General features: G+C 44.8%; 3 protein-coding genes and 1 pseudogene across 15 annotated transcripts; 1 reads left to right on the forward strand and 3 right to left on the reverse strand.

The window, feature by feature from the left end:
- Positions 1-13,684: 13,684 nt before the first annotated feature.
- Positions 13,685-30,246, reverse strand: LOC115174048 (carnosine synthase 1). Of its 5 annotated transcripts, none has more exons than XM_029732683.1 (10): positions 30,141-30,246; positions 26,463-26,491; positions 24,480-24,654; positions 23,769-23,858; positions 22,444-22,892; positions 22,146-22,356; positions 21,874-21,959; positions 19,443-19,674; positions 18,397-18,674; positions 13,687-18,210 (listed from the first exon to the last, which is right to left on the reverse strand). In XM_029732683.1, exons 1-10 carry the CDS (start codon positions 30,148-30,150, stop codon positions 16,645-16,647), a joined length of 3,126 nt encoding a protein of 1,041 aa, XP_029588543.1. In that variant the 5' UTR covers positions 30,151-30,246; the 3' UTR covers positions 13,687-16,644. The 5 variants fall into 5 exon arrangements, with proteins under 5 accessions (XP_029588569.1, XP_029588543.1, XP_029588535.1 ...); XM_029732675.1 differs by having other exon boundaries at positions 26,463-26,558; positions 30,136-30,239; XM_029732701.1 differs by having other exon boundaries at positions 30,136-30,221.
- A 244-nt stretch (positions 30,247-30,490) lies between these two features.
- On the reverse strand, positions 30,491-41,660 carry tmco6 (transmembrane and coiled-coil domains 6). Its single transcript, XM_029732725.1, has 13 exons — positions 41,430-41,660; positions 40,943-41,046; positions 40,701-40,816; positions 35,857-36,043; positions 35,632-35,736; positions 35,402-35,493; positions 35,146-35,262; positions 34,753-34,867; positions 34,371-34,551; positions 32,105-32,205; positions 31,668-31,835; positions 31,322-31,447; positions 30,491-30,708 (listed from the first exon to the last, which is right to left on the reverse strand). Exons 1-13 carry the CDS (start codon positions 41,518-41,520, stop codon positions 30,685-30,687), a joined length of 1,527 nt encoding a protein of 508 aa, XP_029588585.1. The 5' UTR covers positions 41,521-41,660; the 3' UTR covers positions 30,491-30,684.
- Positions 41,661-50,298: 8,638 nt separating this feature from the next.
- LOC115165294 (uncharacterized) lies at positions 50,299-51,391 on the forward strand (annotated as a pseudogene).
- Positions 51,392-55,472: 4,081 nt separating this feature from the next.
- Positions 55,473-69,569, reverse strand: LOC115174071 (nucleolar protein dao-5). 9 transcript variants are annotated; one of them, XR_003871722.1, is made up of 23 exons: positions 69,334-69,569; positions 68,902-68,963; positions 68,668-68,795; positions 68,386-68,543; positions 68,079-68,255; positions 67,783-68,004; positions 67,520-67,684; positions 67,234-67,395; positions 65,237-65,428; positions 64,949-65,140; positions 64,651-64,827; positions 64,364-64,555; positions 63,988-64,158; positions 63,700-63,891; positions 63,236-63,583; positions 63,046-63,136; positions 62,852-62,925; positions 62,492-62,708; positions 61,294-62,148; positions 61,063-61,178; positions 60,760-60,878; positions 55,646-55,813; positions 55,473-55,553 (listed from the first exon to the last, which is right to left on the reverse strand). XR_003871722.1 is itself a non-coding variant. In XM_029732756.1 (22 exons), the coding sequence occupies exons 1-22, from the start codon at positions 69,445-69,447 to the stop codon at positions 60,852-60,854; spliced, it is 3,996 nt and encodes a 1,331-aa protein (XP_029588616.1). In that variant the 5' UTR covers positions 69,448-69,569; the 3' UTR covers positions 59,128-60,851. The 9 variants fall into 9 exon arrangements, 8 of the variants coding, with proteins under 8 accessions (XP_029588616.1, XP_029588605.1, XP_029588594.1 ...); XM_029732756.1 differs by lacking the exons at positions 55,473-55,553; positions 55,646-55,813 and having other exon boundaries at positions 59,128-60,878; positions 61,294-61,970; positions 62,007-62,148; XM_029732745.1 differs by lacking the exons at positions 55,473-55,553; positions 55,646-55,813 and having other exon boundaries at positions 59,128-60,878; positions 67,783-67,983.
- Between the last annotated feature and the right edge of the window lie 1,367 nt (positions 69,570-70,936).

The following is a 70,936-nucleotide window of genomic DNA, read 5'->3' on the forward strand; positions in this document are numbered from 1 at the left end:
TTGACAGAGCTTGAATAATTTTTATAAGAATAATGAGCAAATATTGTACAATCCAGGTATGCAAAGCTCTTAGAGACTTACCCAGAAAGACTCACAGCTGTGTTCACTACCAAAGGTAATTCTAACGTGTGAATACATATGTAACTCAGGGATGTGAATACGTATGTAAATTAGATATTTCTGTATTTCATTTGCAATAAATTAGCAACATTTTTGAAAAAGGTTTTCACTTTCATTATGGGGTATTGTGTGTAGATGGGTAAAAAAAAACGTTTAATTCGGGCTGTAATGCAACAAAATGTCCAATAAGTCAAGGGGTATGAATACTTTCTGAAAGTACTTTCCAGCCTTGTAAGACTAAGTAGCCAAGTAGCTAGATAATTGTCAATGTACAGTGTTTACGTATAGTAACAACTAAAATATACATTTTAGACGCGAATTTAATTTGTGCACTTGCTAGTGTGACTCACCTGCGGCGGCTGAGCGCTCCTCGAGACTTGATGGTTGACCACTAAAGCTAGTGGCTTATCAATGTTAGAAATGATTGGTAGTCAAAGGGTAAAACAATAACATGATATTCAAATGAGTAGCTATGTATTGAGTGAAAAACTATTTTTTAAAGCAATTGGTACAAAAAAGCAAGTTACACTTAAATACAGTGCAATTAAAAACACCCTATTACACACACACACGTCGTTTTGTATTGCTATCTTTGTGGGGACCAAATAATTTATTCCCATCCAAAATCCTATTTTCCTTAACCAAGGCTTAACCTTAACCCCAAACCCTTAACTCTAAAACTATACCTAACTGTAATTCCTAACCCTAATTATAACTCTAACCCTAAAATAGCATTTTTCCTCATGTGGATGGCAAAATGTCCTTGTTTTACTATCCTTGTGAGGACTTCTGCTACCCACAAGGATAGTTAAAACAAAAACACACTCACAACACACAGTTGCTGCAGTACAGTATAATTGATATGTTATTATTGACCATTTCCATTGATCAGATATAGGACAATTTCTTACTATAACTATACATCCTCCACTAAGGGGAGTAGTATACACAAACGAGCCAAATGAACACGTTTGATTGGTTAGTGATTATAGGCCTGCTGAAGTGAAGATTATCAGGAGTAGGTTGAATAGTATGTCTTCTCATTTTTAGGTTTCACTTTAATTGTCCCCAGGCTCAATTGTTTCCGACATATCAGGCTGGGTGGATGATATTAGCTGGATAATGAAATAAAAACAGGTAAAGATGAGGATGGAGTTAGACACACACACAGAAAGAAGCTATTGCTAAACAATATCTTTGTTGAAGAGCCAAAAGCCTGCCTGTTGGCTAGGTGAGTCAGTGAACAGTTCATCTCTCACGGACAAGTGGGGATAAACCGGCTATAGTATCCTGCCAGTCCCCGGAAGGACTTGACCTGTGTCTTGGTGCGTGGAACGGGCCAGTCACGTACCACGTGAACTTCCCTCTCCTGGGGCTTGATGTTCCCACGTCCGATCAAATACCCCAGGTACTCCCCCTCCTTGAACCTTAGTTTGCATTTCTTGGGGTTCGCGGTCAACCCGGCTTGTCTGAGCGCATCCAGCACCGCCTGAAGGCGCGTCAGGTGCTCTTCCCAACCTTGGCTGTGGATGATGATATCATCCAAATAGGCCACTGCGTACTGCTGGTGGGGTCGAAGTACTTTGTTCATCAGTCGCTGGAATGTGGGCGGGGCTCCGTGGAGACCAAAGGGGAGCACCCGGTACTGATACAATCCATCTGGTGTTGAAAACGGCGTCTTCTCCCAGGAGGAGGCTGCCAACGCTACCTGACAATATCCTTTGGTCAGGTCAAGGGTGCTGATGTACCGGCCTTTCCCAATCGGTCAATGAGCTCGTCCACCCTCGGCATGGGGTAGGCGTCGAACAAGCTTATGTCGTTCACACCCTGGAAATCATTACAGAAGCGCAGTCTACCGTCCGGTTTGGGCACCAACACGATGGGGCTGCACCATGCACTGTGAGACTCTTCCAACGACCCCCATCCTCAGCATAGCCTCCACTTCCTGTTTCACAGCCTTCCTTCGGGCCTCTGGAATCCGATATGGCCTCTTTCGTACCGTTTCCCCGGGCCGGGTACGGATGTGGTGTTCAAAGAGGGTCGTGCGGCCCGACTTCTCGGAGAACACCGCCGTGTTCCGATCGACAAGCTCCCTGAGCTCTTGCTTCTGGGCTGGGTCAAGGTCCTCATTGTTCGGGACCACCACTGGTACTGTTGCCGTCCTGGGTCCCGACCATAACACGGCCAAGGGACCGTGCTACTTCTTCAACAGGTTGACGTGGTAAATCTGTTGGGATTTCCGTCTCCCCGGCTGCCGTACGCGGTAATTGACAGGTTCCAGCTTCTCGATCACCTCGTATGGCCCGTGCCATGTTGCCAGGAACTTACTTTTGGCTGTGGGGATTAAGACCAACACTCTGTCTCCCACCTGAAATTCTCGGGGCTGGGCTCCCCGATTGTGGACATGGGCTTGGGCGCGTTGGGCCATCTCCATATGTTCCCTCACGACTGGCCATATGGCTGTCATTCCCTCCCTCATCGTCTCCACGCTGCGTAAGGGGGTCGGTTGGGCTTCCCACACCTCCTTGGCGAGGTCCAGTAGGCCTCCTCCCATAGAGGAGTTTCGAAAGGGGAAAACCCAGTGGAGGACTGGGCTACTTCTCGGATTGAGAACATTAGGTGGGGTAGTAGCTGGTCCAAGTTCTTCCCGTCCTACTCGATGACCTTCCGCAGCATTTGTTTGAGCATTTTATTGAACCGCTCGACGAGCCCATCCATCTGTGGGTGGAAGACTGAGGTCTTCTGCTTGATCTGCAGGAGAGCACACAAATCTTTCATTAGGCGGCACAAACTCAGTACCTTGGTCTGTCATGATCTCGTTCGGGATGCCCACCCGGCTAAAGAGGTGGAACAGGTCCCAGGCGATTCCCCTGGATACCGCCGCCCGTAGGGGAATGGCCTTGGGATACCGGGTGGCATAGTCCACTATTACCAGGATGTACCGGTGTCCTCGTGCTGTTTTTACCAGGGGTCCCACTATGTCCATGGCGATACGTTCAAAGGGCACCCTGATGATCGGTAAGGGGACCAGTGGGTTTCGGAAGTGTGCCTTTGGGGCAATCATTTGACACTCCGGGCAGCTGCAACAGTAATCTTCCACGGCCCTCCTCATCCCGGGCCAGTGGAACCGGGTGGCGATCCGTTCCCGGGTCTTCTCCATTCCCAGGTGCGCCCCCAGCAGGTGGGTGTGGGCCAGCTGAAGAACGGTTCCCACGTACCGTCATGGCAGCAACAATACCTCTTGAAGTCCCCCCTGTTGGCGCGACACCTGATACAAAAGGTTACTCTTGATTTGGAAATGGGGGTATCACCAGTCACTCACCCCTGGAAGTAGCTGTCCATCCACCGCTATCACCTGGGCTGCGGCGGCTTTCAAGTTAGGTTCCTCCCATTGGGCCGTCCCGAATTGTCCCCTCAGTTGGCCCCCAGGGGGTGTCTCGACTGGCCCCTCGAAATCGAGGAGGGGGAGGCTCTTCCTTCCGTGGTTCCCCAGGGGGGGGGTCGGGTTCCGGCACCCCCTCCGACTCCGACCCAGTAGATACAGGTTGATCAACCATTTACTTCCGTGCCACACAGGCGACGGGTCATCCTCGCTCTCATCCTGGGCCAGCTTGTACCTTCTTCCTCAGCTCGTGCCCCCACAGGGTCATGAACAATCTCGTCCCACTAGGAGAGGTACCGGCAACTCTGGTACTGCACCCACCATCACCTGGCAGTTCCCTTGTGGTGTCACGATGTTGGCCCATACAGTTGGATACCGCTTTGTGTCCCCGTGAACACAGGAAATTGACATCTCCCTACCACGTTCAGTATTCTGGTTCAGCAGGCTCATGGTTACGAGGGTAACCATACTTCCAGAGTCTAATAGAGCTTCCGTGTCGTGTCCGTCAACCTTCACCGGGACCATGGGTGTAGTTGATTCATGGTGTGCCCAACAGGAGGTGATGTAGTTCACTGCGTGACCCACCTCGCCTCCGAGGCTTGCTGATGGCATTGACTCCTCTCGAGCAGGGCAATTCCAGGCAATGTGCCCCTGGGCACCACATTCAAAACACCTCCATCTACCTGGTGTCGTCGGTGGCGGGTCGGCCCTACCCCAGCCGTCTCTCCACGGGTTTGCGGTCCCTTGGTCCTGCCGACTGTCAGTTCGGGGTACACAGCAGTGGGACTGTCCTTCCGACTCCTCAAACGGGTCGCTGACTCGGCCCGGCTCCCACTCAGCAGGGCCTGAGTGTTCTGTTGTGTCTCCACTGGTTCCAGGAGGCCCTCCAAGGTCTGGGGCACGTATAGACTCGCTGCCCTCTTCATGTTGTGGGGTAGTGCCCATAGGAAGCGATCCAGGACCATTTTGTCTAGGATGGAGAGGGTGGATACGTCAGTTAGGAGCCATCCCCTGGTAACGCGCAGTAGGTCACTCATCTGGGCTCGGGGGGGATGCATCGGCTACGAACCTCCAGTCGTGGAATAGTTGAGCCCGATGGGTCAGGCTGTACCCGTAGCGGTTGAGTATCTCCCATTTGAGTCCATCGTAGTTAGCTGCCTGTTCATCGTTTAGATCCCAATATGCCTTTTGGGCATTCCCAGAGAGTCACGGGGCCAGCAGACTGGCCCACTTCTGCCTTGGGCATCCTTCCCTTAGTGCTGTCCGTTCAAATGTACAGATGTGTGTTTCGATGTCGTCATCTTCTGTTAGCTTGATTTAAAAACTGGTTTGGATGTGATTCAGTAGACACTCCTCCTTGTAGCTTCCTGATTTCCTCAATGAGGCGGATGTTTTGTAGCCGCTGTTCCTCCAGCATTTGTTCCTGAACCGCCTGTTGGGCTTGTTGGGCCCGGATGAACTGAGCTATCAACTCGTCCATGCTGATGCTGCGTAAACGTCAACCCTGATCTGACCACGATATCAGAGTGCCCGCATTCTCCACCACTTGTGGCAGACCAGGGGGTTGGGTCAAAACATTTACACAGATCAGACATGGACAGAGTAGGATTAGCTCAGTTTCAAAGGTGTTTATTAAAATAATAGTCCAAAAGAAAAGAATAGGTCTCCCCCAAGAGACCCTCTCTGGGATACCGTCTTCTGGGCTCCGGGTCTTGCTGTATCCTGTGGGGATCAAAAACTAAACTCCCTCCTGTTACCGTCCCCAACTATACGGGAGTCCTTTCCTCCCCAGCCTCTCCCGTGTGCTGCCCTTCTGGCAGCTTTATGGGAGTTGTACAGCCGGTGAGCAAGCCCTTGATTACTCACCAATCCCCAATCAGCCCAATTAGTCCTGGCCGAAGAGCCCGTCGAGACCTGGCACGTCCAGCAGATGGAGCCATCGCCTTGTGATGTATACTCCGTCTGTCACCGGACCTCGACGAGTCTTCCCCTGGTGGCTGACCTGCTGTACGCAACAACAGATTGCCATATATTCTTTATTTTAACTTCAGGATCAGAATTCACATATCTTTCCACGCGCCATCCCTCATCTGCTATGTACAATGTACCGTATTCTGTAGCCAATGGAGACCAGTACAACCAACAGAGAGACTATGTTGGAGGCCAAACACAGTCAGCTGCAAAAGGACGGAGATTGAGATGAAACATTATGACTGGTGAGAGGGCTATTAAGGTTGTTTTATAGACAGCTAATACCAGTGTAATAATAACTTTTCTTGGAGGGATGCACACCCATGTAGATTGAGAGGATGGAAGGGGGGAGAACCATGAGCCTCCTAGGTTTTGTATTGAAGTCAATGTACCCAGAAGAGGACGGACGCTAGCTGTCTTCCGGCTACACCATGGTGCTACCCTACAGAGTGCTGTTGAGGCTACTGTAGACCTTTGCAAAATAGTGTGTTTTAATCAATTATTTGGTGACATTTAGTATAGTTTTATCTAAAAAGGTTAACGTTTAAAATGTTTTTAAAACATTTTTTAAAATTAAATTTAATGAGAATGGTCCTCCTCTTAAGTTAGAAATCAATGATAGCAAATATCAATTTACAACAAAGAAAACACAACGTTTTCGTCTTTTGAGCTTACTCAATCACCTTTGATAGCTACGGTTTACAGGCCTCCTGGGCCATATACAGCGTTCCTCACTGAGTTCCCTGAATTCCCATCGGACCTTGTAGTCATGGCAGATAATATTCACATTTTTGGTGACTTTAATATTCACATGGAAAAGTCCACAGACCCACTCCAAAAGGCTTTCGGAGCCATCATCGACTCAGTGGGTTTTGTCCAACATGTCTTCGGACCTATTCACTGCCACAGTCATACTCTGGACCTAGTTTTGTCCCGTGGAATACATGTTGTGGATCTGAATGTTTTTCCTCGTAATCCTGGACTATCGGACCACCATTTTATTATGTTTGCAATCGCAACAAATAATCTGCTCAGACTCCAACCAAGGATCATCAAAATTCGTGCTATAAATTCTCAGACAACCCAAAGATTCCTAGATGCCCTTCCAGACTCCCTCCGCCTACCCAAAGACATCAGAGTACAAAAATCAGTTAACCACATAACTGAGGAACTCAATTTAACCTTGCGCAATACCCTAGATGCAGTCGCACCCCTAAAAACATTTGTCATAAGAAACTAACTCCCTGGTATATAGAAAATACCCGAGCTCTGAAGCAAGCTTCCAGAAAATTGGAATGGAAATGGCGCCACACCAAACTGGAAGTATTCCGACTATCTTGGAAAGACAGTACCGTGCAGTATCGAAGAGCCCTCACTGCTGCTCGATCATCCTATTTTTCCAACTTAATTGAGGAAAATAAGAACAATCCAAAACTTATTTTTGATACTGTAGCAAAGCTAACTAAAAAGCAACATTCCCTAAGAGAGGATGGCTTTCACTTCAGCAGTGATAAATTCATGAACTTCTTTGAGGAAAAGATCATGATCATTAGAACGCAAATAACAGACTCCTCTTTAAATCTGCGTATTCCTCAAAAGCTCAGTTGTCTTGAGTCTGCACAACTCTGCCAGAACCTAGGATCAAGGGAGACACTCAAGTGTTTTAGTACTATATCTCTTGACACAATGATGAAAATAATCATGGCCTCTAAACCTTCAAGCTGCATACTGGACCCTATTCCAACTAAACTATTGAAAGAGCTGCTTCCTGTGCTTGGCCCTCCTATGTTGAACATAATAAACGGCTCTCTATCCACCGGATGTGTACCTAACTCACTAAAAGTGGCAGTAACAAAGCCTCTCTTGAAAAAGCCAAACCTTGACCCAAAAATATATATATAAAAAAAATAAAAATAAATAAATCGGCCAATATTGAATCTCCCATTCGTCTAAAAACTTTAGAAAAAGCTGTTGCGCAGCAACTCACTGCCTTCCTGAAGACAAACAATGTTTACGAAACGCTTCAGTCTGATTTTAGACCCCATCATAGCACTGAGACTGCACTTGTAAAGGTGGTAAATTACCTTTTAATGGCGTCAGACCGAGGCTCTGCATCTGTCCTCATGCTCCTAGTCCTTAGTGCTGCTTTTGATACCATCGATCACCACATTGTTTTGGAGCGATTGGAAACCCAAATTGGTCTACATGGACAAGTTCTGGCCTGGTTTAGATCTTATCTGTCAGAAAGATATCAGTTTGTCTCTGTGGATGGTTTGTCCTCTGACAAATCAACTGTAAATTTCGGTGTTCCTCAAGGTTCTGTTTTAGGACTACTATTGTTTTCACTATATATTTTACCTCTTGGTGATGTCATTCGGAAACATAATGTTAACTTTCACTGCTATGCGGATGACACACAGCTGTACATTTCGATGAAACATGGTGAAGCCCCAAAATTGCCCTCGCTGGAAGCGTGTGTTTCAGACATAAGGAAGTGGATGGCTGCAAATGTTCTACTTTTAAACTCGGACAAAACAGAGATGCTTGTTCTAGGTCCCAAAAAACAAAACGATCTTCTGTTGAATCTGACAATTAATCTTGATGGTTGTACAGTTGTCTCAAATAAAACTGAAGGACCTCGGCGTTACTCTGGACCCTGATCTCTCTTTTGACGAACATATCAAGACTGTTTCAAGGACAGCTTTTTTCCATCTATGTAACATTGTAAAAATCAGAAACTTTTTGTCCAAAAATGATGCAGAAAAATGTATCCATGCTTTTGTCACATAGGTTACACTACTGCAATGCTCTACTTTCCGGCTACCTGGATAAAGCACTAAATAAACTTCAGTTAGTGCTAAACACGGCTGATAGAATCTTGACTAGAACCCAAAAATGTGATCATATTACTCCAGTGCTAGCCTCTCTACACTGGCTTCCTGTTAAGGCAAGGGCTGATTTCAAGGTTTTACTGCTAACATAGAAAGCATTACATGGGCTTGCTCCTACCCATCTTTTCGATTTGGCCTGCCGTACATACCTACACATACACTACGGTCACAAGACGCAGGCCTCCTAACTGTCCCTAGAATTTCTAAGCAAACAGCTGGAGGCCAGGCTTTCTCCTATAGAGCTCAATTTTTATGGAATGGTCTGCCTACCCATGTGAGAGACGCAGACTCGGTCTCAACAAAAAAAGTCTTTTTTGAAGACTCATCTCTTCAGTAGGTCCTACAATGAGGGAAAAAAGTATTTGATCCCCTGCTGATTTTGTACGTTTGCCCACTGACAAAGAAATGATCAGTCTATAATTTTAATGGTAGGTTTATTTGAACAGTGACAGATAAACAAAAAAATCCATAAAATCGCATGTCAAAAATGTTATAAATTGATTTGCATTTTAATGAGAAAGATTTCTGGCTCCCAGGTGTCTTTTATACAGGTAACGAGCTGAGATTAGGAGCACACTCTTAAAGGGAGTGCTCCTTATCTCAGCTTGTTACCTGTATAAAAGACACCTGTCCACAGAAGCAATCAATCAATCAGATTCCAAACTCTCCACCATGGTCCAGACAAAAGAGCTCTCCATGTCAGGTACAAGATTGTAGACCTACACAAGGCTGAAATGGGCTACAAGACCATTGCCAAGCAGCTTGGTGAGAAGGTGACAACAGTTGGTGCGATTTTTCGCAAATAGAAGAAACACAAAATAACTGTCAATCTCCCTCGGCCTGGGGCTCCATGCAAGAGCTCACCTCGTGGAGTTGCAATGATCATGGGAACGGTGAGGAATCAGCCCAGAACTACACGGGTGGATCTTGTCAATGATCTCAAGGCAGCTGGGACCATAGTCACCAAGAAAACAATTGGTAACACACTACGCCGTGAAGGACTGAAATCCTGCAGGTCCCCCTGCTCAAGAAAGCACATATACATGCCCGTCTGAACTTTGCCAATGAACATCTGAATGATTCAGAGGACAACTGGGTGAAAGTGTTGTGGTCAGATGAGACCAAAATGGAGCTCTTTGGCATCAACTCAACGTGTTTGAAGGAGGAGGAATGCTGCCTATGACCCCAAGAACACCATCCCCACGTCAAACATGGAGGTGGAAACATTATGCTTTGGGGGCGTTTTTCTGCTAAAGGGACAGGACAACTTCACCGCATCAAAGGGACGATGGACGGGGCCATGTACCGTCAAATCTTGGGTGAGAACCCCCTACCCTCAGCCAGGGCATTGAAAATGGGTCGTGGATGGGTATTCCAGCTTGACAATGACCCAAAACACACGGTCAAGGCAACAAAGGAGTGGCTCAAGAAGAAGCACATTAAGGTCCTGGAGTGGCCTAGCCAGTCTCCAGACCTTAATCCCATTGAAAATCTGTGGAGGGAGCTGAAGGTTCGAGTTGCCAAACGTCAGCCTCGAAACCTTAATGACTTGGAGAAGATCTGCAAAGAGGAGTGGGACAAAATCCCTCCTGAGATGTAGTTGGCCACCAGGTTTGCACACAAGAAACGTCTGACCTCTGTGATTGCAAACAAGGGTTTTTCCACCAAGTACCAAGTCATGTTTTGCAGAGGGGTCAAATACTTATTTCCCTCATTAAAATGCTAATCATTTTATAACATTTTGACATGCGTTTTTCTGGATTGTTTTGTTGTTATTCTGTCTCTCACTGTTCAAATAAGCCTACCATTAAAATTATAGACTGATCATTTCTTTGTCAGTGGGCAAACGTACAAAATCAGCAGGGTATCAAATACTTTTTTCTCTCACTGTATGATTGAGTGTAGTCTGGCCCAGGAGTGTGAAGGTGAACGGAAAGGCATTGGAGCAATGAACCGCCCTTGCTGTCTCTGCCTGGCCTGTTCCCATCTCTCCACTGGGATTCTCTGCCTCTAACCCTATTACAGGGGCTGAGTCACTGGCTTACTGGTGCTCTTCCATGCCGTCCCTAGGAGGGGTGCGTCACTTGAGTGAGTTGAGTCACTGACGTGATCTTCCTGTCCGGGTTGATGCCCCCCCCCCCCCCCCTTGGGTTGTGCTGGGGCGGAGATCTTTGTGGGCTATACTCGGCCTTGTCTCAGGATGGTAAGTTGGTGGTTGAAGATATCTCTCTAGTGGTGTGGGGGCTGTGCTTTGGCAAAGTGGGTGGGGTTATATCCTGCCTGTTTGGCCTGTCCGGGGGTATCGTCGGACGGGGCCACAGTGTCTCCCGACCCTTCAACTCAGCCTCCAGTATTTATGCTGCAGTAGTTTATGTGCTGGGGGGCTAGGGTCAATCTGTTATATCTGGAGTATTTCTCCTGTCTCATCCGGTGTCCTGTGTGAATTTAAGTATGCTCTCTCTAATTCTCTCTTTTTCTCTCTCTCTCTTTTTCTCTCTCTCTCTTTCTTTCTTTCTCTCTCTCTCTGAGGACCTGAGCCCTAGGATCATGCCTCAGGACTACCTGGCCTGATGACTCCTTGCAGTCCCCAGTAAACCTGTTCTGCCTGCGGCTATGGAACCCTGACCTGTTCACCAGACCTGCTGTTTTCAACTCTCTAGAGACAGCAGGAGTGGTAGAGTACTCTGAATGATCGGCTATGAAAAGCCAACTGACATTTACTCCTGAGGTGCTGACCTGTTGCATCCTGGTCATCTATGAATATTTGAACCTCTTGGCCATGTTCTGTTATAATCTCCACCCCGCACAGCCAGAAGAGGACTGGCCACCCCTCATAGCCTGGTTCCTCTCTAGGTTTCTTCCTAGGTTCTGGCCTTTCTAGGGAGTTTTTCCTAGCCACCGTGCTTCTATACCTGCATTGCTTGCCGTTTGGGGTTTTAGGCTGGGTTTCTGTACAGCACTTTGAGAGATCAGCTGATGTAAGAAGGGCTTTATAAATACATTTGATTTGATTACACAGTGTGTGTAAGAGCAAACATGAATGAAAAGTATCTCTGAAGTATACTCTAAATGTGTTGTCTCTTTGCTCCCTGTCTTGGTGAGACATTAACAATTGACAACTGCCACAACTTCAAAGCAGAGAAGTAGCCCATTACCACTAGATTGATCTGTTTTGGGACATTTATGTTAGGGTCATGTTTACATGCACACCATGAACAGATCAATACAGTGACATTTTTACTTTGTCATCATGAGTACCTCTGCTATATCAGCCACCACCAACACCCCTCTTATTAAACTAGTGGTTATTACTGTCTCATAACTAATATGCCTAATGTTGGTTCTTACCCGAGACATTGTGGCTCTCCTCAGATGGGCCATCCTTCCCTCCACCCACCTGTCGTCATGGGAATGTCCATTCTCAAAGGTGCTGATCTTGAGTTGACCCGTCTGTGATTTAGGGGAATGATAGATGGGGTTTCACTTTACATTACAGTGCCCTTATTCCTGCATTGTTAAACTGTACTCACCCTGTACTTAGGGTTACTGCTGTAATGGAAAGTGTTAAAGATAATTACAGCAGATAATAATCGTATTAAGTCTGACCAAACTGATGACATGTAGCTGTGCAGTTCATTTCGGCAGGCTTGTTTGGAGTCGAGAAAAACACTTCTAAAAACAAAACTCACTACTACTGTGGTACTGCTCAGAGCATAACACACAAAGCTAAAGTGAAAAGTTTAAGAGGGGATCAAAAATCAAACAAAATGTAATTCACCCTTTTCCAGCTTCGAGATAAAGTGTGAAATAGAAAGGGGGGACAGCGTGGGTGGTGACAGATGGGAAAATAGGAGGGAGGACAACAGAAGGAGGAATGGGAGCGGGGTGCATTAAAGGCTTGAATTACTTCTGATTTTTTTTTCCTGAAAAGAAAGAAAGAGAGGGGGGGAGGGGGTGTGAGAGAAAAACTCAAACAAATGTAAAACTAAGGTTCAGCACTGAAGTGATTTGTGAACGGAAGCAGTTCCGACAGTCACTACTAGCAACAGGACTGCATCTAAGACTGAAAACAAGCACAACAAAGAGAGAGAAAGAGGGAGAAGGAAGGCCATAGGGAGGAAGACAGAGGGGGAAGATGGAGAGAAGTGGAGAACTGAGAAAGAGTGAGAGAAAAAGTCAAAACAAATGCATCAGGTTGTGTTTGTTGTTTTAAGGTTTACCACCGGTGTGATTTGTGAGGTGTAACTGAACTGAAGCAGTTCCGACAGTCACTACTAGCAACAGGACTGGACTGCATCTAAGACTCAAAACAAGCACAACAAAGTGAGAGAAAGGGGGAGAAGTCGGGGAAAACACGCTTGGCAAACTTGGTCCAGGCTATTGAAAAGAAACAAGTCTCTCTTTCACTTAGTAAAATAACTCTGACTCACTTAAATGTATAATCACCCCATCTACACAAAGTGTGACAGAGAGAGAGAGAAAACAGGTTTGAGACTACAGGGGGTTTGTATGGTGCGTTGAAGCTCTGCTTACAGATGTATTTAATTAATACATCCATTTCATAAAAAAAAATAAAACAAGCACAACAAAGAGAGAAAAAGAGGGAGCAGGAAGGCCATAGGGAGGAAGACAGAGGGGGAAAATGGAGAGAAGTGGAGAACTGTGAGAGTGAGAGAAAAAGTCGAAAAGAAATGGATCAGGTTGGGTTTGTTGATCTAAGGTTTACATTTACATTTAAGTCATTTATCCAGAGCGACTTACAAATTGGTACATTCACCTTATGATATCCAGTGGAACAACCACTTTACAATAGTGCATCTAAATCCTTTAGGGGGGGGGGGTTAGAAGGATTACTTTATGCTATCCTAGGTATTCCTTGAAGAGGTGGGGTTTCAGGTGTCTCCGGAAGGTGGTGATTGACTCCGCCGTCCTGGCGTCGTGAGGGAGCTTGTTCCACCAACCGGTGTGATTTGTTTGAGGTGTAACTGAACTGAAGCAGTTTCGACAGTCACTACTAGCAACAGGGCTGGATCTGACTCAAAACAAGCACAACAAAGAGAGAGAAGTCGGGGAAAACCCGTTCGGCAAACCTGTTCCAGACTATTGAAAATAAACAAAAGCAAAAACAAGTCTCTCTTTCACTTAGTAAAATAACTCTGACTCATTTAACCTCTTCATCACCCCATCTACACAAAGTAGAGAAAACAGGTTTGAGACTACAGGGGGTTTGTATGGTGCGTTGAAGCTCTGCTTACAGATGTATTTAATTAATACATCCATTTCATTAAAAAAATGTCAACAAACAAAGAAAAGTTAAGAGTCTGTTGATTTGAATGTTTATTGTATTTTACATAACACAGGAAATGCACATTTACATTTGAATCAGAACAGTAGCTGAATCAAAACACTTGATCTTGATTCAAAACTTTGTTAAAGAAAAAGTAATTTCCACACCAGTTATTGCTTGTCAATATAACTAAGGAACAGAAAAATCACTTTAAATCTGTGTTAACTTTAAGGCCTTGTTCTCCATTGCTCGCATATGGTTAAATTATTTATGACGCATATATTTGTAAAACAATGTGTTAATCTAAAAATTACATTCATATCTGTGATGTTACATATCAATAACACATTCATAATCAGATGCACTGAAACTTAACAAATAAAGCAATTAACAAAACATGACAACATGAACACATTAAGTTAATACAAAAGTTTGGATTTGCGGATTTTTTAAAATTTGTTTTGGATTTAGTGATGTAATCTGGCTCGGTTGTTTTATCCTTAACTTTCCTGTCACACCTCCTTTTCGAAGAAAAGTCAGAAGTGCCTGCTACTATATAATTCCCAAAGATTACCTCAGAAATACATAAACAATCAGAAACAGAAGAAGCAGGAAATCCTTAACCTTTTGACTACTGTAACCCTTGTCTGGGGGGTACTGAGGGATGGCATCTCAGTTTCATCAAACCTACTCAGTACACCTGACACCAGACCGCAAATGCCACACCAGACACTAACTGCCAAGATGAGGTCTTGTTCCGGGGTCAACGCATTTGCAATGGTGAAACTGCCTTAATTGACTTCCATAACACACTGTTTTATGGGCTAAGCCGGGGGAAAATGGGTGTGAGTATGTGGAGTAATTAAATCTCCATTTCCGTACTCTTTAAGTTACTTATTTTGGGGTGGAACAACCTTTCACCTCAACCTTGCTAATTTAGACATGAACTTCACACGACATCTAACTAAAAATGAGCGAGGCAGAGTTCCAGAATTCCACATTTTCCAAGTAGTTCAAACTCGCCGACCCCGCAGACATCACCTCTGAGCCAAGATTTAGAAGGTTCCGCAATCAGCACCCCTGTCCACCTGTTCCAGCTATTGCACTGCTCTCCTCAAACCCCCTTCCTCAAAATCTTCCATCTTCTTCTGCTCTTCCTTCATGTAACTATTTAGCTAACGACACTGACCTACTGTATGTGTAATATAACGACCCCCTCAAACCCGTTCCAACCCTGGACTGCTATGTGTTCAGTGTGCAGGCTATTAATCAACGTCTATGGCTGGATTATAATGTAGTAGGGTCGTTCCACCAATTAGGTGCCTTTTGAGTAGTGCAACTTAGTGAACAAAAAAAAAGTATTTCATATATTTTAAGATTGTCATAAAGAGCACATGTTCAACTTAATGAAAAACATCCCCATCTCAAAACAAACGACTATAGTAAGTGCCTAGTAAAGTAACAGGGTTGACAACTTCATCTTAAAAAAAATCAGCCATATATCCCCTTGTGACCAGGGGAATGGAAGCTTGTTGTGTGCAGCAGGGAGGGGCAATTGTATGCAAGCTTCCCAATTTTTTTCTTCTAAATTGTCTCTCTCTATGGGCACCCTTTGCGGGGTCGGTTAAACGGATGCATCCGTTTTTCAGGGAAATGGAAAGAGGGCCTGTGTTGCGACTTCTGCTTTTCAACGTTAACACGGCGACATCTTAACTCCTCCACATTTACTGGACTGGTTCAACAGTCCAAAGAGGACCTCCCCGACAGTTTCCCCCCCCATCAGGACCAGAAAGAAAGAAACGCCACTCAGGTGTTTCTAATAAGCCTATTACGTTAGATTAATCTATGGGTAACAGGGTTGACATGTTAAGCTCAACCAGCTAAATTTTCCACCACAAACACCAGAAAATGGCCAAAAAGAATAGAACCAGCTCATCTGTTTTATATATTTCAAAATGAATAGTTTCACCAATTAGAACGAGAGTTCAGTTCAGGTAACAGGGTTGACTTTAAAAATCAGGGACAGGGTTTTTTGTAGCCTGACGACCAACACTAAATTATTCCGCTGCTCTGTCGTTCCCTACATACTTTAGTATGAGACTGCCATCATTGAAGTCGCTTGTTGTGATGAGGGGCGTTGTAGTCATTAGCATTTGGATGGTCGCTAAATATTGGTATATTTTATATTTTTTTACTTAAAATGAATCACTAATTACATGAAATAAATAATCTTCAGAAATGACTTTTAAATGGCACTTCATTTAATATGACAGGCTTTTAAAATTCAATATTTGTGCACTACTTAAAATATCAAAGGGACGCAAAAGGCACTCAATTTGTGGAATGACCCAGTAGAGTAGACTGCTGATGCCACAACCTAATAGATAGCAGGGTTGGGTTCAATTCGAATTGAATGCTGTCAATTCAGGAAGTTAACCAACATTCTAATTCAATAATTTGACCAAGGGCCTCTATTTTTTTTTTTATGACTTCAATAAAATGAGAAGTAGAAGCTATTTATTTAAAACGTTTTTCAATTGTTTTATTTAAATCACTTCCTGAACCCTGTTAGATAGATAAGACACCCATACCCTATTCTCTCCAATCACTGAAGATTATACCTTTTTGAAACTTGTATTGTATTCCTGAGATGGTCCCTAAAATTTAAGTGAGAAAAATTGAAAGGTTGTGAGATATGTTTTGATATAACATGAGTGTTTTTTCTTGCTGTGATGTACCTTTTAAGCTAACTAAACTAACCCTTACCCCTAGTACAAAAACCCACCGGCACAAAGCATACACGTGCTAAACATGGGTTCTATTCAGAAGGGTCCAATGTTAGGAACAAACATTTAGACAGTACTAAAACACATATGCTTCTCTGTCATGCAGAATAAGGAATCGATTTGTGTATTATTTTGATCTGTGAGTAAAATCTAAACATTGCACCCTCCTGAACAAACCCCGGGTGCTTCTCCCACCTGACTTCCTGTCTAACTGAAGTGGGACAGGAAGTACCCCAGGTCGTAGCGTGGAGGACAGTGCAGGCCTAGCCCCTGGCAGAGGGCGAGGAGGCGCTGGCGAGCGTTGGCGGCGTTGTGGGCGTCTCTCACGCCGACATTACAGAAGGGCTCCTCGTACTCCCCAGAGATCAATTCATCCTCCTCAGCCAGCTCGTTCAGCCACAGCGCCCCGTCCTGGTGCAGCCCTCGCAGGCGCTCAGGGCTGGCTGTGCTTCTCAGGGCCTGGAGGTGCTGGGACACCACCACCATCACCCCAGCAAAGTGGCCTCTGGCTGGGAGCGCTGTGGCCGAGGGCAGGCATGGACGCACCCCACAGGACACCATGAAGGCGGCCATCAGGATGTCCACGCCGTACAGCTGCCGGATCCAGTCGCGCAGGTAGAAGCCGCCCATGCGGGCGTTGATCTCGATGAGCCTCGGGCCCACCTCTGTCATCTTCAGCTCAACGTTGAACACGCCGTCTTGCAAACCGCAGCCCAGGCAGGCGTGGTGCGCTGCGCGGATCAGCTGAGCGCGCTTGTCCGGCGCCAGCCCCGAGGGCATCTGGGAGGCCGTCTCGGTGAAAGCCGGGGCACGGGTGGGGCCATTGTCGGACACGAAAGCGCCCTCCAGTCGCCCCTCGAACAGTACCACATCCACGTCGTGCTCTGTGCCTCCCACGTACTCCATGAGGGTCATGGCGTTGCCCCAGCCCAGGCCAATGCCAGGGTAGTCTGTCTCCTCGCGGAGGTCCCCTCCGATCCTCTCAAAGTGTGCCAGGCTTTCCTCCAGAGAGCCCACCTTCCTCACGCCCACCGCCCCGGCCCCATACTCCAGCTTCATGACGGCAGGGAACCTCACCACCCCTACACTGGCCCCACCAGGCCCCCCCTCCCCCCCACTGGCTGCCTTCTCCAGATCCAGGGCGCTCTCCACATGGATACAGGGAACAGCATAGGAAGAAGGGGAGGGAGAAAGGAGGGGAGCGGAGGGCCGGAAAGTGCCAAAGGACAGTGAGAAGGATGAGGAAGCTGAGGCGGATGAAGAGGTAGGGGCGGTAGTGTCGGGTTTGCCCATTGCCTCATTGAAGAGATCCCCCCTGTCAAAATCGGCCATAGCTCTCATGCTATCCCCTTCCATGTTGACCATGCCGTTGACCATACCGTTGCGCTGTCTTCCTCTCCTCTCACCTTCTCTAAACTCAACCAGGCCATCCGCCTGACCAGAGGGTTGCTCAACACTGGTCAGGTTAGTCCCAGTAGACTTCAGTAAGCCCAGGAGGTGCCTGTGGGTGCGGCTCTTCTCCTTCGCGATGCGGATGGCCTCGGGGGGAGGCCCCCTGAGCCCCAGCCTATTACAGACCAGAGACGTCAGCACCACGCAGTCATCCCAGAAACACACGCAGCCATCAGGACGGAGCCCAGAGGACAACAACCAATCACAAATGCGGGAGCAGTGCTGGTCGTCACGGCGGTGGTCGGGCAGGTCTGGCAGGGGCAGGAAGTGGCCGACCAACTGGGAGGCGAAGTGGGCGGGGTCACAGTCCACCAGCAGGATCTGATTGGAGGGGAAGGAGTTGGTGAGGTCAGTTCAGCACATTAGCATAACTGGCTAACCAGTAACCATTAATGTGTCATTTAATCAGACTTTGCAATGCAGTAAAATGCACTTCTAAAATAGCTGAAAAGTCTGTTGCGGCGATGTATTCACTTTCACTAGTTCATTCCCCATGTAGACATTCACCTTGAGTTTGTACTTTTTGGCTGCTCCCCAAATGAACTTCTTACTGTGTCCTCCAGCTCCCACCACCAGCACAGTCTTCTCCTGCATCAGGTAGTACTGGGAGCGGAGGAGGGGGGTGAGGAGGAGGGTGCCCCTACTCCACCCCTCTATCCCACTGTCACATCCCTCCAGCCCCATCCCTTGCTCCGGGAAGGAGGAGCGGAGACAGAGGGAGGGGTGGAGGCCAAGGACAACAGGGCTGATGATGTAACCATCCATGGTGAAGAGGAGGTCTACACCTAAGAGAGAGGGAGTGGAATGGAGATAGAGAGAGAGAGAGTGGAATGGAGGTAGAGAGAGAGAGAGAGAGAGAGAGTGGAATGGAGATAGAGAGAGAGAGTGGAATGGAGGTAGAGAGAGAGAGAGAGAGAGTGGAATGGAGATAGAGAGAGAGAGGAATGGAGGTAGAGAGAGAGAGAGTGGAATGGAGGTAGAGAGAGAGAGAGAGAGAGAGAGAGAGTGGAATGGAGAGAGAGAGAGTGGAATGGAGAGAGAGAGAGAGAGGAATGGAGAGAGAGAGAAATGGAGGTAGAGAGAGAGAGAGAGAGAGAGAGAGAGAGAGAGAGAGAGAGAGAGAGAGAGAGAGAGAGAGAGAGAGAGAGAGAGAGAGAGAGAGAGAGAGAGAGAGAGAGAGAGAGAGAGAGAGAGAGAGAGAGAGAGAGAGAGAGAGAGAAAATGGAGGTAGAGAGACAGAGAGGGAGTGGAATGGAGGTAGAGAGACAGAGGGAGTGGAAGGGTCAGACAGCAGCTCAGGGAGACACAGGAGTGTTGACAGAGTGAGACTTGTGACGGTATAAGTAGACCCATGTTTTCAGAGAGGCTTCGACATTAATCTGCAGTAATCTATATCAAGTCATAGATCAACTCACACGGCTTCCTGCTTCATTAGAGGGAAAGCTTTGGCAGGGAGTCAACACACACACACACACACACACACACACACACACACACACACACACACACACACACACACACACACACACACACACACACACACACACACACACCTATCATGTCGGTCTGGGCACCCGCTCCACCACGCAGTTCCGCGGACATGCTTGACTCTGTTTCCATGACAACACGAAGGCAGGACAGGGCGGTGTCCGTTGCTAAGCGATGGAGAGAAGTTGCCATGGTAGGGTCAGTGAAACCGCACTCTAATAGGGTGGTCTCCAAGGACTGAGAGAGGGAGTGGCTGTGAGAGAGAGGGGCGTCGGACACACCCACTCTACACACCAACTGAGGGAGAGGGATAGAGAGCGAGGGGGAGGGAAAGGAGAGAGCAGTTAGTGAAAAGGTAATGGATTTCAAACAAACATTGCAGTTAATGTATATGGTTTTTTACAGGAATTTGTCTCACTTTCCCAAGTTAGACATTTACAGAGCTATATATATATATATATAGCTCTGTAAATACACACGTACATACATATAAACATACATCGATATATGTGTATATATATATATATAGATGTATCTATCTCTATCCATCTATACACATATATCTCTATCCATCTACAGTGGGGGAAAAAAGTATTTGATCCCCTGCTGATTTTGTACGTTTGCCCACTGATAAAGAAAGGATCAGTTTATAATTTTAATGGTAGGTTTAGTTGAACAGTGAGAGAGAGAATAACAAAAATATCCAGAAAAACGCATGCCAAAAATGTTATAAATTGATATGCATTTTAATGAGGGAAATAAGTATTTGACCCCCTCTCAATCAGAAAGATTTCTGGCTCCCAGGTGTTTTTTATACAGGTAACGAGCTGAGATTAGGAGCACATTCTTAAAGGGAGGGCTCCTAACCGCAGCTTGTTACCTGTAAAAAAGATACCTGTCCACACAGAAGCAAATCAATCAGATTCCAAACTCTCCACCATGGCCAAGACCAAAGAGCTCTCCAAGGATGTCAGGGACAAGATTGTAGACCTACACAAGGCTGGAATGGGCTACAAGACCATCGCCAAGCAGCTTGGTGAGAAGGTGACAACAGTTGGTGCGATTATTCGCAAATGGAAGAAACACAAAATAACTGTCAATATCCCTCGGCCTGGGGCTCCATGCAAGATCTCACCTCGTGGGGTTGCAATGATCATGAGAACGGTGATGAATTAGCCCAGAACTACACGGGAGGATCTTGTCAATGATCTCAAGGCAGCTGGGACCATAGTCACCAAGACAACAATTGGTAACACACTACGCCGTGAAGGACTGAAATCCTGCAGCGCCCGCAAGGTCCCCCTGCTCAAGAAAGCACATATACATGCCCGTCTGAAGTTTGCCAATGAACATCTGAATGATTCAGAGGACAACTGGTGAAAGTGTTGTGGTCAGATGAGACCAAAATGGAGCTCTTTGGCATCAACTCAACTCGCCGTGTTTGGAGGAGGAGGAATGTTGCCTATGACCCTAAGAACACCATCTCCACCTTCAAACATGGAGGTGGAAACATTATGCTTTGGGGGTGTTTTTCTGCTAAGGGGACAGGACAACTTCACCGAATCAAAGGGACGATGGACAGGGCCATGTACCGTCAAATCTTGGGTGAGAACCTCCTTCCCTCAGCCAGGGCATTGAAAATGGGTCGTGGATGGGTATTCCAGCATGACAATGAACCAAAACACACGGCCAAGGCAACAAAGGAGTGGCTCAAGAAGAAGCACATTAAGGTCCTGGAGTGGCCTAGCCAGTCTCCAGACCTTAATCCCATTGAAAATCTGTGGAGGGAGCTGAAGGTTCGAGTTGCCAAACGTCAGCCTCGAAACCTTAATGACTTGGAGAAGATCTGCAAAGAGGAGTGGGACAAAATCCCTCCTGAGATGTGTGCAAACCTGGTGGTCAACTACAAGAAACGTCTGACCTCTGTGATTGCCAACAAGGGTGTTGCCACCAAGTACTAAGTCATGTTTTGTAGAGGGGTCAAATACTTATTTCCCTCATTAAAATGCAAATCATTTTATAACATTTTTGACATGCGTTTTTCTGGATTTTTTTTGTTGTTATTCTGTCTCTCACTGTTCAATTAAACCTACCATTAAAATTATAGACTGATCATTTCTTTGTAGGTGGGCAAACTTACAAAATCAGCAGAGATGAAATACTCCCCCCCCCACTGTATACACATGTATCTCTATCCATCTATACACATGTATCTCTATCTATACACACATACATATACATATATACATATACATATACATATATATACATATATACATATACATATATATATACATATACATATACACATACACATATACATATATACACACATACATACACACACACACAAATACATATATACACACACACACACACACACACACTATAGGTTTACAGTATTGAGGGTCTTTACAAATTGTGATGCACATAGTCAATATTTCATTTCTCTCTCCTACCTCGTTCTCTCTCGTTCTCTCTCTCTCTTTCGCTCACCTTGTAGAGGAGAGGCAGGTCCAGAGGTGAGCGACTTACGATGGCACACAGTCTGAAGGACAGGTCTGGAACCTGAGGCCTGCAGTCTGACACACACACACAACAACTACTACTTCACTATGATAACACCAAGAGGATGTGGTAATGGCCGTAGTACATCACATTGTACTAGAGTCCTTACAAGTCATGTGAGGACCACATTCAAATAATCATGAAAATAAGGTCCTTAAACCTCGAACTACCCCCATCTGTCCCAGACTCAAAGCCCTCACCGGTGTACTGTTCCCAGGTGCGGTCCTCTACCCGCGGCCCAGGCTTCAGTGGGGAGCAGTAGGCCTCCAGCAGCACTGCCTCTCCGGGGAGGAGCTGGGGCAGGAGATAACCTACCTTGGCCCAGACCTCATCCCTGTTGTTCCTGGACAGGTAGACAGGGGGTGAGGTTGCCTCGCCCACAAACGTCCCACCACTGCGCCTGAGCACCACCTATACACAAAGTGAAAGGAAAGCTTGAGGATTTGTGTACCTTTACACAAAGGCTGACTAAAATATCCTCTAAGAAACAGGACATACACTCTCAGATCCCTTCATATCCTCAGACTCCAGGAAAGAGTCCACCTTGTTTCGGATGGAGTTCATCCCTCCTTCCACCCCCTTTTCCAGGTGCACCACCTCCACCCCTCCTGTCCTGCCCTCATCCAGTCTCATCTGTCCCGGGGGCAACAGTAAGGCCAGCGTCGGGGGGCAATGGATCTTGGCCTTTTGCAGCAGAACCCTGGTGGTCAGAACATCCCCCCAGAATCGACACAGTGCGCCGGAACCTCCGCTTGGGCAGTCTGTCTCCCGGGTCACTTCCTCCTCAGTCCAAGGGTCACATGACAGGTAGTAGGTGACCTTGCGAGGGGGGTTGAAGTTGGAGAGGAAAGTGCGGCCTCCCAAGTCAAAGGTGACAGCCTTGTGGACCAGGAGGGAGGGGGAGGAGTGAGAGAGCCAGGACGGAGAAAGACACAGGAGAGCATCTCCTAGAGAGAAGAAGAGAGAAATGGGTGGGGTAGAGAGAGACCGAGGGGGGTGGGGTGTGTGAAAGGGGTAAACGAGAGAGAGAAAGAGGGAGGGACAGAAGGAGCGGGTAATGGGGAAAGTGTGGTAGAGAGAAATTGGATTGGGGTAAGAGAGAGAGAGAGAGAGAGAGAGAGAGGAGAGGGGAAGGGAAGGGAGGGAAGAGAGATTCTTGACCGGTCACAGCTTTCCATGAAAATATAGAAAAAGGACAAAAGTCATAGAAGCCTGTCAACTAAAGTGTAAAGTGTTTTAGTCTGTTATTGGTCATAACAGAGACAAAGCAGGAAGGAGAATGACTATTTATGTATAAATAGAGTAATGAAGGGCAGTGACAATCTCATTAAATGTCAACCTGCACTAGTGATCTTTTCCCTCAACCTTTTGGCCATCAGTCTAAAATTAGAACCATCACTGTTAGACTCAGAGCTTTTCTCTCTAGGGGGCGATTATGTTATTTGATAATGACACCAATGAATCCCATAAAAGGATTACCATTCCAACATTTATTTTCCCGGCGATCTGGCAAGGCGAAGTTGAGGTCCATAGATGGTGAAGAAAGCCTTGTTCAAGCTAACACCATTATGAGAGGCACTAAGGAACACTTGGAAGACCTCTTGGAAAACACTTTGGCACATACTTTGAAAGGAGGGGTGTATGTTTTAACTATTGCTCTGGCCAAATAGGCTTTTACATTTAATTACTGTCAGACTTCTACAGGTTAGCACAAGCTGGTACTGGTTGGTATAAAGTACCAAAGTATACATTTAACGGAGTGATTTACAGCCTGTTGTACACATCGGTTGCATTTCCAGTCTGGCTGTGTTCTGCTAGCGTACCTGGGCTCCGTTGGCCTGCCTCCAACAGCAGAGAGAGGTAGGGGAGGGGGGATCCCAAAACACAGACACACAGCTCAGAGTGACTCATACCTAGAAGAGAAGGAAAACAGTACAACAGCCATTAGCGGCAAGGTCAAATTCCCCATGCATCAGTGCAGCCCTTCACTATGTAATAGAAAGTAGTTAATGAATGTTAGCCAATACAAAAGTTAGGTCCAAAAACAACCATATAGGGGCCAGCAAATATGGCAGGTCATCTTAGCTCATTGAAGGACCCACGACCTTATTGCTTACACCCCCATAGTCCTCTGGCCCTTTCCCCTTTGCAAACACTAAATGGGTAGGGGATAGGGGAAGGGGCTAGGAGCTAGGGTCTTGCCTAGGGTTGTTTTTGGACCAGGTAAGAGTAAACGGAAACACACCTGTTCACCTAGTAGCCCATTGACATATAGTACTAAACTCACTTGGTCTGGGTGACTCTGTGCAGGTTAAGATCCAGTGTTTGTGATAGGTTCACCTGGCCTGGGGGCTTAAACTCAGGTGGTTCAAACATTCAGAGCGTTGCAGATAGAAAGGTAAGGTCATAGAGCGGCCACAATTCCCACGTCATAGGGATTGTAATAAACAGCGTCCGGTGTCTTTCTAGCCTGGTACATTTCTATCTGCGTCATCCTGTACGTTTCAGCCGGGTGATCGTAGCCCGGGTCTCACCCTGTGGCAGGTCCTGTGTTTCAGGCAGGTCGATCTCCCTCAGAGCCTCTTGCAGGGTCTGGAACAGCGCCACCTCCTGGTTGGAGGACCATACCCTCGGTCCCCCAGTAGCACATCCTCCTGGAGAGGAGAGGTGGCTGGGGACAACGGTGGTGGGGAGAGAGCTGAGAGAGAGCTGTGGGAGACAGGGTGTGCGGAGAGACATAACATAAATGTTAAAAGGATACATGTTGAGAGAAGGAGAAAGAGAAGGGGTCGTCAAAGGGATTGTAAAATGAGGGAACAGATGGATGTTCAGGGAGAAAAGAGGACAAAATGGTGATCCTGAGCCAGAATAACGAGCCATTGTAGCTTACTACTGATTTATAAACTAATCTACAAATAACTACTTATAAACCATTTACAAACCCTCCATTAACTGTTTTTCCTTGATGTAAAGCATGAATATGTCTTACCAAACACTGTCTGAGAGGAACATGAACGTCAGAGTGCCACTGATACTGTTAAACACATGCCACTGGCAGCTGCGTGTGTACATCAAACCCATGTAGTAAACACACCCATTCATTAACACACACACACACACACACACACACACACACACACACACACACACAAAGTTATGGATTTTACTTTAAACACACATTTATTCCAACAAAGCATTGATTGATTGATGTCGACCAGCAAACTTTGTTAAATACTAAGAGCTCTCTCTTCTGGTCTGGTTATATGGGTATTAAGATAATAAAATCAGTTGTATCCTTGAGGGGGAAAAAAACTGTGTTTGAAGTTGATATTTATTTTTTATTTTTCACAGAAAATTATATCTTAGAATTTTCGAGTTAGCTGACTAAATCATTAAACGTGCATTGTAAAATTCTCCGGGGCTCTCTCTACTTCAATACCAGGTTGTGTGGGCGCTCAGATTAGATACGATACAAACAAACCACATGCATTGTTATGCAAAACGATCACCTACACAGCAACGGCATTGTTTGGCGTGCAATCATGTGAGAGCAATACACACGGTCCACTTGTTCTCCTTCAACTCTCGTCACCCTCTCTTTGTCCTCCTTCCTCCTTCACCCCTCTCTCCCTCTGTTTGCCCATCACCAGATATGTTTATTTACATGTTTATTTTTTATTTCTCTTCTAATGACCTAGACACCTGAAGGGTTATAACTCTACTGTTTAATTCCCACCACCATATACTTGTAGAGCTCCAGTAGTTTGCTGCCTCAGAGTAATATCTTGTCAAAGAATGCCAAGGTTTTCAGTTTCACATACTGTATAAGACATTCAATGAAACTATAAATACTTATTGGCACCGCAGAAAATACAGCCCCACCTCTCGCTCAGCATTACTTGCACTGTAACCTATGTAAATCAAACTTGACACTCTAAATTTAACACGATACGCACAGACCCTCTGACACTCTCTCTCACACACACACACACACACACACACACACAGAGACAACAGGCAGAACTGTATCGGTTCCCGAGATTAACAGTCGCAGCTGCTTTCCCTCCAATCTCTCCCTATTCCTCTCTACAGCATTCTCTGAGCAGCCTCGCTCCATTACACCTAGTCCTTCAGTCTCTGCCACCCTGTCTTAGTCTCTTTCATTCCTCACTCTATCAGCGATTCCCTCACAGACATCACTGTCAAACATAAAATGTAAAATGTCTTGTAAAACATAAAATGTCTTGTATTTCAACACATACATGTTGCAACTCAATTGCATTTGCATGCTAAATACTGCAAAAACTATTCAAACAATTGCTAAAATGTAATAAAATGTGGAGCAAGAAGAAGCAGACCTTTTATCATGCAATAACATACAACTATCATGTTCCCACAATTATAGGAGAAACTTTGCAGAAAAGCTCAAGAACACTTCCTTAAAATAGAAACATTGAAGACCTGCAGATATAAGCTCACATCAACGTTCATGCAACAACTCCCCTTTTTAAACTCACCATAGTGTCTGTAGTGACCAAGTGGCAACCTGGAAATGACAGAAAGAGAAAGAAAGTGAGAGGGTAAGGTAACGAGGGAGGGAGGGAGGGAGCAAGCTGGAACGTGTCAGAGGAGGGAGGGGGCAGAAAGAGGAAAAGTGGAGCATACAGAGAGCAGAGAAGAAGAGTACAAGTAAAAACATGACAGATGACATGCTATATAACCTGTCTGTTTTCTTGTGTAATATATTGTAAAAAGCCCATGTGAGCCTAATAAATCTAAGTGTCAGTATTATTAGTACAGTGACCTATAGACTATTTATAAACAAACACATTGTGAGAGCCAAGGCACTTCCATAGACCTCGGATATCACAGGAATTCCAACCTGTTGTTCTGTTGTGATACCCTGCCATGCAAATGATGCTACGGATGTTACATCCCCAATTACATGTAAATACTTATTGGCGTAGTCGGCAACTTAAATAGGCAAGTTGACTTTCCATCGTTCAATCCCTTTCCGTAATTGAAGAAAGTCAATACAACTTAACTCTCTGAAAGAACAATGGTAAATCACTTGTACACCAAACACATTACACAGACATTATAGGCTACCCCTTTTCAACCCTGGTTAAGGCTGTGGCGGTCATGAAATTGTGTCAGCTGGTAACCGTCATGTAAATAACTGTCGGTCTCACGGTAATTGACTGTTAATTAACATGAACACGCCGAGCATCTCTGGGCTTCCGCGCTTCGCCCACAAGCCACTGATGCAGACCTTTGGAACATTTACATTTTTAAAAAGTCTAATAAAACCATTTAATATAGCCTACACTATCACAATAAATCCATTATTTATTTAAGGCAGGTCTGAAGAAACATTATATGAAGAAAATGTAGCCTATTTCAGAAGAACAAAATAGCATATTCTGAGTCGTCCTTATGTATTTTTATTTAACCTTTATTTAACTAGGCAAGTCAGTTAGGAACAAATTCTTATTTACAATGATGGCCTACCCTGGCAAACCTGGACGACGCTGGGCCAATTGCGCCGCCATATGGGACTCCCAATCACGGCCGGATGTGATGCAGCCTGGATTCGAACCAGACACTGCCGTGAAGCCTCTTGTACTAAGATGCAGTGCCTTAGACCGCTGCAGACACTTCATTAGCCTCTCATTCACAATTTGACAAGCACTTAATAGTTTCATCCATCAGACTATTCTCAATTTAATCTGGTCTTTACATATAGCCTACTAATATACAGCGCCTTCCAAAATAATTCACACCCCTTGACTTTTTCCACATTTTGTTGTGTTACAGCCTGAATTTAAAATGAATTAAATTAAGATCGTGTTCGTGGCCTACACACAATACTCCATAATGTCAAAGTGAAATTATGTTTATAGAAATGTTTACAAATGAAAAGCTGAAATGTCTTGAGCACAGGAGGTTGGTGGCACCTTAATTGGAGAGAATGGGCTCGTGGTAATGACTGGAGCGGAATCAGTGGAATGGTATCAAATACAATCAATCACATGGTTTCCAGCTGTTTGAAGCCTTCCATTTTCCCCGTATCCGGCCATTATTATGAGCTGTTCTGCCCTCAGAAGCCTCCACTGGTCTTGAGTCAATAAGTATTCAACCCCTTTGTTATGATGCCTAAATAACTTCAGGAGTAAAAATGTGCTTTACAAGTCACATAAGTTGCATGGATAATGTGCAATAATAGTGTTTAACATGATTTTATATTGAATACCTCACCTCTGTAACCCAAACATGAAATTATCTGTAAGGCCCCTCAGTCGAGCAGTGAGTTTCAAACACAGATTCAACCGCAAAGACCAGGGATGTTTTCTAATGCCTCGCAAAGGGCACCTACTGGTAGATGGGTAAAAAATAAGCAGACATTGAATATCTCTTTGAGTATGGTGAAGTTATTAATTACACTTTGGATGGTGGATCAATACACCCAGTCACTACAAAGATACAGGCGTCCTTCCTAACTCAGTTGCCAGAGAGGAAGGCAATCGCTTAGGGATTTCACCATGAGGTCAATGGTGACTTTACAACAGTTACAGAGTTACATGGTTGTGATAGGAGAAAACTGAAGATGGATCAACAACATTGTAGTTACTCCACAGTACTAACCTGAACGACAGTGTGAAAAGGAAGCTTTTACATCACGTGTCAAACTCAGTCCACGGAGGGCTGAGTGTCTCCGGGTTTTCGATCCTCCCTTATACTTGATTGATGAATTAAGGTCACTAATTAGTAAGGAACTCCCTTCTCCTGGTTGTCTAGGTCTTAATTGATAGGCAAAACCAAAAACCAGCAGACACTAGGCCCTCCATGGAATGAGTTTGACACCCCTGCTGTACAGAATTAAAATATTACAAAACATGCATCCTGTTTGCACTAAGGCACTAAATTAAAATACAAAGTGGAATGATTTTGGGGCAAATCCAACACAACACATCACTGAGTACCGCAGAGTTTTTTTTAAGGATAAAAATAAATGGAATATAGAGCTAAGCACTGGCAAAATCCTAGAGGAAAACCTGGTTCAGTCTGCTTTCCAACAGACACTGGGAGACAAATTCACCTTTCAGCAGGACAATAACCTAAAACACAAGACCAAATATACACTGGTGTTGCTTACCAAGAAGACAGTGAATGTTCCTGAGTGGCCTAGTTACAGTTGTGACTTAAATTGGCTTGAAAATCTCTGGCAAGACTTATAAACGGCTGTCTAGCAATGATCAAAAGCCAACTTGACAGAGCTTGAAGAATATTAAAAGGAATAATGTGCAAATATTGTACAATCCAGGTGTTCAAAGCTCTTAGAGACTTACCCAGAAAGACTCACAGCTGTAATTACGGCCAAAGGTGATTCTAACATGATTCAGGGGTGTGAATACTTATGTAAATTAGATATTTAATTTTTCATGTTTTCACTTTCTCATTATGGGGTATTGTGTGTAGATGGGTGAGGGAAAAAAATATTTTATCTATTTTGAATTCAGGCTGTAACAACAACAAAATGTGGAGTAAGTCAAAGGTGGGATCCTCCTCTTTTCAATAGAGGCCATCAAAACTCTTGTTTTCTCACGCAATTGCATAGAATAGCCTATAAAAATGTTGAGCAACATGGGCTCATAGGAACACATTTCATCCCACGCGTCAACCAGCTATGAGGAGCTGGCTCTCGCTGCCCAATAGGTGATCCTATCCCGCTCAAACTCTGATTGCCAGGGCTCTCAAATACTTCATTCAATTTCCGATTGCATTTATGTCAGCGTGATTCGAAGGAAAAACAGAGCACTGACTACCAGGCCATTAGCGACCGGCTGTTAGGAAGTTTGGTAGGCTATTAATGACCATCAGCGGCATCAGAGCGCAGTTTTGGAGAAGACTAGTTACCATGACTCAGCGGTGATGTGGCATTTGACTGTGGTCATGACTCGCGACTGCCGGTATGGCGATAATACGTCGCCATAACAGCCCAACCCTGGTTGTTGTTGCCCTTTAAGTCAGCCAATCTGTCTGAAGCTTGCCAATGTAAACAGACGGAGGAGATTGCGGGCGTCCAGGACAGGCGTTGATTGGCAGCGGTCTAAGGAGCCAGGCAGTACCCCTGCTCCACCTCTGCCAGCCCTGTACAGGGCGAGTGTCAACTAAGGGACGATCCCCTACCGTACCAGGTGCCATGGAGGTGTAGGATAGGGATGGCGGAGAAAGGTACAGTCCGACACTATCAGTACGTCTCACTACTTCAAACAGCCTCGACCTGCCGGCCTCCCTGGCTCTTAGACACTGAAAACACACAACACAGACAAAAGTAATGTTATCAGAAGTAACAGTTATCAACCTAATGATTGATGCGAACAGGTGTGTATGTTTACTGTTGCTGAGTCACTAACCTTGTTCACCGGACACTTCCTCGCTATGCGCAATTAGCTTGGGGACGAGGTTACTGAGTCACTCACACGCACACATGCACACCTGCTGTAGTAATCGAAAGAAAACAAGAGGCTCCAAAGACATCACATTCTGTTGGTATAATTTGGCATTTTATTAAAGCAGTGTAAAAATAACACCCTATTGATATCCAGCACATATTTACATTTGAGCATCTTCACACAACTTAATAAAAACTTGAAATGTACTAGTAGGTTTTCTGAGTAGACCTGTTTAAAACATTTTGAAGTCTTGGTTTTGTGGCACTCCCGTTCTGTAGGCTCCTCACGGGGATGCAGAGGTATCCACCTTTAACAACAAAACAAAGCATTAATAAATGTCTGTACCTTAAAACTCATACACTGAGTATACAAATCATTAAGGACACCTGCTCTTTCATGACATAGAATGACCAGGTGAAAGCTATGATCCCTTATTGATGTCAGTTGTTAAATCCACTTCAATCAGTGTAGATGAAGTGGAGGAGACAGTTAAAACATATTTTAAGCCTTGAGACAATTGAGACATGGATTGTGTATGTGTGCCTTTCAGAGGGTGAATGGGTAAGACAAAATACTTAAGTGCCTTTGAACGGGGTATGGTAGTAGGTACCAGGCAAACCGGTTTGTGTCAAGAACTGCAAGAACTGGGTTTTTCATGATCAACAGTTTCCCATGTGTGTCAAGAATGGTCCACCACCCAAAGGACATTCAGCCAAACTGACACAACTGTGGGAACCATTGTAGTCAACATGTGCCAGTAACACCTTGTAGAGTCTATGCCCTGACAAACTGAGGTTGTTCTGAGGGCAAGGGAGGGATGCAATTTCAATTTTAGGAAGCTGTCCTTAATGTTTTCTACACTCAGTGTATATGTATACCCAGGTACACACACCCGGCCTGCGTGAGGGCAGAGTCCTCACCGTGCAGTGTGGGGGCAGGTGATGTTCCAGCAGGTGTGTTGCTCTGAGGCGGATAGTCTCCTGGTTGCTATACTGGATGGCTTCCAGCACGGGGAGCCCACTCTGCCTCACAAACTCCTCTGCAAGCTGAGAAGAAGCACTGCTTCATCAACGTCATCGTCTAGCCGCCTGTGCTAGTTTGTTTCTGCCAGATATGACATTTACAGCCCCTTTCTCCATACATTAGACAGCAGATAAACAACGCAAGACTGCACATTAAACAGTGTTTATGGCTAACAACAAACTATGACATCTGCATGGCAGGCAGCCATCTTTAGTTTGGCGGGGTGTTGGGAGCCTTCCCTACCTGTGGGTCACTGGCCATCAGCTGGCCCAGCACCTCCAGACTGAAGGTCACCACCTCGGGGTCGGCCATCTTGAGTGTGGCACAGAGAGCAGGCAGCAGGCCAGCTTGAGCCAGGTGGAGACAGTATTCTCTCCCCTGATGGGCAATGTTACCCAGAACCCTTAGCACCTGGTGGGGTGAGGAGGGAGAAAGATTTTAATTCAATCGAAATGTCACATCCTTTCCCAGACCCGAGTGAAACGGCTGATGTCTGTAGTGTATGGCTCAGTGGATTGGAACAGTGGATGGAGAAGCATAATGCTGCCCACATCAACGTTGAACGGGCCAAATAATACTGGAAAAAATGTGTATTAACAGTAAGTTGTAAGTCACCTTCCAGGGAAGTGATGGCTTGACAACAATGTTACTACTATGAACAGAAGCGTCAGTGCACTGACCATGATGTTAATGCCGTGGGAGAAGGGCAGGAGCTGGATCAGAGCAGGAACCAGATTCAGATAGAACAGGGCAGAACAGAACACACTGGAGTCTGCAGCAGCTGATGGGGGGACGAGAGGAAAGATATTCATGACCGGTTATCAGCTGAACAAGTATTCAGACCCTACATAAGTATTCAGACCCTTGACTATGAGACTCGAAATTGAGCTCAGGTGCATAATTTTGCCATTCATCATCCTTGAGATGTTTCTACAACTTGATTGGAGTCCACCTGAGGTAAATTCAATTGATTGGGCATGATTTGGAAAGGCACACCTGTCTATATAAAAGGTCCCACATTTGATAGTGCATGTCAGAGCAAAAACCAAGCCATGAGGTCGAAGGAATTGTTCGTAGAGCTCAGAGACAGGATTGTGTCGAGGCACAGATCTGGGGAAGGGTACCCAAAATGTTTTGCAGCACTGACGGTACCAAGAACACAGTGGCCTCCATCATTCTTTAATGTAAGAAGTTTAAGAAGAGTCTTGGTGGTTCCAGAGCTGGCCGCCCGGCCAAACGGGGGAGAAGGGCCTTTGTCAGGGAGGTGACCAAGAACACGATGGTCACTCTGACAGAGCTCCAGAGTTCCTCTGTGGTGATGGGAAAACCTTCCAGAAGGATAACCATCTCTACAGCACTCCACCAATCAGGCATTTATGGTAGAGTGGCCAGACGGAAGCCACTCCTCAGTAAAAAGACACGACAGCCCACTTGGAGTTTGCCAAAAGGCACCTAAAGGACTCTCAGACCACTAGAAACAAGATTCTCTGGTCTGAATGCCAAGCGTTACGTCTGGAGGAAACATGGCACCATCCCTACGGTGAAACATGGTGGTGGCAGCATCATGCTGTGGGGATGTTTTTCAGCGGCAGGGACTGGAAGACTAGTCAGGATCGAGGGAAAGATGAACGGAGCAAAGTACAGAGAGTTCCTTGATGAAAACCTGCTCAGGACCTCAAACTAGGGCGAAGGTTCACCTTCCAACAGGACAACAACCCTAAGCACACAGCCAAGACAACGCAGGAGTGGATTCTGGACAAGTCTCTGAATGTCTTTGAGTGGCCCAGCCAGAGCCCGATCGAACATCTCTGGAGAGACCTGAAAATAGCTGTGCAGCGACGCTCCCCATCCAACCTGACAGAGCTTGAGAAGATCTGCAGTGAAGAATGGGATAAACTCCACAAATACAGGTGAGCCACACTTGTAACGTAATACCCAAGACGACTCGAGGCTGTAATTGCCAAAGGTCCTTCAACAAAGTACTGAGTAAAAAGTCTGAATACTTATGTAAATGTGATTTCAGTTCATTTTTATTTTGTTACATTTTCAAACATTTCTAAAAAAAACCTTATGGGGTATTGTGTGTAGATTGATGAGGGGGAAAAAACGATTTAATCAACTTTAGAATAAGACGTAAAAAAAACCGTCAAGGGGTCTGAATACTTCCCGAATACAATGTACCTAGATGTAGTAGGCTAATGTTAACTAGCTGGCTAATTGTTGCCCATGAAAGGAAGTTAGGCTAGCGAGCAAGCATTTTAGCCAGGTAGCCTAAGACAACAACTAAAAGTGTGTACTGTATGACAATATCATAGACTGTTTCAGCAACATGAAAGAGAGGAGGATGGCATTGGCGTAGGGTGAGTCAACATGTTTTTTCTACTTACGCAGACAGAGACATCAGTGCCGTGGACCGCCACATGACATTTATCTTACGTTGATTGGACTAAAATCTTTTTGGAATTTATTCTTCCACTGTGTCTTCCTATTGTCTCGGCCTTAGGCCTATATATCACGATGTCAAGGCATATGAACTAACAGGTTATAGAGCAAACAATACAATTATCACCAACACATTGTAATATGGCTTTTTTATTTTTTATTCTGGCTTGCATCCCCAGTGATTTTACCCACACACCGCTACTGCCCTGACTATGTGACCAGACCAGGAAAAACCTGACCAGTTACAGTAATGCTGTAACTTTCCCTGGCCAGGTCAAATAATAAATGTGTCCCGTCAAAGGACTTACTTAAATCATGTTTGAATGAGTTGACATTTATGATATGTATATAACACAAGCATTCAATATGGCCGAGCTCCAGAGTGTGAAGGGAGTGACGTAATACCGCTGCTGAAAATATGATCACTTTATATGACAAGCCGTTATCTATACAGATTTATAACACAAAACAGATATACGAGTCAATTCCCTCTCTCTCGCTCACCTGTGAGGTTGTTGAGGACCCAGACGCTCTCTCTGGCCAGGGCTGGGTGGGTCTGGAGGAAGGCCTGAGGAAAAGCACACAGAGCAGCCAGGAGACGGCTATCGTTTAGCTGGGGCTGCAGGGCCCCCAGGGGCCCAGATAACAGCAGGTTCCCCACGCAGCGCAGCAGGGGCCAGATCAACTGGAGAGGAGAGAGCGAGAAAGGAGGGCGGGGATGTAGATGACAGGAGCCTAGGTTATCTACATTGCCATTCATCTCATCAAATTGCTTCCTTGCGTTCTGGTACAGCTGGTGTCCATCAGCCACGCAGTTACAACACATGTACTTGCATTGTTTGGAGGAGTAACTTTGAAAAAGAGTTTGGATTCAGCGACTACTCACCAGCTCCATTCCCTCCTCTATACTTCCTTTAGCAACAGCACCACCAAGTGTCACCAAGAGGGAGGTGCAATGTAGAAGAGTACCTTGGGCCACCAGTGCCCCATTGTCCACGTTGCTTTAGACAAGAGAGCAACAAACAGACAAAAGAATCACACAGTGCCACCACATTGTATCCAGTATAACAGTACCATATCCATGGCAACCACAAACAGACACAGTAGCTGGTCCTCCTGGGTGACACCCAGGTTAAGGTGATATAGTGTGCATCCCAAATTCCCTACAAAGTGCCCTACTTTTGACCAGGGCCATAGGGCTCTGGTCAAAAGTAGTGCACTACATAGGGAATAGGGTGGCATTTGGGATGAACCCTGATTCTAAGGTGAAGTGTCTGACCTGCAGGCCAGGTAGTGCAGGCACCAGGCACACTCAATGACTGGTCCCAGGCCAAACTGAGGGTCAGGGGTCAACACTGAGAGGAGGTGAGGGATCAAACCAGACCCCAAGACTGCCCTGCAGACAAACGGACAGGATAGCATAGCCCTGACTTCAAAGGGATCTCTCAACGGCATCTCTGAATGGTGTCTGATGAAGTTTCCATAGTACAGTATAATATTCTCTCAGTTTAGCTACAACCATGATGTTAATTTACGGGATGATTCTCCCTGTGGCGTAGTTCGCTGAGATGAGCTGGGAGAGGGTGAAACCCACTGCTTCAACCACTGCCAGGTTAGTCCTGTGGATCTACACACACACACACACACACACACACACACACACACACACACACACACACACACACACAAAACGATTAGAGTGTGTTATAAAGGAGACGATGGCAGGTTGGTCGATTGACACACAGTACAGAGGTTTGCAGCTGACCTGGATGCAGCTGTTCAAAGCAGGTATGATGCCCTGAGCTAGAAGCATATCTCCCACATTCTCGCTGTCTGGACACATGTTACCCAGGGTGTAGAGACACAGCTCCTGTAAAGAAACACACCCGCACAACCCATACAAAAGTGAGAAAATACATATAGTGTAATACTTGACTAGGCTGTTTGATAAGGCTGTTGTAAGGTACTGTGTATGAGCTGTGGGACTGACTGTGAACTTGGGGCTCTGTCCAGAGAGGAAGGTGATCAGGTAGGGTGTGGCCTGTCGGAGCCTCAACGAGTCCACCTCGCTGTGGGGGGAGTGGGACAGCTCGTGGAGACAGCGGGCAGCCTCCAGACGACACTGAGGGTTGGGGCCACAGAGGTTAGTCACCAGGATCGCAATACTGTTCGGCTGCCTGAGCACAGATGGGAAGGACAGACAGAGATGAGAAATTAAAAGCTTATACTGATATATACACATATATACAGTCCCTTCTAAAAAAAACTATTGGATTCCTTCACTATTTATTGTGTTACAACGTGGGATTCAAATGAATTTCATTGTCATGTTTTTGTCAACAATCTACACAAAATACTCTGTCAAATCGGAAGAAAAATAATATATTTTTTAAGATAAAAAAAAGTATAACTAAAATATGGTTGTTGCAAAAGTATTCTGCCCCTTTGTTTAGGCAAGCCTAAATTGGTTCAGTGGTAGAATGTGGCTTAACAAATCACATAAGTTACATAGACTCAATCTGTGTGAAATATTAGTGGTTGACATGATTTTTGAATGACTAACACTTCCTCTTTCCCCCCATACATACAACATCTATAAAGTCCCTCAGTCAAGTATTGAATTTCAAGCACAGATTCAACTACAAAGACCAGAGAGTATTTGGAAAGCCTCATAAAGAACGGCAGTGATCGGTAGATGGGTAACATAAACAAATCAGACGTTGAATATCTCTTTAAGTGTGGCCAAGTTAACAACACCTAGACACATCAAAGATGCAGTCTTCCTTCTGAACCGAGCTGCAGTACAAAAATGAAACTGCTCAGGGATGTCACCACGAGGCCATTAGTGATTTTAAAAGTTCAATGGCTGTGATGGGAGAAAACTGAGGATAGATCAACAATAATTACCTAAATGAGAGTGAAAAGAAGAATACAAATATACAGAATAAAAATACTCCAAAACATACGTTTGGGGCAACTCTAACACAACACATCACTGAGTAACTGCCTCCTTATTTTCAAGCATGGTGGTGACTGCGTCATGGTATGGGTATGCTTGACATGGACAAAAATGTTTCAGGATAAAAAGAAAACGGGATGGAGCTAAGCACAGGCAAAATCCTAGAGGAAAACCTGCTACAGTCCGCTTTACACCAGCGACTGGGAGAGGAATTCACCTTTCAGCAGGACAATAATTTACAACTGGAGTTGTTTACCAGGAAGACAGTGAATGACCCTGAGTGGCCAAATTACAGTTTTGCTTGAAAATGTATGGCAAGACTTGAAAATTGCTGTCTAGCCATGATCCCCCAAAATCTTGACAGAGCTTGAAAAATTTTAAAAAGAACAACGGACAAATATTGCACAATCCAGGTGTGCAAAGCCCTTATAGACTTACCCAAGAAGACTCTTCGGTATAATCGATGCCAAAGGTGTTTCTAACATGGGGGTCTTCCCTGTGGCTCAGTTGGTAGAGCATGGTGTTTGCAGGGTTGTGGGTTCAATTCCCACACGGGGCCAGTACGAATTTTTTATTTTTTTTTTTATAAAAAAAATGTATGAAATGAACTGTATGCATTCACTACTGTAAGTCGCTCTGGATAAGAGCGTCTGCTAAATGACTAAAATGTAAATGTATGTATTGATCCAGGGAGCTGAATACTTATGCAACGACTATATTTTAGTTCCAGGGCTGCCAACTTTTGAAGAAAGCTTGGAGATTTGCTATGTGAATTTCATTGCCCCCTAGCACAACCCCTAGAGGTGGAACATTTGTACTGTTTTAAAGCCAATTTCCTGCAATTCGACGTACAGTATTTTGACATGGCTTAGGCCCATGACCAGGGTGGATTTTTTTTATTCATAAAAACCACAGGTCAGGTGTATTCAGGATGCTTTGAACATTAAATGAACACTCAAAATTGGACGACTTTGAAATGTAATGTTTTTTAAGTGGTTTGACACTTTATTCAGACTAAATAAATTAGATCGGGAGACAGGCAAATGCTAGAAACAGTGGAAAGGTTGGAAGCAGGGATTGATCCCTGTTTTCAGTGTTACCACTACACCAAGGCTCTGCACAGAAAATAGTCGTGGTTGATGGCAGCGGTTAACCAAATCGTAGATTGCAGTCTCCTTGTCCATACTGTAGACTGCTTTCAAGGTAAGGACAGAAACATTTTGGATTTTATAATTTGGGTGATCTCTCTCTTTAAAATAGGGCGGGAGGAAAATACTGCTTGCTCTCCAGGAGGGTTGGCCACCCCTGATTTATGTTTCCCAAGTGCTGGGTGTTTGAAAATGTTCTTCTTATAAGACTTCATTTCTCAACATCACCGAACCTTCAAGAAAATCAAATGAATATCAATATTCAGGTGGTTTATACCGACTAGTTGAAGATCCTTGTCATGATCTTACTCTACAGAGACAAAATATGATGCGTTTATGACTTGCCTAGCATGTGCACAATACTAAAATGTCAAATTATTTAAGATTCCTGGAGCACTTAATATCCAATGCTTATTTGTATGACTTATTCAAAACTGTCCTTGAATGGCTGTAAAAATACAAAGCCTCATAATTAATTTTCAAAAGACAAAAGGTATGCATATGAGGTAGAAAATGTGATTACACTGGCAAAATTGGGAAGAAGTGGATTAATAAACTAAGCGTGGGGAATAACAGTAGTGTTCTTTCTGACAAGCACAATAATTACCCTAATAATCTCCTGAAGACAAGATGACTGTAGTGGCTTCCTTTCCTCTTTACCATAGCCACTGCCCAAGCCTGAAGCGGGGTTGTTTGGTACGCATACAGTCCACACTCAAGGTTTCCAAACGGCCAAACATTCCAATGAGATCCAGGGATATGGTGCAACAAAAATGTTTATTCTTCTTGTATCGAACAAAAAAAAAAGATTACCCAATCAACTTAAAGCATAGATTACTTGATAGGTCATATTATGTATTTTCCATGTTTGTATGTCTGTATGGTCAAAAAACTATACCGCTCCCACGTCTAGCAAGGACCCCCCCCCCCCCCCCCCCCCCCGAAGGTCCAACTTCCTGCCTTTATCCTAACACACTTACCACAGTACAATGAATGGGCAAGAGGGGAGGAGAATAACTAAGTTACACTAACAACAAAGGAATACATCTCAATCAGGTAAATATAAATCATAAATGTACGTACCTAATATTTCATCATATACATTAATATTTAATATATTTACACAAATGTACATGGAGCTCTGTATGTTCTGTCTTTAATACAAATACGTCCAAATCGGCTCTAACAATGACAAATCTGCCCCTACACCCTAGCAAAATGATGTTTCTATTTATTGTCCCGCCTCTAGAATCAAACTTACACTTTTGGGTTCACAATCTTTTTGACAAAATTATTTTCATAGTTACAAATCAGGTCACCAAATTTCCCTGCTAAAACGTACTGTAGGTCTGTCTGCTGCCTATTCATTGTGACAGCCTAAATGCCAATCACCAAACGAGGGGGACTAATGCAGGTGTGAATTAAATCGACTTTAGTACATGCTGTCAAAAGGCTGCAATCTGCAATAGGGACGGGAGCAAAAGCAACCTAATTTTGTTGACAACACTGTACATAAAACAGCGCTACTCTTGTTACAGTTTTATAAACTCAGCGGAAAACGTTCTCTCTCCATTCAGCTCCACTCTAATCTTGAGGGGCGTTTCTTTAAAACATGCACCCGATCCCCTTGATCCCTTACACAATGTGACACGTTCACAGTGCTGTGGCAAGATAGGACAATGATACAGGTTCTGCTCGTGATGGTAAATTGCAGATGCTCCAATTTCAAAACGATTTGGGGCACAGTTGAAAAGTTAACTCGCTGACAATAAAATGGACGAAATATAAAAATAAAAGCAGTACTTCTCAATGCGTGAGATATAAGAGGTGTACCGTGAGAAGAAGGTCAAATGCGTGTCTCAAGGCCAATGCGTGAGAGTTGGCAGCCACATAGTTATTGTATTTTAATTCATCTTTAAAACCTCTTAAGGATAGGACCCTTTCGCCCCCAATTTTAGCCTAAAATGTCATACCCAAATCTAACTGCCTGTAGCTTAGGACCTGAAGCAAGGATATGCATATTCTTGATACCATTTGAAAGGAAACACTTTGAGGTTTGTGGAAATGTGAAATGAATGTAGGAGAATATAACATATTCGATCTGGTAAAAGACAATACAAAGAAAAAAACATGTGTTTTAAAAAAAAAATGTGTACCATCATCTTTGAAATGCAAGAGAAAGGCCATAATGTATTATTCCAGCCCAGGCGCAATTTAGATTTTGGCCACTAGATTGCAGCCATGTATGTGCAAAAGTTTTAAACTGATCCAATGACCCATTGAATTTCTGTTCAACATATTGTATCAAGACTGCCCAAATGTGCCTAATTGGGTTATTAATAACTTTTCATGTTCAAAATTGTGCACTCTCCTCAAACAATAGCGTGGTATTCTTTCACTGTAATAGCTACTTTAAATTGGACAGTACAGTTAGATTAACAAGCATTTAAGCTTTCTGCCAATATCAGATATGTCTATGTCCTGGGAAGTTTTCTTGTTACTTACAACCTTATGCTAATCGCATTAGCTCAGCCATCCCGAGGGGGACCCACCCTGTAGAGGTTTTAAAAATGTGACATTACGAAGTATTTTGTGTAGATTGTTGACCAAAAAATGTGTTAAATACATTTTAATCCCACTTTGTAACGCAATACAATGTGAAGAAATGTACACACACAGACAGAGAGACACACACAGACAGAGAGAGAGAGAACAAGACCTTCATACTTGATAAGGATGAGGTGGGCTGAGGGGCTGCGCAGGGCTTTCCTCAGCGCTCTTAGGTCAGCCTCTTTCTTCACCAAGTCCCTGCCGTGGCGAACCATCTTGAACAACTCTACCACCTAGATAGAGAAAGAAAACCAGAAAATAATTTCTGTTAATACTCAGTAGTACCCTTCAATTAACAGTTGATGTGCTTCTCTGCTGGGTTGCTGACTAGAATCTTCATCTGACAGTGGTTGTTATACCTGATCGCTGGCCAGTGTGTCCATGGTGCCATCCTCCTCCTCATCATCATTCAACAGGAGTCTCTTGCTGACCAGCTGGTTGTCCTTCCGGGCCCGTCTCAACTCTACAGTGAGAGACCCAGCAAATCAACATAGAGCAATGACAACAGTAACTGCACAGTGCTTATGTGGCATTTTGTACTGTAGTGTGGCATATGTAATAACTACAATGGAGCGGTTAGTTTGTCATGTTAACACGCAGCCCGCGCACGTAACATCACTACTTGGAGGCCAGGAGATTCCACCACCATGCACGATTTGTACGGCTCCATGTACTTTGAATAAATATTAAATAAGTTTAAGGAGAGCAAGTGTTTCTAAAGTGTTGTATTCATTTCACAATAAGATACAACAATGTTATAGAGAGAATATATTGACAGCGTAGCTGAATCACAGCTAGCAAGCTAACGTTAGTTGGATAACGTTAGCCAACATTCAGCTAGCTCACCTTTTTCATGTGCTCGTCTCTTGAACTTGAACTCCTCCAAGTCGCTGCCCTTACGTCCAGCCTTGTGGCGGACTGCGTTCAACCTCCACATTTCATCTATCGACCAAGTTATCCGTTTAATTAGTTAAATAGCTACGTTAATAGGCCATATGCGCTAGCATTTGATCTCGTCAGACAAGACTGTTGACATCATCTTCTTTGCCGGAAAATTGGATACATTAATGTTATTACACAATGTGCGCATTTCCACCTATCGGACAGGCGTGGCATGGTCCATCTTCAGGAAAGCTCCTTCTTCTATGAGTTTTATGGCGGACTACACCAAAAAAAGGTGTATTACCGCCACCAACTGGACGATTTGAAACACCCCCAAAAAAACAAATAAATAACTCCATACGTAATAATGAAACTAACTTCATCCACCCTAATACAACATAGTACATTGCCAAAACAAACTCCCACTTCTTCCTTCTTTTAGTTCTCCATATCACCCTTCTCTCATGCCCAGTGTACACTAGCATAAGTCGCCGATGCAGAGAGGGCGGGGACCATTGGGCGGTGCTAACGTGGATGGAAGCAAATGTAAGTGATGATAAAGTCATAACGAATCATGCAAAAAATGTACAGTTGAGAGGAATATGTTAGCTAATGTAGAGGTAAACGATTATGCATTATTTTTTTATCATAAAGTTAATTTACAAAAATTGCGACTTTGGGGGCAGCAGCATAGCTTAGTGGTTAGAGCGTCAGACTAGCAACCAAAAGGTTGCAAGATCGAATCCCCGAGCTGATAAGGTACAACTATGTCAATCTGCCCCTGAACAAGGCAGTTAACCCACTGTTCCTAGGCTGTCATTGAAAATAAGAATTTGTTCTTAACTGACTTGTCTCATTAAATAAAGGTCAAATATCAACAAGAAACATTGCATGCTAGCTTTATGGGTGTTGTGAGATGAAATTGTAATTCTGGTTGTTTTAGGGACTCCTGAAACAACCAGCAAACCAGGCTGTTGTCTTATGAAACAGTGGATATAAAGAATATAGCTAGCTGAAGCATTTACTGCAAAGCTTGCCTTTTTTTATTGCCATGAAATGCAGATAGATGAAATAACATAGCTGGCTAACTATTTTCTTGCTTATTGTGCAGTGGAGAATAAAAAATACCTGTATGCTTATGGATGTGTAGCTAGCTATTTAGCTGATCTGTGTATGGACCCTAAAACATTTGGTATACATATTAGTTCAGAACCTAGCTATAAATCTCAGCTATCATAGCCAGTTGTATCAACTTCAAAACAGTCTGAATGACATTAATGAAGCCTATGGATTGAGTAGAATATAATATAACTTTGTGCCAAGGATGCAAGTCGTATATACATATAGTTATTACCATGCATGAGATACCCACATTGTAGCCTGTACATGTAATATATTCACTGATCATGTACTCTACCTTTGCAAATAAAGGTGCAGTTCAGGTATAATGTCTTTGAGATTATTTTTCAGTCATATCCAATACCAGGAGTATCAAATTCCAGTATTTGAATGATGCTGTGTCTGCATGTATGTATTCCAATTATACACTTCAACAGTGTTTACACATTGTAACTACATTGTAACTATGCAATAGACTAGAAACATGATTTAACTAGTTAAAGGCTGATTTGTAATTCATATATACTGCTCCAAAAAATAAAGGGAACACTTAAACAACACAATGTAACTCCAAGTCAATCACACTTCTGTGAAATCAAACTGTCCACTTAGGAATCAAACTGTCCACTTAGGAAGCAACACTGATTGACAATAAATTTCATATGCTGTTGTGCAAATGGAATAGACAACAGGTGGAAATTATAGGTGTAACAGTGTAGGTTCGTCCCTCTCTTCGCCCCAACCTGGGCTCGAACCAGGGACTCTTGCACACATCAACAACTGACACCCACGGAAGCATCGTTACCCATCGCGCCACAAAAGCCGCGGCCCTTGCAACGCAAGGGGAAACCCTACTTCAAGTCTCAGAGCGAGTGACGTCACTGATTGAAATGCTATTAGCGCACACCACCGCTAACTAACTAGCCATTTCACATCGGTTACACTCACCCCCCTTTTGACCTCCTCCTTTTCCGCAGCAACCAATGATCCGGGTCAACAGCATCAATGTAACAGTGTAGTTTCCGTCCCTCTCTTCGCCCCAACCTGGGCTCAAACCAGGGACTCTTGCACACATCAACAACTGACACCCACGGAAGCATCGTTACCCATCGCGCCACAAAAGCCACGGCCCTTGCAACGCAAGGGGAAACCCTACTTCAAGTCTCAGAGCGAGTGACGTCACTCATTGAAATGCTATTAGCGTGCACCACCGCTAACTAACTAGCCATTTCACATCGGTTACATAGGCAATTAGCAAGACACCCCCAATAAAGGAGTGGTTCTGCAGGTGGGGACCACAGACCACTTCTCAGTTCCTATGCTTCCTGGCTGATGTTTTGGTCACTTTTGAATGCTGGCGGTGCTTGCACTCTAGTGGTAGCATGAGACGGAGTCTACAACCCACACAAGTGGCTCAGGTAGTGCAGCTCATCCAGGATGGCACATCAATGCGAGCTGTGGCAAGAAGGTTTGCTGTGTCTGTCAGCGTAGTGTCCAGAGCATGGAGGCGCTACCAGGAGACAGGCCAGTACATCAGGAGACGTGGAGGAGGCCGTAGGAGGGCAACAACCCAGCAGCAGGACCGCTACCTCCGCCTTTGTGCAAGGAGGAGCACTGCCAGAGCCCTGCAAAATGACCTCCAGCAGGCCACAAATGTGCATGTGTCTGCTCAAACGGTCAGAAACAGACTCCATGAGGGTGGTATGAGGGTCCGACGTCCACAGGTGGGGGTTGTGCTTACAGCCCAACACCGTGCAGGACGTTTGGCATTTGCCAGAGAACACCAAGATTGGCAAATTCGCCACTGGCGCCCTGTGCTCTTCACAGATGAAAGCAGGTTCACACTGAGCACATGTGACAGACGTGACAGAGACTGGAGACGCCGTGGAGAATGTTCTGCTGCCTGCAACATCCTCCAGCATGACCGGTTTGGCGGTGGGTCAGTCATGGTGTGGGGTGGCATTTCTTTGGGGGGCCGCACAGCCCTCCATGTGCTCGCCAGAGGTAGCCTGACTGCCATTAGGTACCGAGATGAGATCCTCAGACCCCTTGTGAGACCATATGCTGGTGCGGTTGGCCCTGGGTTCCTCCTAATTCAAGACAATGCTAGACCTCATGTGGCTGGAGTGTGTCAGCAGTTCCTGCAACAGGAAGGCATTGATGCTATGGACTGGCCCGCCCGTTCCCCAGACCTGAATCCAATTGAGCACATCTGGGACATCATGTCTCGCTCCATCCACCAACGTCACGTTGCACCACAGACTGTCCAGGAGTTGGCGGATGCTTTAGTCCAGGTCTGGGAGGAGATCCCTCAGGAGACCATCCGCCACCTCATCAGGAGCATGCCCAGGCGTTGTAGGGAGGTCATACAGGCACGTGGAGGCCACACACACTACTGAGCCTCATTTTGACTTGTTTTAAGGACATTACATCAAAGCTGGATCAGCCTGTAGTGTGGTTTTCCACTTTCATTTTGAGTGTGACTCCAAATCCAGACCGCCATGGGTTGATAAATTGGATTTCCATTGATTATTTTTGTGTGATTTTGTTGTCAGCACATTCAACTATGTAAAGATAAAAGTATTTAATAAGATTATTTCATTCATTCAGATCTAGGATGTGTTATTTTAGTGTTCCCTTTATTTTTTTGAGCAGTGTATATAGAAATAGAATTAAGAAAACAGTACACTACATTTCCTATGCATCATGTAAATACTCAAACTGGTTCATCTCAATATCTAATTTCATTCATCTACATTGATCTGATAAACACAGGATAGGCGTAGTATTTCATCAAATGAGAATTAATTTCAACCAGTAGAGAATTTGAAATGATTAATTGAAAGATGTTAATTATCCAAGTGTTATAAATAGATGCATTATAAATATTATGATTTTAATATTATAAATACAAGTTCAATCTGTACTTAAATGCACATATGTTGTGCATTATAAAAACAGAGGACGAACGAGGTGGTGGTGAGAGAGGTGTAAAAGACAGAAAGGGAAAGCGGTATGAACATTGGAGCAGGGAAGGCAGCATATGATTAATGAATCACAGTGCTACCCTAATATTCTCTCAGTTCATCACAATTAGATAATAGTGTCTCTAGTGGTGTCTTCTTGGTGGCAATCACGGGACTGGGGGTTGGCATCTTCTCTCACATCAAAACATACCTGCAGATGAGAGACAGATGGAGAGTGAGAGATTGCATGTTTAAGCCTTGTTTTCTTTTTATTCTAACACTGTCAGTCATCATAACTCTGGGACTACTGCATCTCTATTTCAATGTAAAGCATTGCTTTAATAATACTTCCTGTTGACCTGACCAAGTGACCTCTCACCTGTGATCATGTTGTGCCCTATACGTAGCTAGTTCAGATGCAGGAGGGGTTCACCGACACAGCTGATATAACCTAGAGGTGAAGGAGAAATTTATTGAGAAAATAAGGTAGTTAAAGAGGAATCTGTGTGTGTGGCCAGACCTGGTGTCCACACTAAGTGGATGCAGAGTACTTTATGCTGAAAAACATGAACAGACACATGAGGACAAACAATATAGCTTAGTTATAGAAATAATGAAGTGTTTTACTATTCTCCATGGTTGGCCCTCTTGCCTATTCTTTGAAGGTGGATGGAGCCACAGTTATACACCTGAGTCTGCTTACTGCACAACACAATCCATCAATCAGATTGATACATGAGTGTGGAGGTGTGGGTTATAGGGTGTCTAATTGGTCTAAATGTTTTCAATATGGGTGACTTAAAATAGTCTTTTTTGTTTTTGTACAGATGTCACACCCTTACCTAAACTGCACCCTCACCTGTGAAGTAGAAATCAAAGGGAGAAAAACTGGGAATTGAGTAACTGCAGTTGACATAGCTAAGTAAATGGAAGAATACTCTTATTGCAATGTGAATGGCTCTTAAAAGAGCCTTTGACTGTGCATAGTGTAGTCTATGGTGTTGCCAGGGAACAGCACCCTCTTCGAAGAAGTAGGAGGTGAAGATCTCCCGCACACAGATTGCCTCTTGCTGCATTGTTGGACCCCATCCTTGAAACATCCAGCAGAGCACCAGACTTCACCTCTGGCACCCCCGGTGAGCTGCAGATCCCCTCCTGGTCCTCGTGTCCATCCTCATGAAGTTATGCAGGACACAGGTAGCCTTCACATGCCTGAATTCCTCCAGGAGGCAAATGGAACTACACAAAAGTACCTGCCCTGTCCAGAATAGCGAACTCTCTCACTTTGAAAGTTGGGGCTGCTAACATTATCCTTTCACCTTACTCCATGGCTGTTAGCTAGCTACCTACAAATGCATTTGGACTTAGTTTTTTACAGTGATAAATACACCAAGATAGCTAGCTAATATCAATTTAGGTAGCTGATGATATTTAATTCACTTTGCCAGCTATCTATACAGGATGTAAAGTTGGCTAGATAGCTAGCTAGCCAACTAGCTAGCTCATTTAGCAGCTCATTTGAGTTAGTCGGAATTGTAGCTAGTTAGCTAATAATGCATAGTTTTTTTGGGTACATTTTCTAAATGTATTTACTTACTTGAATAGGTTCTCCCAGTCAAGTGGACAACTGGAAACAGAGCAGCAACGTTTATTTGTCACCAGAGCGTTTTAGAGCATATTACTATTGAACTATTTACCCATTTAATAACCAGACCTTCATACAAACTTGTTATGCTGAATTCTTGACGCAAAATCGAACATGCTGCCATACTTTGCCAGCACGCCCACAAGCGAGTCACAATGGGCGGCCTAAGCGGCACACAGCAATTTACCGCTTGCGAGTGAACATAGCAATTTCTTCTGAAGCACCTCATTCCCAGCAAGCTGATGTTCAAGCTCCTCCAGCATCAGCCTGTCCTTCAGAGGAAGCACAATGTCCTCTGGCAAAACCATGTCCCCATGAGACCCATTGGTCAGTTGCATTAAGAGGTTCTTGTTTACTGTGGTACTGCAACTCTCTGACATCCTCTGACAATTTCCTCAGGTGCTGAAGAATCAGCAAGTGGAAATCTTTACATTTGACAGTGGGCGAGTTATAAACATTGGAAACCTATTCCTTTCGAATGACAAGATAAATGCTCTATGAAAACAGTTTTTTTTAAAGATCAACATTATATAACATTCCACTTTATGTAATTATGGAGCCCCTCACACTACAACTAAGCAGCACATGTTGCAGTTACCTTCAGACTGACGAGCAGCAGGGCCCAGTGATGAGGAGGATTGTGTTGTTTGAACTGCGTTATGTTTGAAATAGCGTTATGTTTCACTATATTGGATCACTCCAATATATTGGTATCACTCCAATATATTGGTATCACTCCATGGCGGGGGGATACGTCCGAGGTGAGGATTTACAGATTTACTCCCGTGTACACCTGTGTCACGGCTGGGGTCCGCCCCTATATATAGACCACATGTCCGCGACATACGTTCTCTTTCATTTTCTCTGAGGACGTCCGTATGGTTTGAGGTACAAACTTTCTGAAGTTCGCTTGGTAAGTCACTGTTAAGCGTAATAGCTTGCGTGGAAGTATACTCACTGGCTGTTTGCAGCCTGGAGCAGCAAGCCGCATGGCCAGCCCCTCCTCTTGAGTGCGCCACTTGCCGCACTCGGTTTATCTGTATCTTCCGCCAGTGGTTTGTCGTGCTTGAGTTTCGTTAGCGTTACACTACGATTCTGTGCATCCATTAATATATTGGTGGCTCTTGCTGCCACAAACTATATTTTCCTTACACAACTTGCAGACTGGCTTGTTCTGTGTGTGTTGTGAATTGCTTTAACATGCCCTGCGCCTAGCGTGGGTTCTCTGCTAATTACCCTACAGGTTTTTTTTTCTTTCCCCTGCAGAATGTAAGAGTATTGTGGTGGGCTTCCACTATGTTGAGACATTAACTTTGGAGTTCCTTATTAATGGAGTTACTCCATCATATGGTGCTGTTTGGTTTTCTACTTGGATATTGAACCGGCTAGGTAATATTGCAGTTGGCGTAAACAAACCCATAAATCAAATCCATTACCTGGTTGTTGTTTTTTGTCTGCCTGTTTATCCAAACAGTCTTTCCTGTTTTTCTTCCAGAGATACTGGGTAATTTATCCCTCACCGGGTTCCTATTCCTCCAAGCGGGTCACGATAGAAACTCTCCCAGGGTTTTGAACCCCTTCTCCGTGGCCTTGCTGGCTTGGCTAAGTTTATGGCTTCCCTTTGTGACAGGTGTGATGGTGGCATCCCCCCTGGAACTCCGCATACCTAGTGTATGCATTACCTGGGTTTGAGCCACGCGGAGAGGGCTTGGAGCGCCCTACTGGATGCCTGTTTTGTGTGGTGTTCTCAGAACACCTGCGGCGATTGGAGGCCATGCGCGAGTTGGTCGGCTAGGCTCTGGCTCATGCTGGGGACAAGCTCCCTCCCTCAGGAGTGGTGCGCCAGGGAGCTTTTAGTCCATCTACTGGGTCCAGTACTTCACCCAGGAAGTGTGGACGGAGCCACCGCAGGCAGAGCCCATCTGCTGACAGTCCTGGATGGGGGCAGGAGTCGGTCTGCTGGGACCATCTTGAACGGAGGGCGCAAGCCCTGCGTCAGGAGGTTGATAGCTTTGATGGGGACGATGCTGGCACTGTTCACCACTGTGAACAGGCTACCAGGCTGACAGACCATCAGAAGCCGGCAGTGGGGCTTCAGCGGTTTGAGAGGCTATGAGGGGCCTACTCACTCGGGTAGCCACTGCATTGGACATCAAACTGGTGATGACTCTCCAGCTTTCTCCATCTCTGCTGCGTTCCGCAAAGCCTTGTAGGAGAGCTGGGCCTCTGCCAGGCGGTGCTTCCGACTTACAGCAGAGACTGGACCATAGAGTTATGTTGCGGGCACAGAGTCACTTGGCCTCCGGGAGTACCCGGCCATGGACACCATGATAGCGGCCATGGTCCTGGAGATTATAGGGCGGAACCCGCGACTGAAGCCAAGACCCCCCCAGAGTCTTTGATGCAGACTTGAAAGCCACATATGGGTCCCTCTGCTCTCTTGGCCGCATTACCAGCGCAGCCATGCTGCTGCAGGCCTACCTGCAGACTTTGTTGCCCCGGCTGCAGGGGGGCACAGAGGAGGTCCTCCGGCAAGCGATGGAGGTGTCTCGCCTGCATTCCCTGCTACAGAGGGATGTGGCCCGCTCCAACGGATGGGCCATGGTACAGGTGGTTACCTCCTGGCACCATTTCTGGCTGGCCCAATCCCGTCTGCCAGCTGCTCTCTGGAACACATGTGCCACTCTCCCCATCACCCCAGGGCTAACATTTGGTCCACGGGTTAATGACATTCTGGAGCAGACCGATAAGGTTCGTAGGGACCGGGAGACCCTGAGAGGGTTCATGCTGCCTTCTCAGGCCACGGGTCCAAGGCAGACGGACCGTTGCCACCCACCTGCACCCGAACGACGGTGGGGTCCCTCTCCTGCCCCTTCGCCTCGTGCTGAGGAACGACAGCGGGGAGGGGCACAGCATGCTGTGGCGCAACAACCTGTCAACCGTCACCGCCATAGGGACGTGCCTGGGGAACCCAGTCGCTCGGGGTGACAGAGGCGGGCCCCGGCAGGACCCCTGATACACCCTCCCCGGCCTCGGCCGCTTCTCCTGGTCTCAAAGGGCAAAGTGGGAGCAATGTGTGGAGTCCCCATGGGTGTTGTCCACAATGCTCGAAGGGTACCGACTCCAATTCCGGTACTGGCCCCCTTTGTGTCACCACGGTGGCCGACCCACTGAGGAAAACCCTGCGGCTGGAGATCTCCTCACACCTGGAGACATCAGATTAGCTAGGTGGCTTCTACCGATTCTGGACCTCCGCAACCTCAATGGGTTCTTGAAGGTACTGAGGTTCCACATGCTGTCCCCTGCCCGCGTGTTGCAGGCCGTGTCCAGGAACCAGTGGTTTTTGACGCTGGACCTGAGGGATGTGTACTTCCATGTTCCTGTTCATCCAGCTCATTGGCAGTACCTCCGATTCGCTTTCGAAGGGTGGGCTTATGAATTCATGGTTCTTCCCTTCGGCCTCTCCTTGGCACCCCGCACTTTCACAAAGTGCATGGACGCTGTCCTGGCACATCCCATCCCGAGGGTTGTTGATCCTCAATTACCTGGATGATTGGCTGATTTGTGCCCTGACCAGGACGCAGGTCCTGTCAGACAGAGACATGCTCCTGACCCACATCGGCGGGCTGGGCATTACTGTAAACGACAAGAGTCATTGTCTGATGCCCACCCAGATGGTGGCCTTCATTGGCATGGAACTTGACTCAATCCTTATGAGAGCATGCCTGCCCACCGAAAGGGTTCAGGTGATCTTATCTTGCCTCAACCACTTTCGTCAGGGGCGGGTGGTATCCGCCCTAACCTGCCAACGCCTGTTGGGCTTGCTGACGTCGGCCTCGTTGTTTCCCCTGGGCCTGCTCCATCTCCGACCTCTTCAACGGTGGTTCAACTCCCACCGGCTGCACACGAAGCGCCACCGTCACCGCCAGCTGCGGGTGACCACACAGTGCCTCAGGGCATTGTTGAGGTGGTGCTGTCACTCCTTTCTCTCAGGTGGGGTGGAGATGCTGAGGATGTGCCGACGGGAGCTAGTCAGCACAGATGCCTCCCAGATCGGCTGGGGGAATGTGACCAAGGACAGGTCGGCCAGCGGCTGTTGGCTACCCCCTTGGAGCCAGGGGCGGTTCTGGGGAAACCAGTGCCCCTGTGACAACAACTTTGGACCCCCTTGTAGCCCCCCTAAATGTGGAGTATGAAATAATTTTTACATAACTAATTTTTGCTATCGTTCTTTTTTTACATCCGTTATTAGACAGTGGCAACGCGGAACACTAATGATTATGAACATGGTCTTTTGCCTGCTAATGCCTGTAATGCAGTGAAGAAAACGATATGACAACAATAACATCTAATGTAACTGGCCCCTCTAACAGTACAACTGGCCCCAGCTTGGCCCCCCCAGTTGAAATGGTCTAGAACTGCCACTGCTTGGAGCGGCAGGCACATCAATACACTAGGGCTCCAAGCTGTACTACTGGCTCTGCAGTCTTTCCTTCCACATCTGAAGGGAAGACATGTCCTGGTGAGAACAGACAACACCACAGTGGAGGCTTACATCAACTATCATGGTGGACTGAGGTCCCACCGCCTCCATCTTATGGCACGGGAGCTCTTTCTCTGGGCTCAGGGACGTCTAGCGTCTCTATGTACCTGGCATTCTGAATGTGGCAGCGGATAAGCTCTCGAGGGAGAGCCCGCCACCTTGGGACTGGAGCCTACATTCCAAAGATGGTGCAGCACCTGTGGGACAAGTTTGGGAGGGCGCAGGTGGACCTGTTTGCCTCCCTGGACAATGCGCACTGCCCCCTGTGGTCCTTCATGTCGGAGCCACCAGGGCCTCTGGGCTTGGATGCTCTGGCACACGATTGATCAGGGGTGGAGCTTTACGCATTCCCCCCGTGTTATCTTATTTTTTAATGCTGCTCTTTAATTACTTGTTACTTTTTCATTTCTTATTCTTATCCGTATTTTTTGAAACTGCACTGTTGGTTAGGGGCTCGTAAGTAAGCATTTCACTGTAAGGTCTACACCTGTCGTATTCGGCGCATGCGACTAATAAGATTTGATTTTCCCCTGATCCAGGCTGTGCTGGACAGGACCAGGATGGCAGAGCATCATCTGCTTCTGGTGCCCCATACTGGCCCAGACGACCCTGGTTCAGCTTTCTCCTGTCCCTGTTGTCTGGGACACCTTGGCAACTTCCCATGAGACCGGACCTGCTGTCTCAGGCCAGGGGAACTCTGTGGCATCTGAGGCTACACTGCCTCAGTCTGTGGGCTTGGTCCATGTTAGGACTACAGGAGGGTGTAATGAACACCATGCAGAGTGCAAGGGCACCGGCTACAGCCGCGGCATAGGTGGTTGTTCTGCTCTTGGTGCACTGGTATTGAAGTGGTGCCCGAGTCATGGGGGGTGCAGTAAGTCCTCAAATACCTGCATTCTAGTTTGGATGAGGGCTTAGCAGCCTCTACACTGAGAGGGTATTTGGCCGCTATATCTGCCTGCCATGTGGGGTGGATGGACAGGCCAGTGGGGCGCCATCCCTTGGTCTCCAGGTTTATGAAGGGGGTTTGTCGCTTGCGTCCAGCTAGGACCCGCTCAATGGTGAGCTGGGATCTGGATGTGGTCTTCGCAGTTTTGGCAAAGCCACCTTTCGAACCATTGGAGTCTGCCTCCCTGAAACACCTCTATGAAGGTGGCTTTCTTGGTAGTTCTGAGTGCTACCGGATGGTGTCACATCTGCTCATGCCACACCCCCTAGTGGTCATCCGGTGTCTGGGTGACCTGCAGCTATTCCCCCAGTACACTCTCTCTCTCCCTCCCTTTCTGTTTCTGTTTGTGTGTGATTGTGTGGTTGGAGACAGGTGTGCTGGAGTCAGAGCAGATCCCTCTCAGCAGCAACTCGTTCCATTATCAAGACCTCTACAAATACTCAGTTCTGCCATTTCCACTCTGCCAGATTGTAATCTCTGCTCAATCAGTTTATGCTTCTAGCCATTATTATTATTCAAGATCCTGTTACCCTGCTGTACCTGTTTCCCTGCTTGATGCTGTTTATCCTCTCACTGCAGTTTTGCTGCCCTGACTCTGGCTCCTGTTCCACATCTCACCACCCTGCTACACTGTTCTGGACTCACCACACCACCACTCCCTTGGATTCCCCTCCGGACCTGTTTACCCCGTCCCAACCCAGCACACTCCAACGTCAGCCTCCACATTTGGTTTCCTACAACTCATCCAAGCTTCCCCGGATCTGCACTCCATATCTCCCTGTGTTACAATAAATACCTTGGTTCATTCATCTCTGTTTCCTCGTCTAAGTCCGCTCTTGGGTTCCCCTGTGCCACTCCTCATAACAGATGGACCCCGGGGGGAGGAGTATATCTCTCCGCCCCAACCCTTCATTCCTCCTGAAGGTTCTGTCAGACAGGCATGTGAACATCCCTTTTATCCTGTCTGCTTAGGGACCCCCCTGGCAGTGCTGGGGGAGTCTGGGCCTCCCTCTGGCATGCTGTGCCCTGTGAGGGCACTGGCTGCTTATGTGGAGGGGACACGGTCAGTGAGAACAACAGACCAGCTCTTTGTCTGCTATGGTGAGAGTCCTGGGGGCTGGGCTATCGTGTCCACTATCTCACTGGATAGTGGACATGATTACGACAACATACCGCCTGGCTGGCAGGCCAGTGCTAGGATCTGTGTTGGCACATTCAACACGAGGTGTGGCTGCATCCTGGGCTCTACTGAGAGGACTGCCCCTCGCTGATATCTGTGTTGCAGCCAGCTGGGCTTCCTCTTGCACCTTTGCTAGGTTCTATCGGGTAAATGTGGCACCTCCCTCTGCGGTTGGTTCAGCAGCCCTGGACGTCGCCTCCCCTTCCGGGAACTGTGCCGGGACCCCCTTTCCACATTGACAGCTACCTGCGTCTCCGGCCTGCGCTGGGACTTCGCCGCTGGCTGGCCAGGTCCCTCTAGCACTGACTAAATCTGGTACGGGTATACCAATATATTGGAGTGATCCAATATAGTGAAACATAAAAGGTTACATATGTAACCACGGTTATGTGAGCTATATGGATCACTCCAATCCTCTACAGTGCTAGAGGCGCCTCAAAAATGATGTAGAGAACATGTCACGGCCATGGGGTCTATATATAGGGGCAGACCCCAGCCGTGACACAGGTGTACACAGGAGTAAATATGTAAATCCTCACTTCGTATGTATCCCTCTGATGCGGAGTGATACCAATATATTGGAGTGATCCATATAGCTCACATAACCGTGATTACATATGTAACCTTCGATTTGGAAGTTAGCTACTGCTGGAGGAAGGAAGTGCATGCAATCTTAATCAGTCAACTGACGTGTTTCATGTGTGAACACATGGAGTGAACAAGACAAGTTTGTTCATTGCTAGCTAGCGGCAAACTTTCCCAGTTGAACAACGTTTTGACTGCAAGGATTCACTTTCGACTACTTGTTAGCAAAGGTAACGAACACTTTCCATTAACGTTACATTTCCTGTCACATTTCTCCGTTATTTCTATATCCTACTTGTAAAATGTTTTGAATTAAATCTAACAAATTGTTTCTGTTGATAATCGTTGCATGAAAGCAATACTTATCGTGAATCACACCCATGGTAACTTGCTGACAGAAGATGTTTTTTTTGCGTGAAAAGATTAACATTGTGGAGTATTTCTCCCTTTTCTCCTCCGATAATAAGATGGGCAAGATCCGGTACCTTCAGACTGGTGAGCATCTGGCGCCTGTGACGAAGAAGACTGATGACCTGTTCATATCAAAGTTAAGCATAGTTATTTGTCCTATACCTCTGAGTTCACAGCCAAACTATTTCAGCGTTCCTTCAAAAAACATAACATTATGCTTAAGAACTAATAATTTTATGTGATATACTTCATTACATTCAGTACATAAGAGCCCCCCCCCCAGCAGAGAGTGACAAAGAGGGTCTAGAAGATACTGTGCAAATGTAATGCAGGTTGTGAAAATTAGACTTGTACTTTGTATGAACAATTCATTGCCAAGAAATAAAATCTTGGATATACTTTTTGTTGTTGTTGTGTGGAATCAACCTTTTTTTGGGGTGCATTTGGGGGTCTTTTGCGTTGGGTCGTGCTGGTTGTGATCAGCGTCAGACTCATTCGGTTTGATCAAATTTAGGATTTCGCCTGGGAATGACAGCAAGCATAAAGTTTTCAGAGTACTAGTGTTAAGATTCCTTTTTATTTCAAACACTAAATCTTACTTTCTCTTTCTTTGGTGAGACTCTGGCTCTGTTTCCAGGCTTGAACGTTTTTCTGCTCGAATCAGGCACTCACGGGCTTTCTCATATGAATCTGAAACATCACGGAACAGGAGCTTATCAGTTCATCTGTAAATGGCTGCAAACGAGACATTTAGTATCTTAATATTCTGTTAAAGTACTCACTCTTTGTCTTCAGTAATTGAATTGAATACACCTCCCGTGTATCAATGTCCGGACGTTCGTGCGACATCACTGCCTTCCTTAACCTCTCTTGGCTCTTGTATGGAGGCCAATAACATTTGTCTTTGGTGCACCACTTCGTTCCGGAAATTAACCACAGCAAACATGGTACTGTGAACAAAAAAGAAAATAAGGGTACTCAATTAGATTAGTTTACTCAAACATTTCACAATAGTAACATCTAATTGTAGGAGTTTAAGAAAATCCCTTCAAGTAAATAATACATTTTCTGTAATGTCTTTTACTGACAATTTACCTTAAAGAGAACGGGGAAACCAATAAAAATAACATTGGTGCTTTGCATCCTACAAATGGAGTAATGGCATCCCAGCAAAGCCCTCTTCGCACGAGAGTAGAACAAACTTCTGAAGCACTTTTGTGGCATGAGTGAAAAGAAGTTCATCTTTCAATCCAGAGAGATGGAAAATATCAAGCAGTGATGATGGCAGGGGATATGCGAAAAGGTCTGTCTTGTTCCTAAATGTTTTGTACACAGTGGCATGTTCCTCCACCACAAGGTTTTGGACTAGGACAACCCCCTTGTTCCTCAACTGGACACAGTTATTCCCAGTGGACATCTGCACGGAGAAGTGAGTGAACTGCATTTTTTTTAGGCTGCTCTTTCACTGTTAGACCATTTGGGACTGGGCCATTGTCATGCTGCTTTTGTAGTGTTTGCTCTGCATCTGACTGTGTTGCTCTCATTGCCTCTCTTTCTGACAGCCTCCGTATAACCTGCTCTAAAGGCTTGTTTCATTTTTTTTAACTGGCCAAAAAAATTCTCGAAGGGGAAGCAAGAGAGATTGTCAACACCAAATGCTTGTGCTTCATGGCTGAGATTGGTTAGGCAATGTATATTATGTTTTCCTTCCCATACAGGCAGCTGCAGTAGTCCACAAACAAAACCAGGAGGTTTCCTGCAGTCTGCTTGGTCTGCACACAAGGATACACTTAGGAAGATGGTCATGGCATCTGCAAGCAACATTAAGTTTTCATATATCACCCTTGGAATATTCCCTTTTAAACAGACAGGCCCAGTGTACAAGAGGAATGTACGGAACTCAGTTGCCTTCCAACGGTCAGACTCATTCAGTGGTTCTCTTGATTTCTGATGGAGTGTGAGGTCTTAGGTCAGTCAGCTGTGAAGATACATTTCTGACAACAGCTGGACCTAAACATGTTTTCAGTGGCCCTTTCTGCCGTAGTTATCAGTTTCCGTGTAACTCTCAAACATACCAGGAGCATTTTGTCAAGCGGAAACGGCATCACCAAACCATTTGACAATGATCCTAAAGGTGTTGTCTCACTCAGTCATCAGTCAAATCATCAAGTGTCGTGGTTGAACCTCGGCTGTTGTTTCTGGGAAGGTCATACGATTCAGGTAGTAGACTCCCGTGTGACGCATTTGTCATAGCCATAGTAGCCATTGTGACCTTTTGCATTTCTGACAAAGGCCCTTGCTGGTGCTTCACAAATAATGGCAGAGATTTGGACTTTAACATTTCTGTCTCCAAAAAAACACCTTCAGTTTCCAGCTGCTGCATTTCCTCAATATCACGACTTCCGTCAAAGTCGGTTCCTCTCCTTGTTCGGGTGGCACTCGGCGGTCTTCTAGCCATCGCCGATCCACTTTTCATTTTCCGTTGGTTTTGTCTATGTTTCCCACACACCTGGTTTTCATTTCCCAATTACTGGTCATGTATTTAACCCTCTGTTTCCCCCATGTCTTTGTGTGTGTTTGAGGTCGGTATGTTTCCGACTGTTTTTTTTTTTTTTCTTCCGGGTGCTGTGTGGCAACCATTATTGTTCGCACATTGGTTTTGTTACTTTGTGCTATTTTCTCAAGTAAAGTGCGTTGTTCACTCATCTCCGCTCTCCTGCGCCTGACTTCATGCACCAGCTACACCCACCACCTGACACTCAAGTCTTGCAAGCAATCAAGACTGGTTGGTTTCTTCTTTCAATTTTGATGGCCTTTGTATAGAAGGCCATCAAAATTGATTTGGAGGGACACTGACTCAGACAACCTTGTATGAACAGATGTTGTAAGGTGGGATGTTACGTTAGCTAGTCTAATTTTAGTGTCCGTCAACTAACTTCAAGTCCCTAATGTTAACCCTGAAGGTATTGACTTATTGACACACGACAGTTCCTAGGATCCTTGTTAACGATAACCTTAGCCATACTGTTTGTCATGATATAACATATCAAACAAAAACAAACTTAAACGTACTTTTAATATCTCAACTTACATGAATCTTTAGGTAACATCAACTCACCTTGGCTTTATACTGAGACCACAGAGATGCCGACTGGGTTTTAATAGAGACAGATGAGTAAGCAAGGTGATCCAGACGAGCTGTTCCTTCCAGAGGATTCCACAGGACAATGTTTATATGTGTACCACACAGCAGGTAAGGGGCGCCTTTTGGTGGTGATTTACGAACCACACAGAGGGTAAGAGCGCCTTTTTAATGGTGATTCATAACCTTTGAGAATTAGGGTGCAGGTCTGCAATGGAAGACTATCTCTGAAATATGTATCGGAACGACTAAGTCTTTACATGAATTTCACATTAAGTCGTACGGTGTTTGCACTTCTATATTCGTGGAATCAAGCAGTAAAGGTACTCATACCAGTTGAATACAACACCATCATTCTCGAAAGGTTATGAATCACCATTAAAAGGCGTCCTTTACCTGCTGTGTGCTACCACTTATTCCCATATGAATGTCATGATTGGTACAACCTTTTGGACAATTTAATGGGGTGTTTTGACCGGGTGAGGTGTTCGCTTGAATTTGTGGATTCTTTACCTTGTTCCTCAGGCTCAAGCCTCAGGTATGACATCTAGAATTAAACATTTTAGAGATAGATATCTTGCAGTGAGGGAGGGCAGCTCAGGAAAAAATTAAGATTTGTCATCGATAGGTGTTACTTTGTTGTTCAAGCAGGTTCTAACCATAAGTACAAATCACAAACTGAATTGGTATACAAAGTGTCAAATCAACACTACATATTGTGTATACCATTACCTGTCATCTTTACATTTCTTAGAATATAATGTTGGGGAGGAGGGTGAAATTCATACGTAAAACAATTGTGACGAAAGTCTACAGATCTTTAATTGTGGTATTTCTTCGACAGGACTTCTCTCTGCTGTCTGGTTCCTGAACGATGTTGACATCACTCACCCTCAAACTCCACTAGCTGATACGCCCCACAACATTAGACATGAAACCCTCCTGTCCATCTTCAATACCTTAAGCAATAGACACACAATGATATCCCTATAGACATGTAGGGTGGTTTGTGCCCATATTCAGTTTAAATGCGTTCTCTGGTTGGCATGAATCTTCAGTTAGAACATTTTACTGACTCATCTCTGATCAAGTTATTCCACCAAGGATTGAAAGAAATGTATATTTTTTAAATGTTTTACTTCTTTAGAACATAGTTTATAGTTTCCATTAGGAAATGTTAAGGAAGACTTCACAGAAAATATTGCCTTGGGGCCTCTTAAGTCTAGAGCCTGCACTGTTTGTAAGTCTAACATCTCTGTAAATACATTACGTTTCAGTTTTGTGCTAAAGGTTGTTACACAAGACCATGTTAAAGGTAGTATTGTTAACTTATACCTAATCTTAATGTGTGTATTGTTGTAAAAAAAAGATGCACATCCTGTAATTTGTTTTCTATATTCAAAACTCTCCTTCACAATGCCCAAGATTAGTGAATGGGTTAAAAGTGAAAGTACGCAAGCTATGTACTTGTAAGAACACGCAAAAGTACTGGAACTTGCTATTACACTGAAATTGCATTATGCGATTACAAAAGGTGGAACTTTATACAATGGGCATTTTCCAGAAAAAGCTGAATGGTACAGTTCAACTGTCAAATCCGTGTGGTTGATATAAAAAAATATATATTGTTTTCAGCAACAGTAGCAGTACTTATTCAATTTATGAAAAGGTGTTACAGCAGGTCGCACGCATGGGTCCGCATATCGACATGCCGAAGTTCCTCCACTGAAGTTCAGACCTCCACCTAGCATAGCGGCTTGCCGCACAACGCTAGTGGATGGATGAGCGATTGCTGACCATCTTGCCGCTGGAGGCTCGACCGCGGCAAGCCGTTGACGGCGCGCCACCCAAAAAGCGCTGGCGGACCGACAGGTCGTTGTTAGCTGGGTAGGCCCTGAGAGCTTGTGCCAATATTGCAGGTAACTCCTTCGCTGAGAAATCTTTCAGCCCCAGGAACCGCTCCGCCGCAATCACAATGATTTATATTTTCCTGGACCTTCTCTCCACCTTGGCAGAGCCATTAATTACCATAGCTATAAATGCCACAAAGTCCCTTCTGGAAAGCAATTCATCAAAGCGCTGAGGAAGACTCCAAGACACCAACACCAGAAAGAGAGTGCTTAAAGACACATTTTTGGCACCTCAAACCCACTAACAAAATGGACACAAACTGGAAAAATGACTTAATTTTGTGAAAAAGATACAGTAAACACATCTGACCATGAAACTTTTAAAAAATATATATTTTCCTAGTAGTATCTCTCAAATATTTTCATATTATGCATTCATTACTAGGGTGTAAGGGTTAAACAATGTCTCTGCGCTTCATTGCTGTATTGAGGTTCCTCTGATCATTCTCTCCACTTAGGATCGGCCTTATCCACCATGTGAGGCTAAGCAGCAGATGCTGTCGTAAACGTAACATTTCCATAAATCATTCAGTTTTTTTCGCTGTCACAAGAACATGCAAGAAAACGCCATAATTAAAATGTACTGTAACGTAAAAACAGCTGCAGCACATCACATAGTATGCCATCTTCAAATAGGAAAACATTTAGAACCTGTACAGGACATGCAGTTAAAGTTTTAAAAAATTGATAAACAAATAGGCTAAAAAACACTGTTTCAACTTTAGCAAAACAGGAAAAGAGTTAATTTGTTACAGTATACAATGTAAACATTTTTTTTAAAAATAGAACAAATCCCCAGTTGATCTGGTCTAGGGAGAACATTGTGTGGACAGACAGTCTTTACCCGTTATTGCTCCACTGCCATTTAGGTAGAATGGGTCCTGGTCCACATACACTTGAGAGGGCCCTTGTAGATGGTCTTCATCTGTAAAGGCCTTACTTACTCTTAGATGATTTCTTTTTCTGAGGAGAATAAAACCCAAAACATTTACAGCTCTGTTATTTTTGCCAGGTATAGGTATGAGAGCTGAGGCATGCAGTGAGTAGTATAAGCATGCTGGAACGCAAGGTCAAGAAAAAGCATGTGGGTCAATGTCTAGCTATAACTTCTGCGCCTTGATGATGAAGATGAGGTAAACTTCCTTACCTTTTTAGGTGGGGTCTCTGTGGGTGCTGGAGGGTGCTGTACAGGGATGGAGTCTTGGGCAGGTGTGACTGGCATCTCAGGCACTGCAGTCTCTGAGAGTTTCAGCTTTTTAATCTCTGTAGAGTTTTTATTTATATAAATGTTATTACATAATCATTTTCAGTATAGACTAATATACAATATATTTTTTTCATTTTCTGAAACAAGGTTTTTAGAGGAAGAGTCACTCACTTTTCTTCTCTGTTGGAGGATCAGGTGTTACTGTGGTGGATGGAGGTGGTGGTGGTTCCTTGTCAACACAGTTCTCATTCGTTTTCTTCTTCTTCTTCTTCTTCTTCTTTTCCAGTTCCATCTTAGTCTCATTCTCCTTTCTTATCGCCTCCTGTTTCTTCTTCGTTCCCTTGTCCTTTTTTGCCTCATTCTCCTTAGTCGTCTTCTTCTTTTCCTTCTCTGGTTCCTTCTCTTCTACAGTCTCGTTTTTCATTTCATCAGTCTTCTCTTCGCCGGTTTCCCTTTTCTTCTTTTGGGGTTGTGGTGAATTGTCATCTGCTTTCGTCTCATTGTTCCTATTTTTCCTCTTCCTTTTCTTGGTTGACGGTTTTCCATTAGGTGTTGGGGTAGCAGGCGTGGAGGGTGGCTGTTTGTCTGCCACGGTCGTAAGGTCAGCAGTATTATTGTTGATCTCGGCTTGGCCTTCAGGGGATGGGGTGGGAGATGTTTTGACTGATGGGGTGTGAGGTGCTGCCTTCTTAGCTTGACTGGACTTGGCTTTACTAGCTTTTGCAGTTGTCTTGGTCTTCCCATTCCCATCTTCCTTTTCAGCTGTAGTCTTGACCTTTTCAGCAGCACTAGACTTTTCCACTGCAGCGCCAGCCTTGGGTTTAGGTGTCTTCGGTGCAGCTTTAGCCCTGGGTTTGGGTGGTGTCTTCGGTGCAGCTTTAGCCCTGGGTTTGGGTGGTGTCTTCGGTGCTGCTTTAGCCCTGGGCTTCCTCGGTGCTCTTGTTTTCTTCGCTGCTGAGGCAGGTGAGGTGGGAGCAGGTGGAGCGGTCAGCGCAGTGATGGCGTCCATTTTGGCGATGCTTGTGTCTGTGGACAGAGGCGGGTAGACAGTAAATAAACAACATGGCTACCTTGGAGACCTACTCTGAACTATCAACTGTCAACACCTGTACTTTATTTAAAGACGTCATACAGTTCTGTTTATATTGACTCACAAAGTTATTCCATTATTAAGTTATTAAAGGGTGAGGCTGTGTGTCTTCTGGCTGTTATGACGCTTTTGAATCCTCCCCCGCTCTCTGACTCACTACCCCTCTCTGTCCACTCATCTTCCTCCTGCTCTCTTCCTCTGTCTCCCTCCCTCCCTTACCCCTTTCATCTGACCCTCACTTGCCCTCCTCCTTTTCCACAGTTTTTCCCTCTCTCTCACCTGATAGTTCCAGTGCCAGTCTCTTCCACTTCTCCACGTCCAGATCGGTGTCAGAGTCCGAGCCAGAGTCGTCTCCCCCTGTAGGAGGAGGACCAAGAACGGTCAGAGGCAGGGCAGCCATGACAGTCTCAGGGGAGGGCTTCTTCTTTTTGCCTTTAACGGGCGTGTCCCCTGGTTTGTCTTCACCTCTTTTCCTCTTGGCTGATGGAGCTGAGGCCTGAAACACGGGTTGGTAAGAAGAATTCAGTTATGCAGAATGATCTAGCTAACAAGCACTTAGAGAATATGGTTCCCAATGACTATATACGGATGAGAAAATAAGTTAATGCAATTTAATACACAGAGAGTTAGTATCTGTACTTGTGCTTTCTTCGACGAGGTTGCTTTCTTGTCTTTTGCAGCCACCTTCTTTCCTATATTTGTGGCTGGAGCAACTACATACAATAAAAAAGAGACATAAAACATACAGTAATGAAGACCATCAATGCAGAACACACATAGGGCCACATTGAGGAATTTGCACCAAAATCCTGCACCATGACACCAGTACATACCAGCAGGTGTTGCTGTAACAGCTGGAGTTTCCTCAACTGAGGAGTGTCCACTACGGCCGCTCTTCTTCTCAATGGCTTTGGCTGTGGGTGACTGGTGAAGGAATATCAAAAGGTTAGAATAAGGTTAATCATCACGTACATCTCATCTCATAGCTCCTGGTTTGAACAGGAAGAGGTATATTGATCTTACAGTAAGACTGTTCAGCAGTAGGAGTAGGTCCTTAGAAGCAGGTTTTTTCCCCTTTCCCCCACTCTGGGCCTTCTTAGCTGAAGCAGGGGTCTTAAATTGAACCTTAGCATGCTTTGCTGGGGCTTCATCTGGGATGTCTGATGGTGTGTCACTGCTGTCGTTGGACGATTCTGGTGCTGTACTTGTCGGTGTGACAGTGGGTGTTACCTGGGCCTTGCTTGGGGTAGCAGCAACCACTGGCTTAGCTGGAGTAGCAGGAGTGGCTTTCGTCTTGGCTTTTGATGTTGTTTTCAGTTTTGTTTGTTTCGCTGGTGTCACTGGTGTAGTTTGTGGTTTTGAGGTTGTTGTCTACAGCAGTGTGAAGATGAATAAAATGAGACACTAACGTCCATAGACAGTCCTGAGGAAAATATTAGGGACAGACTATTATGTATACCAGCAACATATTCACTTTTAAAACTCACCGTTGCTGGACTGTCCTCTTCGCTGTCTGATGATGAATCAATGCTGTCACTGGACTCCTTACTAGCTGAGGTCTTGCTTGGAGTGGCAGAAACCACTGGTTTAACTGGAGTACCCGGAGGGGCTTTCGTCCTGGCTGTTGATGTTGGTTTTGATTGCTTCGCTGGTGCATCTTTCGGTGTTGCAGCTGTTGTCTGAATCAGTGTTAAGATAGATATTTATGATGAAATACCTGAAGAAAACATACAGATTATTCCATACTCTACAGGAATAGACTAATATCAACTCACCGTTGCTGGACTGTCCTCTTCGCTGTCTGTTGATGAATCACTGCTGTCACTAGATGACTCTGGTTTTGTTGTCTTGGCTGTGACAGTGGCTGTTGCCTTAGGCTTGCTTGGAGTGGCAACAGTCGCTGCTTTAACTGGGTTAGCAGGAGGGGCTGGTGTCGCGGCTCTTTTCTGAATCAAGTGTAATATAAAGAAAATATTGAACCCAGTGTTTCATTTCAACAGAGTCCTCCTATTGCTGGAATCACTGGTATGGCTTTTGGTGTTGAGATTGTGGTCCACAACAGTGTGACGATGATGAAAAAGATATCATTCATAAATATATAAAGGATAGATTATTATACAGCCAGAATCTGATTAACTCTTTAAAACTCACCGTTGCTGGACTGTCCTCTTCACTGTCTGATGACGAATCAATGCTATCACTGGAGTCTTTACTAGCTGGGGTTTTGCTTAGAGTGGCAGCAACCACTGGTTTAAGTGGGTTAGCCGGAGGGGCTTTCGTCCTGGCTGTTGATGTTGGTTTTGTTTGCTTCTCCGTTGTATCTTTCGGTGTTGCAGCTGTCGTCTGAATCATTGTGAAGACAGATACAACAGTGAAGAAAACAAATTGTGAAGATTATTTCACACTACACAGGGATGTATGAACTCTTCAAAACTTACCACCGCTGGACTTTGCTCTTCACTGTCTGACGAATCACTGCTGTCACTAGATGACTCTGCTGTTGTAGTCTTGGCTGTGACAGTGGCTGTTGCCGTGGTCTTGCATGGAGGGGCAACAGTCGCTGCTCTAGCTGGGGTAGCATTTTTAGCGGGTTTCGCCGGTGTTGTGGCTGTTTCCTGAATCCGTTTGATATGAAGATAATATTCATCCCGTTGTTTCATTTGAGAGGGTAAGAAAATACAAGATCATTCTACAGGACTAAAATAAATGTTTTAGTAAAAAAAAAAAAATACTCACCGTTGCTGGACTGTCCTCTTCGCTGTCTGATGATGAATCAATGCTGTCACTGGACTCCTTACTAGCTGAGGTCTTGCTTGGAGTGGCAGAAACCACTGGTTTAACTGGAGTACCCAGAGGGGCTTTCGTCCTGGCTGTTGATGTTGGTTTTGATTGCTTCGCTGGTGCATCTTTCGGTGTTGCAGCTGTTGTCTGAATCAGTGTTAAGACAGATATTTATGATGAAATACCTGAAGAAAACATACAGATTATTCCATACTCTACAGGAATAGACTAATATCAACTCACCGTTGCTGGACTGTCCTCTTCGCTGTCTGATGATGAATCACTGCTGTCACTGGACTCCTTACTAGCTGAGGTCTTGCTTGGAGTGGTAGCAACCACTGGTTTAACTGGAGTACCCGGAGGGGCTTTCGTCTTGACTGTTGATGTTGCTATCTGTTGCGCCACTGGTGTAGCTTTTGGAGTGGGAGCTGTTGTCTGAATCAGTGTTAAGACAGATATTTATGATGAAATATCTGAAGAGAATATACAGATTAGAGGTTGACCGATTAATCGGAATGGCAGATTAATTAGGGCCGATTTCAAGTTTTCATAACAATCGGTAATCGGTATTTTTGGCCACCGATTTGCCGTTTTTTTTTACACCTTTATTTAACTAGGCAAGACAGATTAAGAACACATTCTTATTTTCAATGACGGCCTAGGAACAGGGTTTAACTGCCTTGTTCAGGGGGGATTCGTTTTTGCAACCTTCTGGTTACTAGTCCAACGCTCTAACCACCTGCCTTACATTGCACTCCACGAGGAGCCTGCATGGCAGGCTGACTACCTGTTATGCGAGGGCAGCAAGAAGCCAAGGTAAGTTGCTAGCTAGCATTAAACTTATCTTATAAAAAACTATCAATCTTAACATAATCACTAGTTAACTACACATGGTTGATGATATTACTAGTTTATCTAACGTGTCCTGCGTTGCATATAATCGATGCGGTGCCTGTTAATTTCTCATCGAATCACAGCCTACTTTGACAAACGGGTGATGATTTAACAAGCGCATTTGTGAAAAAAGCACTGTCGTTGCACCAATGTACCTAACCATAAACATCAATGCCTTTCTTTAAAATCAATACACAAGTATATATTTTTAAACCTGCATTTTTAGTTAATATTGCCTGCTAACATGAAATTGTGTCAATGCTCTTGTGTTCATTGCCTGGCTCGTTGCGAACTAATTTGCCAGAATTCTACGTAATTATGACATACCATTGAAGGTTGTGCAATGTAACAGGAATATTTAGACTTAGGGATGCCACCCGTTAGATAAAATACGGACCGGTTCCGTATTTCACTGAAAGAAAAAAACGTTTTGTTTCCGGATTCGACCATATTAATGACCTAAGGCTCGTATTTCTGTGTGTTTATTATATTATAATTAAGTCTATGATTTGATAGAGCAGTCTGACTGAGCGGTGGTAGGCACTAGCAGGCTCGTAAGCATTCATTCAAACAGCACTTTCGTGCGTTTTGCCAGCAGCTCTTCGCAATGCATTGCGCTGTTTATGACTTCAAGCCTGTCAACTCCCAAGATTAGGCTGGTGTAACCGATGTGAAATGGCTAGCTAGTTAGCGGGTGCGCGCTAATAGCGTTTCAAACGTCACTAGCTCTGAGACTTGGAGTAGTTGTTCCCCTTGCTCTGCATGGGTAACGCTGCTTCGAGGGTGGCTGTTGTCGATGTGTTCCTGGTTCGAGCCCAGGTAGGAGCGAGGAGAGGGACGGAAGCTATACTGTTACACTGGCAATACTAAAGTGCCTATAAGAACATCCAATAGTCAAAGGTATATGAAATACAAATCGTATAGAGAGAAATAGTCCTATAATAACTACAACCTAAAACTTCTTCCCTGGGAATATTGAAGACTCATGTTAAAAGGAACCACCAGCGTTCCCATGTTCTGAGCAAGGCACTTAAACGTTAGCTTTCTTACATGGCACATATTGCACTTTTACTTTCTTCTCCAACACTTTGTTTTTGCATTATTTAAACCAAATTGAACATGTTTCATTATTTATTTGAGGCTAAATTGATTTTGTTTATGTATTATATTAAGTTAAAATAAGTGTTCATTCAGTATTGTTGTAATTGTCATTATTACAAATAATAACAAAAAAATCGGCTTTTTTTGGTCCTCCAATAATCAGTATCGGCGTTGAAAAATCATAATTGGTCGACCTCTAATACAGATTATTCCATACTCCACAGGAATGAACTAATACAACTCACCACTGCTGGATTCTCCTCTTCGCTGTCTGATGATGAATCAATGCTGTCACTGGACTCCTTACTAGCTGAGGTCTTGCTTGGAGTGGCAGCAACCACTGGTTTAACTGGGGTGGCTTTCATCTTGGCTGTTGGTGTTGCTCTCTGTTGCTTCACTGGCGCTGTCTGTGTTGTCAAAATTGTGTAATATGAAGAAAATGTTCAAACCTGTGTTTATCATGCGAGAATATGAACAGATACTTATACAGAAATGATTTGGGTTATTTCAAGTCTTTAAAAAAAAACTCACCACTGTTGGACCTTCCTCTTCACTTTCTGATGATGAATCACAGCTGTCACTGGAAGTCTCTGGCGCTGTAGTCTTCGATTTGGTTGTTGGCTTGGCCGTTGATGTTGTTTTACTAATTGGTGTTACTGGTTTTGCAGGTGTTGCTTTTGGTGTTGTGGGTGTTTTCTAAATTGGTGTAAAAAGAGGCAAATAAAAAAATGTAATTCAGGGTTTAATTTCTGAATGTAATATATCATGTATCCACACTCCAGAGGTAAACTCACCACCGCTGGACTCTCCTCATCGCTATCTGACGATTCACTACTGCAACTGGATGAGTCGGATGTTGTAGATGTGGCAGTTGTTGTTGCCTTGGCCTTGCTTGGAGTAGCAACAACCACTGCTTTAGTTGGAGTAGCTTTCGTCTTGGCTGTTGATGTTGGTTTACTGGTTGGCGTAACTGGTGTTGGCGTCAAGGGTGTTTTCTGAATCAATGTTGAGACAATCTTAACACAAAGGGTTTTATTTGTGAATGTAAAGAAAGGTTTAGAATATTCTACAAAGGAATAGATTAACTCACCACTGTTGTTGCCTCTTTCCTGTCTGAAGACGTATCATTGGTATTGTTGGAGGCCCCAGATTTAGGCGTGGAAGTGGTTGTTAACTTGGCCTTGGTTAGGGTCGATGGTGTGACCTCTGACTCGGCCTTGATCTTTGCAGCTGGAACATGATTGGCTTTGGGCGTTGCAGGGCTTTTCTGTAAATAGCAGAGGAGAGGAAGAGAAGACTCTATCAGTAACAACAGGGAGAAGAAGAGTTTATATTTGAATTGTAATCATGTCTCTCTATTGGTGTTCACCAGTGTGTTTACATCTGTGCTTGCTTACTTGTGGCGGTGTCTCCTCACTCTCAGAGTCCTCTGAGCTGTCTGTGCCAGTTCTCTCCTCCACTACTGTCCCGTTCCCTCCAAGAGTTCTCTGCACAGCAGTCTTGGCCTTAGTTGGGCTGTCTTTAGCTGAGCTCTGAGGCTTTGGGGTCTGGGAGACTGGAAAGACAAGAGCAAGGAACAAGACATGCATGATATTCAGATTTAAACCACAACCAAACTACACATTTCTTGGTTGTTGTTTACATTGGTCTCCTACACGTTTACTGAAAAAAGCCTGTACCTTTAACAGGTGTTGTTTCTTCCTCTGCTGAACTCGAGCTCTCTGTGCTGCTTTCAGGGTCTGCTTGACGGTTCTGTTTTAACTCAGAAGAATCCGGTTCTGTTCCCGTCTTTGTACTCTTGGAAGCACTGAAGAACACAGTTAAATGTCAAAATCAACCCAATGCAATGAGGTCAGTTAATCAGACAAAATAATGGCCTGTATTTTGAGAAAACCTATAGGTCAGCTACTCACTCTCCAAACCATTTATTGTAGATGTCCAGTAGTGAAGTTGACAAGGCTTCTGGTTCTCCGCCCTAGACAAAATATTAAGAGAAACAAAATCAGACAAAGGGAAATCTAGCTAGCTACATAACAAATACAAGACACTCTACAGAGCAAAGTTAAATGTATTAGTGTAGTCTCCAAGTATAGTCTACAGTCTCTACCAAGAGGTCTGGGCCTCCATGGCACTGGCACAGTAGTGTAGGGCCCATCGGTAGACTCTTGTTCAAGCGCGCTCTGGCTGTTCGATAACTACACTGTCACAACTATGTTATTACACTGTAACAACGACACCGTTATGGAAGTACAAATCTGCAACAATATGTCGCGAAGTTTCCCTTAATGGAGTGATAACGTTATATGTTACAATGCACGACGTATGAAACAGATAGATGTAGCGACCTTCACATGCTTTTTGAGTTCTTCTGCAGCTTTCTGGAAGCCGTTTTCCTTCAAATGTCGGTAGATCAAATGGGTCAATTGATGACTTGACCCATGCTTCTTCTTTGGAGACATATTCCGACGTTAACACAAACACAACAACTAAATAACATAAATTATAACGAATTGAACAAACTTGGCCACATCAGGGTGCACGCTTTCGTTCTTCACACCGTGCATGGTAAGCGTTTTAACTTTGACCCATGCCTGTATTTCCGGCGAAGTCGTTGTGCATAACGGGAATTGTAGTGCGGCGTCAACTACTCTACTCACTCTTTCTTCCTAGACGAGTCCACCTAGCGGCCTACGTATGATAAGGCTTATCTTTCACAATAAAAATGATCATTCCACTTAGTGTTTTTTTTATCACTTTGGTGCAATTTTCACAAGTATGTGGTACATTTTAAGCACACAAATCTTAACAGATGACCAAAATGGCTTGTGTTTCAAAACTCGAAGCACATTTTCAATTGACTGAGTACAACAAACAAATCCACAGTCACTTGTTCACCGCACCAAAATCACTCTTTCAATTTGGATACAAATATCTGCTTTTGAAAATGCATTATTCACTTAACTTTTGATATGATTTGTCATTTGTTAACAATACAATTAACTATCACTTAATCAAACTGCTCAAAACGAATAACTACTGAACCAAAATGATGTAGTGCCTAGTTAACATATATAGTTTGATAACTGCTGAACACTGTATTTTATTACATTTTTTTACCTCATAAATGTATCAATTTGACATCAATTTACTTTGGAACGTAAAACCAAATCATTGATGGATGTGGCTGCAGTAGGACAAAGTGGAAAGAGTCACTGTACATGCTACCATTTGGAATTATTGTGTCGTGTAAAATGCACTGCTGAAATACCTGGGTTGTATATAACAATATATTCCACTCATTATCTGAATTACTGTACATTGATACACTGTAAGCTGATGAATTCCAAACAGAGAGACAGGCGATGCTGTATCAGTTGACAAGTCGGGTAGAAAAGGTGATCTCATACAATGTTGCATGGTGTAGAAATGGCATACATGTTTTTGCAGTAGCCAACTGCTATACAATACCTCTATTTCTGATGATTTGTCCTATGTATGTACTTATAAGGATAATGAAACTGTAAGACAGACATATTTCTCAACATGCTCACAACCTGCCATTGGATACAAATTATTTAAAAAACTGTGCATGTCAAGTTATAGTCAAATACTATATGGAAAGTGGTAATTACCATCTACTATTCTTTCTAGTCAGCGCTACAAAAATAACAGTTTTGAAATGTTAATCTTGTATTTTTGCTGTTGGAGTAAATGGTAGTTAAAATGAATAAATGCTGAGCCTATCATTCATTATCTGATGTATTGGTGACTAAACAAAATGTGCTCATGGTATTTCATGTAAAACTTAGATTTAGCATGAATGACTCAGGGGTGAAAGATGTGTGAACCCCCAATGAATCAAAGGAACAATCAAAGGTTCTGAACGTAAGAGAGGGGACATCTCAAGTGCTATCAGTTCAGAGTATTGTACTTAGTTTTGAAAATATA

This window comes from Salmo trutta, chromosome 3 (genome assembly GCF_901001165.1).
Source record: "Salmo trutta chromosome 3, fSalTru1.1, whole genome shotgun sequence".
NCBI lineage: Eukaryota > Metazoa > Chordata > Actinopteri > Salmoniformes > Salmonidae > Salmo > Salmo trutta.

What these genes read in the sequence shown, in the direction of transcription:
- tmco6 (XM_029732725.1), bottom strand. Translation starts at nt 41,520, where the DNA reads ATGTGGAGGTTGAACGCAGTCCGCCACAAGGCTGGACGTAAGGGCAGC. An exon ending in GGTCCTCAACAACCTCACAG is followed by an intron (nt 32,206 to 34,370) that starts GTGAGCGAGAGA and finishes TCCCCCCATCAG; the next exon opens with CTGCTGCAGACTCCAGTGTG. An exon ending in TGATGGCCAGTGACCCACAG is followed by an intron (nt 31,448 to 31,667) that starts GTAGGGAAGGCT and finishes GCTTCTTCTCAG; the next exon opens with CTTGCAGAGGAGTTTGTGAG.
- LOC115174048 (XM_029732675.1), bottom strand. An exon ending in GGCAGGCCAACGGAGCCCAG is followed by an intron (nt 22,893 to 23,768) that starts GTACGCTAGCAG and finishes TCTTCTCTCTAG; the next exon opens with GAGATGCTCTCCTGTGTCTT. An exon ending in ATATGAAGGGATCTGAGAGT is followed by an intron (nt 22,357 to 22,443) that starts GTATGTCCTGTT and finishes CTTTGTGTATAG; the next exon opens with GTGGTGCTCAGGCGCAGTGG.
- LOC115174071 (XM_029732734.1), bottom strand. Translation starts at nt 69,447, where the DNA reads ATGTCTCCAAAGAAGAAGCATGGGTCAAGTCATCAATTGACCCATTTG. An exon ending in GTGAGGAGACACCGCCACAA is followed by an intron (nt 68,256 to 68,385) that starts GTAAGCAAGCAC and finishes TGCTATTTACAG; the next exon opens with AAAAGCCCTGCAACGCCCAA. An exon ending in AAGAGGAGAATCCAGCAGTG is followed by an intron (nt 65,429 to 67,233) that starts GTGAGTTGTATT and finishes ACACTGATTCAG; the next exon opens with ACAACAGCTCCCACTCCAAA.